At 41.3% G+C, this 60,948-nt stretch overlaps 7 protein-coding genes and 1 long non-coding RNA gene across 9 annotated transcripts; 5 read left to right on the forward strand and 3 right to left on the reverse strand.

The window, feature by feature from the left end:
- Positions 1–9,021: 9,021 nt before the first annotated feature.
- On the forward strand, positions 9,022–28,806 carry LOC121592111 (tetraspanin-9). Of its 2 annotated transcripts, XM_041913404.1 has the most exons (7): positions 9,022–9,114; positions 9,932–10,072; positions 24,272–24,471; positions 24,597–24,695; positions 26,097–26,225; positions 27,605–27,967; positions 28,065–28,806. In XM_041913404.1, exons 3-7 carry the CDS (start codon positions 24,406–24,408, stop codon positions 28,215–28,217), a joined length of 810 nt encoding a protein of 269 aa, XP_041769338.1. In that variant the 5' UTR covers positions 9,022–9,114; positions 9,932–10,072; positions 24,272–24,405; the 3' UTR covers positions 28,218–28,806. The 2 variants fall into 2 exon arrangements, with proteins under 2 accessions (XP_041769338.1, XP_041769339.1); XM_041913405.1 differs by lacking the exon at positions 9,932–10,072 and having other exon boundaries at positions 9,051–9,114.
- Positions 28,807–30,302: 1,496 nt separating this feature from the next.
- LOC121592109 (aminopeptidase N-like) lies at positions 30,303–33,488 on the forward strand. The gene is made up of 5 exons (XM_041913402.1): positions 30,303–30,851; positions 30,927–31,575; positions 31,639–31,877; positions 31,973–33,124; positions 33,213–33,488. Exons 1-5 carry the CDS (start codon positions 30,361–30,363, stop codon positions 33,427–33,429), a joined length of 2,748 nt encoding a protein of 915 aa, XP_041769336.1. The 5' UTR covers positions 30,303–30,360; the 3' UTR covers positions 33,430–33,488.
- Positions 33,489–39,125: 5,637 nt separating this feature from the next.
- LOC121592110 (serine protease snake-like) lies at positions 39,126–40,486 on the forward strand. Its single transcript, XM_041913403.1, has 4 exons — positions 39,126–39,279; positions 39,339–39,833; positions 39,909–40,089; positions 40,156–40,486. Exons 1-4 carry the CDS (start codon positions 39,163–39,165, stop codon positions 40,173–40,175), a joined length of 813 nt encoding a protein of 270 aa, XP_041769337.1. The 5' UTR covers positions 39,126–39,162; the 3' UTR covers positions 40,176–40,486.
- Positions 40,487–41,470: 984 nt separating this feature from the next.
- On the forward strand, positions 41,471–45,455 carry LOC121593272 (transmembrane protease serine 9-like). Its single transcript, XM_041915493.1, has 8 exons — positions 41,471–41,731; positions 41,801–42,005; positions 42,076–42,677; positions 42,754–43,156; positions 43,214–43,344; positions 43,910–44,025; positions 44,089–45,010; positions 45,079–45,455. Exons 1-8 carry the CDS (start codon positions 41,590–41,592, stop codon positions 45,390–45,392), a joined length of 2,835 nt encoding a protein of 944 aa, XP_041771427.1. The 5' UTR covers positions 41,471–41,589; the 3' UTR covers positions 45,393–45,455.
- A 124-nt stretch (positions 45,456–45,579) lies between these two features.
- On the reverse strand, positions 45,580–47,440 carry LOC121593273 (palmitoyltransferase ZDHHC16). The gene is made up of 6 exons (XM_041915494.1): positions 47,246–47,440; positions 46,991–47,138; positions 46,733–46,924; positions 46,542–46,659; positions 46,259–46,467; positions 45,580–46,177 (listed from the first exon to the last, which is right to left on the reverse strand). Exons 1-6 carry the CDS (start codon positions 47,290–47,292, stop codon positions 45,749–45,751), a joined length of 1,143 nt encoding a protein of 380 aa, XP_041771428.1. The 5' UTR covers positions 47,293–47,440; the 3' UTR covers positions 45,580–45,748.
- An 870-nt stretch (positions 47,441–48,310) lies between these two features.
- LOC121591799 (serine protease easter-like) lies at positions 48,311–50,423 on the reverse strand. Its single transcript, XM_041912773.1, has 4 exons — positions 50,016–50,423; positions 49,290–49,836; positions 48,947–49,146; positions 48,311–48,863 (listed from the first exon to the last, which is right to left on the reverse strand). The coding sequence occupies exons 1-4, from the start codon at positions 50,077–50,079 to the stop codon at positions 48,445–48,447; spliced, it is 1,230 nt and encodes a 409-aa protein (XP_041768707.1). The 5' UTR covers positions 50,080–50,423; the 3' UTR covers positions 48,311–48,444.
- Positions 50,424–50,814: 391 nt separating this feature from the next.
- Positions 50,815–51,811, forward strand: LOC121591800. The gene is made up of 2 exons (XR_006004564.1): positions 50,815–51,510; positions 51,585–51,811. It is a non-coding gene; the product is annotated as an uncharacterized LOC121591800 (long non-coding RNA).
- Positions 51,812–52,754: 943 nt separating this feature from the next.
- On the reverse strand, positions 52,755–59,226 carry LOC121591798 (lysine-specific demethylase lid). Its single transcript, XM_041912771.1, has 4 exons — positions 57,914–59,226; positions 55,853–57,661; positions 54,889–55,779; positions 52,755–54,799 (listed from the first exon to the last, which is right to left on the reverse strand). The coding sequence occupies exons 1-4, from the start codon at positions 58,412–58,414 to the stop codon at positions 53,354–53,356; spliced, it is 4,647 nt and encodes a 1,548-aa protein (XP_041768705.1). The 5' UTR covers positions 58,415–59,226; the 3' UTR covers positions 52,755–53,353.
- Positions 59,227–60,948: the final 1,722 nt, after the last annotated feature.

The raw sequence follows: 60,948 nt of genomic DNA on the forward strand, positions 1-60,948 counted from the left end.
TTGTCCACTTTGGAAGAAGCGAATCTTAAAGTTCAGCTACAAAAATCGAAATTTCTTTGTCAAAGTGTGGAATATCTCGGTTATATAATTACGTTGGATGGAATAAGACCTAACCAAGCTAAGATATTGACCATAAAAAACTGGCCAAAACCAACTAACACAAAGGAATTAAGAAGTTTTTTAGGCATGGTCGGCTACTATCGACGGTTTATCAAAGGGTATGCTGATCTAACTAAACCCTTGTCTAACCATTTACGAGGAAAAAATAATTCTGATTCTTCACCAATCGAACTTACATCAGAAGAGTTAAAATGTTTCGAAAGTATGAAACAGGTAATATCGGGAAACGATATTCTTACGTACCCAGACTTCGACAAACCCTTTCTGATAACAACTGATGCCTCTAACTACGCCATAGGCGCCGTGCTCAGTCAAGGTGAAGTGGGGAAGGATAAACCAATACATTTTGCCTCGCGAACGCTTAACAAAAGAGAAGAAAATTTTTCAGCGACTGAAAAAGAGATGTTAGCAATTTATTGGTCGCTGAAAGTTTTTCGAAACTACATCTACGGTCAAAAGTTTAAAATCATAACAGACCATCAGCCTCTAACATTTTCACTATCGTCAAAAAACGTCAATACCAAACTAAAGCGCTGGAAATCTTACTTAGAGGAACACGACTACGAAATGGTGTATACACCTGGTAAAAATAACGTGGTTGCCGACGCGCTCAGTCGCGTTCAGATATTTAGCCTAACGTCAACTCAGCATTCTGCTGAAGAAGACAGCTCAGACATGATTGAATGTACAGAAGCTCCTCTTAACGCTTTCAAGCTTCAAATAGTGTTAGAGAAGGATGCTAATGAGGATATTCTAGTTTCCTATCCTTTTCCCGGGTTCAAAAAAGTAATAATTAGAATGCACAATTTTACAGAACAGTCTCTTACGGATATTATTAAGAAATACTTCATTCCTAATAAATTAACCGGTTTGAATTGTTCAGAAGAAATCCTAGGAAAATTTCAAAATATCTTCAAAGAATATTCAAGCACAAGAATGTATAAGATACGTTTCACGCAAAATATTTTGAAGGATATTACGAACACAGAAGAACAAGAAAACATTATACAAGTTGAACACGAAAGGGCCCATCGAGGCATAGAGGAAAACAAACGTAAAATTTTGAGGAAATTTTATTTTCCCAAAATGACACAAAAAATTAGAAATTTCATTAAAGTTTGCGATGCGTGCAATACATGCAAATATGATAGGCGACCATTGAAAGTACAATTGCAGGAAACACCTATACCAAACCATCCTTTTGAGATTTTGCACTTGGACATATACCAGATAGACGGGGAAAGCTTTCTTTCAAGTGTTGATAAATTTTCGAAATTTGGAAGAATGATCCCCATTAAATCAAAACAAACGATTCATATTAGAAAAGCTTTCGAACAAACAATTACATCATATATAATTCCATCTATTGTAGTAACGGATAACGAGAAATCTTTTCTATCAGCAGAAATTCGAGGGATAATGCTAGACCTTAATATAACAGCTTACATCACACCAAGCAATAAATCTGAGGTTAATGGTCAAGTAGAACGCTTCCATTCTACGATTACCGAAATGTATCGCATACAAAAACGTCTGCAACCTAACTACTCAACTAAAAGGCGTATGGCGATAGTAGTAGGAAAATACAACGACACTATACATAGTGTAACTAAGAAAACTCCAAAAGAAATCCTTTTAGGTATTTCTCAAAATCCAGCATCCGTTGAAGAAATTGACGAAGTTAGAAATAGGATTTATGATGAGGTAATTGTACAATTGAAACAAGCTCAAAGCAAGCAACAAAAAACTCATAATAAACTAAGGCAAGTACCTCCGCAGTTAGAAGTAGGGCAAGAAATCTTTGTAAAAGATAAAGTCTTCAAGGGGAAAGAAAAGCCCATATTTAAGAGGAATTTCGTGCAAGATGACAAACGTGTCACTGTTCAAAATGAAAATAACTTTAAAATACACAAAACAAATGTCAAAAACTTAATCATCTCCAAATAACTATATACCGATTTTTTTTTGGCTCTAAAGTTGATTCAGGAGAATCAACACTAGAAGGATGGGGCAGTTACCACGTTGTAAATATCTTATTAGTATTTGTATAGGTTATTAGATATAGCGTTAAGTAGTATTGCGTTGATAGTGTTAGATCTAATTAGAAGTATGCGTGAAACACATATGTAATGGATATTTTTGGTAGAATAAACTCAGTCTGTAAGCAACCTCCGAAGAGAAGCGACTCGACTCGATAACTTCGATATTGGCAAATATGATTCGTTAGTTTTTCTAAGTCTGAAACGGCTTGAATCCATGACGGACATATTATTGATTACTTGATAACTCGATAGAATTATTTTCACAGGCAGGTTTTATTTGTTAGGGATGTAGATAAAAAAACACACATTCTAATTTAGGTGCATAATAATTTTTCTATATTTTGTGTTCTATTATATTATATTATATTATATTATATTATCGCACCTGAGTGCCCCGCTTCGTAATGCATCCTACACTTTTTTTTTCTTTGGCTCAACAACCGATGCCGGTCAAGGCCTGCCAACCCACTTGTGGGGTTGGCTTTCAGTGACTTATTGATTTCCCCCCATAGCAGGATAGTCAAGTCCTACGTATGGCAGCACGGTCTATTTGGGGCTTGAACCCATGACGGGCATGTTGTTAAGTCGTACGAGTTGACGACTGTACCATGAGACCTTAACTATAGCGCCTTTTTTATTACCAGTATTTAAGCGATGATATTTGATGTATATATTTTAGCAAATGTAAACAAAATCAAATGCTAATATTTTTGCATAAAAACAATAGCCCTGACACACAGCATTTCTACTCCAATTAATCACCACGCCTCGCCCGTGAATGATGTGCGCAAGCCTTTAATAAAGAAGAGTTTTTCCGCCAAATAAGAGTAAGAAGATATCAAGAAAAACGTAAAGTTCAAAATTTGTGATGAGTACACAAGTTGGAGGTGGAGTTGCAGTAAACAAACGATAAATACAGAACTATGCTTTTTAGCAATCACTTCCCGTTATCCTGGCAGGGTGAAATTTGTTCAATATATTGTAGCACCTTAAGGCAACTTATCTCCAAATTTGAGCAAAATCGATTGAATGTTTCATTTTTAATAAAATATTTACAACATTAAATCTTGATGAAACCGTGAAGAATAGGAAAACGGAAAGTAAATAAGAGGGGGAAGGGTAAAAGGAGCACAAGAAATCATATCCTGAAATATAAACTACATTTGTGCCAAATTTGGCTCAAACATGCCCATCATGGGTTCAAGTCTCCAATAGACCGTGGTTCAAGTCTCGATAGTCGCTGAAAGCCAAGATCACTTTACTAGAGGGTACAGCATGGCCTTGGCCGACAACGGCTGTTGTGCAACAGAAGAAGAAGAAGCTTTCTTTATACAATATGAAAATTTATGTAATGTAAGAATAATCTCATAAACTGAGTAAAAATAATAAGTTTAAAAAACACCTCAAAAAGACATTCGATTGAGTGCGGATTCTCAATGAAATGTGGACTACCGAGCGTGAACTCTACCTCATTCTTAACAAGTAAAGTACAAGAAGTCCTCGATATACGCGGTAACTCTCATACGCTGGTTTGGAAATACGCAGTTTTCTAAATTTGATAGTTTCCACAAAATAAATTGAACAAATTGTCTGATGCAAAATAATTTCCCTATTGTTCGAATTTTAAAATTCTAATTCTAAAAGGGCGCCACCTATGCGAAATTACACGAAAACCAATTGCGTGATTTGACCCTCGCGGAAATTCTAGATACGCGGTTTCTTCTAGGCCCGCATTAATTGAGTATCCTGGGGACACTGATCACACTTTTTATTTTAAAATTAAGAATTTGTCACCTCCATGGTTTGAGTTTGAGGAAGTAAACTATAATAATTTGGTTTTGGTGATGGCGTTTTTTGCTGGCTTTCCTCATACTTAAGTAATCGATCTTGCAGAGTTAAAACCGGGTCGTATTTATCTGAAGTGTTTTATGGTACGTCAGGAGTCCCTCAGGGTTGACGTTTGTAATGTCTTACCTCCTGATTGTTATCTTCTTTATGCGGATGATATCAAAATATTTTTTACCTGTGTCTTCTTCTTCTGATTGTTTGAGACTTCAGCATTACCTCAATGCTTTTGTTCATTGGTGTTCATCCAATTTAGTTCGCATGTGTCTTGAAAAGTGTTCTGTTATTTCTTTCTCTCACTCTCTTTCTCCTATTTTGTTTAACTATACTCTTTATAACTCGTCCCTCTCTCGTGTTATGACTATCTGTGACCTTGGTGTTATACTTGACAGTCGTCTTAACTTTAAACTGCTGCTTGATGAGGTTCTACTAAAAGCTAATCGAATCCTTGGGTTTATTTTACGTTTTACCTCTATCTTTAGAGATCAAAGCTGCCTAAGAAACCTTTACTGTGCTCTGGTTAGGTCTATTCTTGAATATGCTAGCATCATTGGGAATCCTCCCACTATCGATGGCTGTTTGAGAATAGAAAGCAATCAGCGCCTCTTTACCAGGATTGCCTGTCGTCGTTTGTTCGGTGCTGCCACACTAGCTCCCTATGAAACGCGATTGCAGATATTAGGTTTTCATTCTTTTAGCTTCCGCCGCCAATTGTTTCAAGCATGTTTTATTGGTGACTTTTTATTTTCTCATACTGATGCTCCCGATTTACTCTCGTCCACCATGCTGTATGTTCCCTCTTGTTCTCTTCGTCCACGTGATCTCTGCCGATTGAACACGTCGTACAGAAAAATAGTTTCGGAATATCTATTAGGAAATTATTCAAGTTCCCTACAATTTTGGTGGGCTAATTAATAAATAGGCCATTCAAGGATATTTTTTTTCCGCCAAGTCAAAATTCAATATTATGATCTTTGCAATCACATAGAGTCTGTTATCTATTACTGAATGAACAAATTGTAATGTGATGATCGTACAGCTGTACCTCGAGTACCGTCGCGGTAGGTCAGTGTTTCGCTGACATGTATCGATGTAGAATCATACTTTGTTCGAAGCGGACTTTTCAACACTTGATCGTCCAGGCGATCATAGAATCCTTTAGGAGGTTTCTCTTACTAGAAACGTTGGAGTTTAGAGGCCTTACCTTGGGTAGGGGGACATAACTAAACTCTTTAAATGAGAAGTCGATAGATGTAGGATGGGCATAGTCCTATCCTGACAGTCCGAACGAATCTGACTTGCCACGGTCGGAATTGGTTTTATTTATACTCAAATAAAGTTAAGGGTTTCGCACTTTTGGTTCTGGGTTTTATGTTGGAAAGGTATTGTTTTTACTCAGCTAGTTACGTTTGTCTTTTGTTGACAAGAACAATGGTTCTTGTCACAAAGTTCCTGTTTTGGGTTTAATGCATATACTGTTCCTGCTTTAGGTTACATACTGTTCCTGCTTTGGGTTACATACTGTTCCTGCTTATGTTGTGCGTTTCGGTTGTTTTTGATAAGTGTGTCACATCTGTTATTTGTTTGAATGGACGGCCTAAACTCTTCCGGGTATGTTGCTATGGTATGATCTGATTTACTGAATGTGTTATAATGAATATGTTACAATGGTGTGGTTTGGTTTTCCAAAGTGTGTTACAAAGTGTCTTTAGTTGATAGTGTGTATTATAATAAGTTGTGTATAGCAGATATGCTACAAAATGGCTGCTATTTTGATCGGTGTTTGGTTTCTTGCAATTTTCTATGCTTTCTCTAGTTGCTGTAATAGTTGTACCTTCTGAATACCCTTATTCATAGTATGTGATGAGATCTGTTCATCACCAATTAATAAAAAAATAAAAAATAAACCTTATACAAAACCTGTGTCCTTCTTTTCCACTTTGGTGTCTGGATTTTTAACCACCATGTTGGCACGATATCAACTACATGCGTTTTGAACGAGCAACGTATTATTTGTAAACATTAAGCTGTCATGACAGCTAGCAGAAATTCTTAAATAACCCAGCAGATGGCGCCACAAGCCATACAGAAAGAGACAACCCGATTAGTTTGTGCGACAGCTAGATTCCCAAAATTAGGGCCAAAGCTCAGAAACGGCCACTAAAGGGTCAAATAGGGTCAAGTTGCACAGCTGATCGGAAACAGGGCGCTATTGCTAACCGCAGTCAGATGCAATTTAGAACACGGAAAGGTGACACTAATTTTAAAACTTCTCACCGCGCGGCTACATGAGGTGAAATATAAAGCGAAATGAACTATTTGACAGGTGAAATATCTGACAGGTTCAGTTGGAGGGTTGGGGGAGACACAACTTCCGCTTTCGAAATTCTATTAAAAATAATATCTTCTTAAGCAGTATATTCCCTAATTGGAAGAAATTATGAACTGTTGACTCAAAATTGACGAAGTACTCAATATTGAAGTTATTTAATGGATTGAAATACGATTTTGTGAACGTTATTTGTTTACACTGCACATCAGCTGGTTACTGTGATGCTTTATCCGTCAGATATTTCGCCTGTCAAATAGTTCATTTCGCTGTATATTTCACCTCATGTGGCCTCGCGGTCAGCGAAATACTTAACGCGAACGACAGTTTGCAAAATCTATTTACCATTGCGACTGAAATAAACGGATTGCAACATGTGTAGCAACGCAGAACAAATCTGTTGTTTGCTTTTATCACCGTTTTTTCACCAGGTTTTAGCTATATGTTTACGACAACTTATTCATTTCATGAAACTGCCGAAAATATAAGCAATGTAAGTTTTGCAGTTCGATATCCATAGCAATCAAATTAGATTCACAAGGAACCACACGGTTGAAAATATGTTTTGTTTATGAGTTTCTTGTCTAAAATGTTCTGAAATGTGTCGTCATACTTTCAGCTTGGATGTTGAACTGGGGGTTGAAGGGTAACTGTACCAGTTTTCGGCACTCTAGTGCAGCAGTTTCACAAAACCTGCTCACACATAAACATTTTTTTATTATTTTTCATGAAAGTGATGTTATTCTGGTTTATAAACTATCATAGTATGTTACACTATTTTTAATTTGCCGGTTCAAAGCCCTTTTTCATAAATATTCGTGAAAATGCAAACATTGATTTTGCTCCTATTTTCGGCAGTTCCTATTTTCGGCAGGCTGTGTTCCTATTTTTGGCAGCGCGAATACGGGTCAGAAAATGTTTTTTATCAATGTAAATATGTGCAAAAAATGTTAAAAGCAATTTAACACTCTTACTTTCCTAAGATTGGTGTTAAAAAGCACTTTAATTATTAATTTTATGTTGCTTATTTTGGCCCGTTTTGACAGCCATTTTGATGCGACGTTTAAACAGAGCAGCCATAGAAGAAAATTGACAGTATTGATGGTTATAGCGTAGGGTGCGAACTGGCTTACAAATATTTATTTTTCTCTTAAGTTAGGGCATTGTTTGTCGTAAAATTGGTGATATTAGGTACAAGAAAGATCATATTATGTGTCGACATACGCATTGTAGTGTTCTGATCAATTTTAAAAGAAATATTCAGCCAAATCCAAGGTGCGTTATTGTTCCGAGTTTCGGCAGGAGCCCACAGCATTGAGCTGTCAAAAATGAACATTTACTGTGTACAGGCGGTCCCCGAGATACGCGGTTTTCCAAATTTGACGAAAATTTGTGATATTTTGGCTGGAAATCAGGAAATTTGACTTACGCTGAAATTCGAGATACGGGGTATTTTGCTGCCGTTTTCGGTCCTCATTAACCGTGTATCTCGGGGACCGCCTGTACCTATTTTCGGTAGCATTTAAAGTGAAAAATAACTTGTTTATCGTGATTTTAAAATTCAAAACAATTTAGAATAAATTAAATTAGCATAAAATCTTTCATATACACCACTTTTTCATTGTTTTACTGTTCTGATTCCCTTAATCACAAAACCTGCCGAACCATTGGCTGACAGCAAAGCTGCCGAAAAAAAGCACAATTTTATTTGATATTTTGAAAAATACGAAATGAAATGGTGTGAAACTTTGTATGTGAATAACAAATAAGTACACTTTCACTACAAAATTGTGGTTTGTGAAATTTTTTACAACATTTGTGCAGAATTTCACGTTTTTAGCTACTCTGCCGAAAATAGGTACACTGCCGAAAACTGTACAGTTACCCTACTGTATCACGAGACGGGCCAACCCACAAACCCATAGTTTGAGTTTATTAAAATATTATTTTATTGAAAATGTGAATGAAAAATAACGTTCGTCACTTTGCCTTATGTTTTTGATTTTAAATATTCATTTATTTTACATGATTTCGATTTTGAAATAAACATGATATTTTTTATATACACAACATACCAAAATATGGGTATTCCAGTTATACGAAAGAAAATGTAAGTTTGGTGATGAACACGACGGTTAATTTTTATTACTCGAATAAAGGTTTCCCTACGCCCATAGTGATTTCCTATTGCAACCGTTTTCATTTTGTTCCCTCGCGTTCCTGATTCGCGTGAGCGTTTGATGTGGCTTTAGCTTAAGAATTTATTGGTCGCATACACACTACGAATGAACTACAAATGAGAAGAAAACTAGAGAAAAATTTATGCAATTTATGTTCAGGTTCTCCGTTACCGCTTTTTCGAGGTATGGTAACAGATGAATTGGAGACGTGGAATAATGATATAAATTTAAAACAATGGATAAAATAAACCAGACTTCACGCATACAACTTTTGGAAAGATAAAAAATATGTTTGTATTCAGAAGTCCGTATGACGAAGGGCAAAAAAATCTTACGATAACTAATGCATTTATTTACAGAAAAGGAACATAAATTTTAAAACATTATTTGTCTATTTTCTATATTTCTTCCCACATACCTCTTCAACATCGATGCGTCTGTCTGTCAACGTCTTCAAAATGAACACGGAGAATGAACACTTCGATTCCAACAAGCTGAGCGTTACTGAGCGAAGCCGCAGCTGCGTCCATAATATTTTTGTCTACAACCAGCCCTTGACAAGCGCGGTCGCGAGTACGGCGTGTTCGTTGTATGCCTGGTAAGAGCCGTAACGGCTGTTCTGTTGTTTTTGTTGTTTACCGTGTCGCCCGAAACCTGTTTTTGTACGTTCGAAACGTGTGCTCGTGAAACGTGTTAAGAATTGATCGTTTCCTCTTGTGCCTATAACCACATGGTCCAAGCGAAATTGTGTCTGCGGAACCTTTGCAAACCGTACCGTTCAAAGTATTATCTCCCACAGATCAGGGTACCGAGGAGATGCGGTTAGGTTAGCTGGGTGGAAGTGACAAGTGACGGCAGTGAACGGAGAATGGATGCGTTCCCTCCAATTTGATTCGTACGATCACCCTAGAGATTTGGATGGAAGAATAAATGTTAATTCTGCGTGGTGCTAGTGACAGTGGTGTGCTCTAGTGCTACTAGTCAGTTGTTGTTACGAAATAGTCGTCATGCAATAGTTGTAGCGAGCATCCGAATCCAAGTATCCGAATGCATCATAACAAAATAAAAGTGTTAATGTATGCAATATATTATCGTGCTGCAGTCCAATTGTGGCAACTTGTTCAAAATAACAAAAGTAACTTTGTTTAGCTACCAGCCTAAAAGATGCATGCTTGCTTCATAGAGCATGTTGACCCTATGACCCCCTCTACCCACCCGTAGTAGTAGTGCTTTTGGTATAATAAAAAATCTACAATTTCAATGATAATCAAACCAAGTGTACGCATTTGCCCTGATGAAGCGAGTGGACTGAAGAAAGGTCAAATATGCTGGCATCAATATGTTCCCGTGATACAGATGTGCTTATGATGCGAGTGTGTCTTCTTTTTCATAACGTGTTTGTCGTTAAATTTCAGCTCACTAATCCAGAGCGATTAATTTCCGTGGAATGCAGAGAAAGTACGTTGCTTCAACCAGAGCCACAAGAACATTAGCTTCTACAGATAAGCTATTGTTCTTAGAGTGATACAAAAACTGTTACTGATTTTTGTGTTTAGGTATGTAAAAAAAGTTAACTTTAGTGTTGCAAAACAACTAAGCTATTTTTAATGTTGAACTTGAGAATGGGTTTTAAAATATTATGCCATGTTTGGAGGCAGAATGAATTTAAATATTGAAATACGTCTACGGCAACACATTGCGCCACTACTGATGACATCATTTGTGATGACCTTTTAGTCAAAAATTAATTCCAGCACCAAACTCCTCATGAGCCAAAAATATGAAAAAAAAAAAACGTTTGAGCTAATTCAAGTGACTTATATCTTTCTTTTACTGTTTCCCCTTTTTGGTGTAATATTACCTTTAAAGTTCCTCCTATGTCTAGTCGATCATTTGAACGTGTATTTCGCTGTACAGCTGAGTTACTACCAATTGTTCAAATAACTCCATCGTAAGGTCGTAAGAGATGTTTTAGAATTTCAAACATCTGATTGTTTTTTGCTCGCAACTCATCGATTTTCGACGAATTTCGGGTTTAAAAACGGTTTTACCAGATGAATCTGAGAGAGTATTTCACCAGTTTCTCTATTTGATGTTTTGTCTGCCAGCATAATAACAAATGCAATTATTGTTTTAAAAGCTTCCTTTTTGATGAAAGCCGATGTTTTGAACATGCTAAGGCCGGTATTGTTCACCTGCACCGTGATAAAGCCGACAAATTACTTAACTTAACTTAACAACAACTTAACAACATTCCCATATTAGGTTCAACTATCGTATGAACCAAGTACCGCATCATTTCTCAAAACCTACAAAAATACAGCTATACAGCTCAAAATATAAAACAGTAGTAGCTGTCTGGTATGGTAACGTCCAGTAATCTGGATTCTGTTCCCTTAAAGTAAAATGATACTCAAAAATATATCTTTTTAAAGGTTGGCAGACAGTGAAGGTCTACGGTTGGTTAAACGTAGTCCGTTGTCAGACCTGTTGTCTGTTCATTGTGTGATACACTTTAAGGTTTCGAAACAGGTCACCAATACCTTTTCGTGGAATGGAAGGTGTAGAGAGTGGATATTCTCATTAGGAACAGGTATTCTGTTTTTGGTCACTCTTTCGTACTTTTTATCTTACTTTTTTAGGAAAAGTTTTTGGAATGGATAAAGGTACTGATAACTTTATATGGAAGCTTCTACCACATTTATTACACATTTGTATATAAATAATTGTATTGTAAAAACTTAACCACACTTAAACCGGCCTCATTTAAACCATCTAGATCGGGAGAGGTGTACTTTTAATTGTGTAATAAACTTTCTTATCGAAAACTCTGAGCAATCTCGTTTCGATCGGGTGCATGCTGCGTTGCAAACTGTGCACAAAGGACACAACCGGTTGCATTAAATTGCAGGTGGTCTGAGCTAAATGTTTGCACGCATATTATGCAACCTACCGCCAGGGATACGATCGACCTGTTTTCGTTGTTTTGTAATATATTTCTGGAGCACGCTGCAACCATCTGGTGATGTATGCACTCAATACTGCAAGTTATGTATCAGTTGACTTGTTGAACTAACATAAAACAAAACTTTAACTCTAACATAGGCACGTTTAACCTTTTACGTACTCGACACGAATAGTTTTCCACAAACAAATAGATCCGGTTTAGTATATAATACGTGTCCTAAAAGTGTCTGTTGATGTGGTAAAGGGAAATATGACACGAAATTCCCCCCTTGGAGAAGACTTACAGCGAAATGACTATAATGTTTAACACTCGCTGTTTTGGCTTACATTAATGCACTAAAAGCAGAGTTAGAAGTCAATTATTAATAAAAAGCTAAATTTTTAATGAAAAAATAAGGTATTTGTTTAATAAATTTTATGGGATAAAATTATTAAAAAACAACTCAAAAATTCCTCGTTGAACTTCATCTTGGGCGGCTTGTTGTCTTAAAATAGACAATGTGGATGAATTTTTATATCCAATACAGTAACAATGTAATCGAAACGACAGAGATGAAGTACCTTTTAGCCCTTCGTTAACTACGGTAATTTTTTTTTTCTCTATGTTACGTTGATTTACTGCAGACTACTAGTCAGAATATTTATTTGCTCAATATTTTAGCCTCCGAGCAATTCGCTTGGTGCAACTTTTAAGTGATACTGTATTAAAACATTAGCATAGCAGTGACTAAAGCTACTAGTTCCGTACAGTGCAGTGATGTCATGTCGTACGGGTAACGAACCTATGCACCAGTATTAGCCAATTGTAGACAAACCAATCATAGTAGGTTCGGACGGCGCATTTTTGCGGTAGCCTTGTTGAGCATTGTTGTACATTACTGATTGCGACAGCACTAAATCGCATCGTGAAACATGTGCTTAAATGTCTTAAAAAAACTAGCACATAACTATAACTTTACGATTTTTAATAATTTTAATAATTCTGCCAACCACTGATTATTAGGTGCTAAAGGTTCATCGTAAAAACTTAGAGCACAAAACTTGCAATTATAGAGTTACATAACTTTCTTCAATATCATCATTCTATGTAGACCTCTCGCATGCTCTCATATAGAAAGTTACTGGAGTTTATTTACTCAAATGCATTGTATCTACCATACGTAAACAGAATGACACACAAACTAAGAAATGTACTCCCCTCTTGACGCTCATTAACGCCACGTGTTTTACCGGCCTGTTGACTAAACTAGGCTACCGTAGGCAAATATATCAGAAAATCGCTCTGTTACTAGTGATCATCTGCAAAGAAAATAAAACAAAGGACTATAAGATTATTTTTACAATATTTTTTGACAATATGCCAAAGAAATTTTTCTAATTAAATACGAACTAAGATAAATAATTGAAAGTACTTTAAACAATTAGCTAGATTAACTGAGTTAAGTGATCAAATAATTCATTAATTTACTGAAGTCTAAGATCACTGAATCGAACGATTTTTCTTTCTTCACCTCTCATGTGAAACAATGAATGATTTCCTCAATTTTCATTTCCAATTCTGAACGTGTTTCCTCTCCGTCAGTAAACCCATTCTTAAGTTTTTCGCTTGACCTCTCGCCGAAAACGTTTCCTGCACCAGTGGTTCCCGCTAGCTCTCAGACGATGGTGTTTATTTTTCCCTCTCCTAAAATGTGGCACCTTATTCGAGATTTCTGAAGCGGCAACTTGTATGTGACATGGGCGATTTCAAGCCGGCCTTTGGGTATGTAATGGTTCTCAGCAACGCCACCAAGGTAAAAAGCGACGCACACCATCACAACCACTCACAAAGAGGCAAAGAGGGACAAGAAAGAAAAAAAACTACACATTAAATGCAACCGACGGACCGGCCGCTTGCTTGTACCCCATGGAGCATAATTATGCTGACCGCATCGCAAGACGCCTGTAGAACGTGGAAGGAAATGACCACCGTTGCTTGACGACTTGAGGGCTCTCGGTGCTGCGCTTGTGAGTAAAAAGCAAAGGGGCCAAAATACGGTCGTTCGTATGCGTGCATGGTCGCGAGTGAAAGGAATGAAAGCTGTGCACCCCAAGAAGAGGAAAAAACAATACACACCATGTGTGGTGTTGTTTGTGTGAAGATTTTGATTTTTATTTTTCCTCAAAGACAATCAACCCTGCACACAAAGGGAACCCTAGCGCCAGCAGTGGTGACCCTCGATTTAGGTAATTCCCATCGCAAGTACGCACATACTAAGTACGCATCGAATCTCCCGCACCTGGGATTGCTCCTATTTTTATGCGAACAGGCCGTGTCATGGCGAGACTTGAACGATCATACAAAACACACACACACACATCGAGCAACATCGAGCTGCTCGGTAGCTACCCTTGCTCATTTTGGTTCCTTCGTTACATCCTTCGTTACAATCGATCTTATGCTGACAACAATAGCCGACGTCAACAAGGGGTTCTTCAAAAGACAACAGAGCGAATAGCTCAAGTTGGCTAGTGAATTTATAGCATTTTCTGCTCCGCTGAAAAGCATGATGATCACGATACGCTGGGCAGGAAGTGGACGAAGAACGTTGTCGAGATGTACGAATAATAAGACACTGGTACGAGAACTAGCTTAAAAGCCGAAGGCTTAGTACGAAAAGTCCGATCGCTGTTTATGATTGTGGAGAATTACACTGGTCACCAGACCCGCGACCCGGGAATCAGAGGACCACGCGAATCAGCTGCAAGCACTACAGTGAACGCATTTGCATAATGTGTGGAAAATGTAATATACGACGGATCATTACTAAATTGTGATTGCTGGTATAATGCTGCGCTGAGCAGTTTTTGCCGGTTTGATGGAAGTATGCTTCTATCTTGATGAGCTGTATAATTTTCTGAACATTTTATAACGCAGAACGATGGGACTACTGCACATGCATATTCATGATTTTCACTATGTTACTGGTCATTTCATTACCGAAGCGCTTTGTTTGATTTGTCAACGAAACAAAAACTAAAGAGGATTTTTAACTTGATATATTTTTTTTATTTTCTTTAACGCACTTGATTTGTTTTCTTAAGCAAATGCGCCAAGTTTGTATTAAACGATTAACAATACTGAAACAAACCATGATAATCAATCGCCTATACCTTTGCCATGATGTTTCTCTTCTACTTTACATCTGATTGTAACGAAATTTCCTACACAAAGATCTGCTTCGAGACGCGCGTACGTTTGTAACACGAGAATTAAAAATAGCACACCGTCGTCTTAGACCAACAACAACACCATAGGGAAATAGGGTTCCGAATGAAAATGGAAACCGTCGTACTCTCCTTTCGGTGATTTCTTCCTTTCAGCCAACGCCGTATCCGGTGGTAAACATAGTTGTGGTAAGCCTTAGCCTATGCTGTTGCGGTTAGTCCCAAAACGTGCCAAAGTTGAACGACCCAATCCCCTCGGCGTGTTTCAGGCACTGCAACAAGAGATTCAAATGCCCGAAATGCTTCCCCTTTCAGTGGCTAAAATCGTCTGCGACGACAAGGCTCTACCACTTTTTTTTGCTCAATTAAAGACAACTAAAAGATCAAATTCAGCCAATAAGTAATGCCGCAACTATACAAGGCCGTTAGATTAACGAAAATCGAACGACCCATATTTAACGCATAGCACATTTTCATCCGGCCGGCGGAAGTTTTACTTCCGGTGTTGTGCATCCTTTCCGCGATGGAAACTTCCTGCTATTTACCTTGCTAAGTAATCCATCAGCCGAATGAATGGAATACATGCCCATATCCTGCTTTTACGAAAGTTGTTATTTTTGATAGCAAACTATAATTAAATATTTCAATCAAATTATTGTTATCTGCAAATACCATTGGACCCGATTTTGTCCAAGGAGTTCTAAAATCCAAAAGCACATTTGAAGTAAATTTCGCTCCTGAAAATCTTAAGCATCGTATAAGAGAAACGCAAGCAATACCCTGCTACATTCAATTGTGATTAATATTTGGCTTATGAAAGAGTTGTTTTAATCAAACGCAGCAATGGCACCATGACATGGAATAACAATACTGATACAATATGTTGGGCATGATAACGGTTTCAGTTACCATATGTAAGTTATGATATTTTTTTTAATTCAGTAGAAACTGATAAAATTGGACGATTGATTAAAAAATTGTCAATTAAATTTATAGTATAACAATAGTGTTGGTAAGCTTTACCGTTTCTAGCGATCATCTGTGTGACAGCCTTTTCGGTCGTCCGTATGATCATTCAATGTCATCGTTCCAAAGTTACAGACCATCGTTACAAATGGTCATTTCTGAACGCATGACACAGATTTCCTGTCCCCGATCACCATTGGACAGATGACAGATCGTTGTCATCTGTACCGTCATCAAAGTTTGGGCTCGTTGGACGGGTCCCTAATCAATAGTGCTTTTCCTTTTTGATCTATCTTCCTTAGTAGGCGGTTTAAATTTTGCGGTCATCCGATGTCAATCAAGCGTTTCCTGTGATGGAAGTTCAGCCATGTGTACGTTTCAAAGCTTCAATGCTGTGCTTTAAACGCTCAGTTATGCAATCCAAACAACAATACGCACTGTTAATGGAATGCTGGGTCGATCAACAAACCAGTCCCCACTTTGCCAGTTTTGCCAAAACGGCGCCAAACTGTGATGATGTTACGCACAATAGTTTCACTTGTGCATTAGGTCGATTGTCTGTCGTTGCGAGCATTATTGCGTAACCTGTGTGCAGAAGCTCGCCAACCTTGACGCTCCAACAGCAGCAGCATTGAGATGTATATACTTGCGGAGATAGTGCGATAAGAATCACAAGGTATCATGTGCATGCATGCAGTTTGCGTGCACCGTGTGGGAATACTTTGGACAATCTGGATATGGAACCTAGTAGCACACCGTCAACACAAATGAAGGTTTCCACAGAATCATCAGCGAAGTCTCAAAACTGAGGACGAGTTTCAATATGCTTGTCCGGTTTTGTTGGTTTTCGCTCATGAACAACATCCCCACATCAATACTGGCGGCTAGAACTGGTCCTAAACACGTTTCATTGATGGTAGTAGAAGTGACATTTCAATCGACCTTGGAGACGGAGAGTTTATGTTTAGGCTTGGCTGGTACGGTACATTCCATTCTTCCACGCTTCCATAGCTGTCCAGTCCATAAATAAAGGTATAGTTGTTTTTGTGAAGTGATGTACTAATGGTCTCAATGTGAAAACCCCGTAATGTGTATTCGAATGTGTACTGATGCGAGCGAATGTAGTAAGGAGCGAAACATTTTTGTCTTTGCGGGGTCTTTTTAAACCTGTAGCCATTTACAACGCATATTTAAATAAAGACAACAAAAGCGTACCTTATTAGAAAGTACCTTCTTTCTTAACCCTAATCCATTGAATCTGAATCAAACAATTTGCGATGCTTTTATATTGTCAAAAGCAAAACAAACGATACAAAAGATTACAGATTGCATCAATAAAACGTGTATGCTTATTCAAAAAAGATAACGCGCATGCACACAGCAACTGCACAGGCTACGTTAGATGCATTGTGGATGCATTGTGCGACGTGTAGCGATCGCTTCAATCATTAGACTGCTACCATTCCATTTCGTCAACTTTCACCGATGTTGCTGGCCGTTATGGGTGTTTGCAGTTGCCAACGGGGTGTCCATCCGTTTGCAAAAGGGCATTTCTTATTAGGTCGTTTATCCATCGGGAATGAAAGTTTCGTTTATGTCGCCGTCTGTCTGGCCTTGATTGACGGTAGAGTTTCTTAAGTACGTTCCAAGTGTATCGTTGGTTGTAAACGTCCATTTGTGGCTTCATTTCCCTATCCTGACTTTTACCGCGATCTAAGCAAAAAAGAACGCATACAACATTTGCAAATCATACGCCAAATGTTGTAAATTTGTCACTAAAAATACAAAAGCATGTAGTGTAGTGTTTTGCCACTATTGTTTTGCACATTCATATGTTTTTTTACATATGTATGTACTTCAACACGGTATGATTCCGTAAGATTATTACTACACTAATGCTGAATTAACGAAAGACGATGAATGCTATTGGCAAATCCACGGTCTACGCTCACCGGCGATGCAATCGAGCTTTAGTTTTAGATACATTCCACCGTTCCGTTTGAAGTACGTTCCGTAGCAGGTTTAGTTCCCTTTCCATTCGGCCGCTCTCTGCCACCACTTTTGATTTTCTATCATCTAACACCTTTATGGTTGTGTCTGGAACTGCAAGTTCAACGCAAACGCGAAAGAGAAAGTAAACCCTGGAGAGTGTGCAGTGCACTTTCCTACCAGGCAACATTGAAGCTGATCCCAGGCCTGTCACACGAAACGTTTCCTGTTTTATCGCACTACTTACATCTAGGAAGACTGTGAAACTGGCTACTACCAAGAGACACATTGAATTGTGGTTTTGTTGCTGTCCCATTCATCAGTATCCATGGCGGAAAGATATGGAAGTGATTTATAAGTTTCGGAGGCGGAAGAATATGTTTTTGTGTTTGCATGCTTCACTGAACTTAAAAATACAGATTATTTAGCCTCGCAAGCTGGATTTTTCAACTGCGTAGATAAAACAATTTTCCGGTGTGTTAGTTTTTTTTACGTCGAGAAATATGAAAAGTATTAAGTGCTAATTAGCTTTTTAGTGTAGAGAAGTGGAATCATTCATATATTATAGATAATAGTTACTTTTATACACAGAATGTTTATTTGAGAACGCAAAATACAATGTCTCAAGCAATCTCTACATTCTAGAGTCTAGACCATCAGCAATGCTATTGTATAGCATAGCGCCGTTTTGCCGCGTCGGGCATACTCTCGGTTGGGCATACAGTTTCGTAACAAGCGAACCTTTGCACAACTTTTGACGGTCGGCCAATCGACAGGCAGACCTTTCACATAATATCGATGGGATAGTTTCAAGAACGTATGCAATAATGCATGCAGATTGGTTAATAGTTCCATTCTACTAGCAGACGTAGGTGTGCGTTGGATGTGCAATTAAGATGCTATTGTTTCTCTGCATGAAGTTTTCCCGCCTGCATCGCCATATACAAGTTGCTTCTTTTCAAGCGTTCCAGCGCTGTAGCAAGTGTGCAAAGTTCAGCAGCCCAGGGGCGCTCACAGTGACCTATCCTTCACGCATGAGAGAATGTTGCTCGTGTGTGTTTTTGTTGTTTTTTTTTTATACCGTGAACTGATCCATGATGTAGAAAGGGAAAACTTAACATGAAGAAAGATCTCCATCGACTACCTATCTACAATTTATCTAAGAACTCATTTCTGTTGTTAAGTTGATGCATATTTCATAAACATATTTTCGAGTGCTGCATAGATTGTGCTTTTATGAATATTTAAGATTTCTCTTAAAACAAACACCGAGAAACCATTCTACGAAACAGTTACGAGGTAATCGCTTCATATATTAGTAACTTTCAACACAAAACTATGGTGTAATTTTTCCGTGTAATGTTTACAACAGATTTATTGCACTCGTAAACAAAAGTGCCGCTAGCGCATATTAAAACTTCCGACCATGCCTTGATTGACTAAGACCAACCCTACGGTCAAAAGGTCGAACGTAAATAAAATGCTTTTATGTAAAGTTTGTCCACTTTCTTTTACTACGAACCGGCTTGAACAAAAAAATCCAACATAACGGGTGGCCAACGTACACTTTACGGGTGTAAGTAAAAGTAATCTCACAACCTGAATCGTACACTCATTATGTTTCAACAATAAAAGGAAGGGAAAATTATCTTCTTTTTTTGGCAAATTTTACCCCATCCTCTCTGCATCCAAGCGTACAGCAAAACAAAATGTCTTTGAGGTGGTGAAAATTTCGAGCGCAATTAGACAACGATTCAAAGTTCACGGCAGGCAAGGGGCTTTATGGAAGAAAGGACGGAAGTGGAGGATTGTTATTCCCACAAATTGTTAACCTCATCCGAGATCGATCATTTCATATCTGTTGATCAGAGAAATTCTGATCCATCAGTGATAAATGATTAAAGATAGCCGAAATGAATGAAAATTTTGACACAATTCTGAGACACTTTCGACATATCAATAAGTTCCAAAAAAGCTGTGTGAACATTTCATTTTGAAACTCCATAATACTATCAGATAAGTTGTACCAGTGATCTTCTAACGGTTTGAGTTATAACATTGGTTCAAGTTCATGTCTCACGGTTAGTCTCTATGGACAGAAACCAAGTACTATCAAACGTACCTGCCTCTGGTGCCAAAACAGCTTCGTTGACAATCCCTAACGGGTTCGTGATCACGCGTAACAGTTGGATTCAATCGTGGCACACCTTATGCGTTACACGGCGTGATCGTGCTCAGGGTTAGCACTGAATGATCGTGATCGAACAACACGGGATCGTTTTCACGGGAAGTTTATTTTTTTATTAGCTTCTACTGTTAGCTTCACTGTGTCATGTCCACTGTGCTGACTGACCGTATTACTCGCTGTCAAGTGGAGTGTAACGATAACAATTGCAACGTACCTGCCAACCCACCCACATTAATTGTGACGATTTTAAACGCCTATTCAGTAACCACTCCGTTCTGCTGGAATGCTTTTTTATCGAATTCTTTTTCCTTTCTTTTTTTGACTGGACAGACAGTTTTATGATGTGCCTTTTTTAACATACATCGTAGCTAACTTCGCAAATCTGTTGGTGTTTCTATGATGATTAACCGCTCTTAGGAAAGAATTTAACGTTTTGGAAATAATTTCAATTTACTCTCTATTTGATGGTAGTATACAGATCCACTTTACGCCAATTGTAAGGGATCAATATTTATGCTTATGCTTTATAAAGAGTCTCTATAACAATTCACACAATCAGCCAAGACAAAAGTTCTACTTCCTTAACAACTTTCTAAGAATAAACGAAGCATAGTTTAATCGAAGAAAATCACAGTTTCGCTTACTAACCATTCCAACGGGAACGCTCACCGAATGGTAATATCTGCCTATATCAGTTCCAGTGGATCGTTTACTATGGCTTCATGCATATTTATTACGGTTTGTCAATTAAATGTCTACCGACGTCCAGGAGCTCTTGGATTTTGATCAATGATACTTCATCGACGTCTGGCATGATTAAGCGTTTCATTTCTTTCCAATAGTTAGCCTATGTAGCACCCGCACCAGTTTGTCACAGCATAGGCTCATCACGGTAGCAGGGCCTTGATGTATTGTACACGTGGTTACAGCATTGTTCAACAGTCTGAGCGGCGCATTTGGGGCCAACTTTCTTCCATCCAGCTCCATACACCTTGCTTATATACGCCCAAGGAGACATCGCGGAAAGCTCTCACCTCTTTGATTTTTTTTTTGTTATTGTAGCATAGACTCATTCATTTTCCGTTTTCCAAGTTCCAACGCGTACGAAGGTATTGATTTAAACAATTAGCATACCACCACCTGTACGGGGGCTGCTTGCTTGTACTTCGCTGCTCACGACTTTCACATTTCACCCCAAAGGAGTAGTAGAAAAAAGATCACCAGCAGTTCACCAGCACCAAGCGAGTGTCCGAGCCAATGGAGAGATCCTGGAGCCAATTGTAGTACTGTGAAGATGGTTCCACATGCGCACCACTCGTACCGAAATCGCTCAAAGGTCTTAAATTACGGCTCACGTTACCATTGTCGGTGCCTTTTGTTATGTCCAGCGTACTTTCTAAACTGTGCGAGACGCCTCAAACGCCTATCACTTCCTCCGGGAAACTCGGCATGTGGGCTGTTGTAATGCAGTTTCCCACTTGTCGTTCGGATTTCTCGTTCGCATCCGATATCTAGTGTCCTATCACTCCCTAAGTGTGCTTATCAACGCTCCAAGAAATTGGCCCTCCAGGCAGCATCATTACATGCCACTAGCGAGTACAGCGATCGACACCGGCAACCGATGAAAAGCATCACTTGCTGGGTAATCAATCTTTTGAAAGATCAATTTTAGGTGATCAAGTATCGGAGTGTATCAAAGAAGAAAGCGCAGTGAAGGGATGCTACAATTGTACATCATTTGTGATTGCCGTCAATTGGCTATTGATGCTGCTGATGTTGTATTTAGTGTTAGTTTCCTTGACAGTTGCGTACAATACATTGTTTACAAACATGAAGACGGGTTAGTCCAATTTACTGCAAACTACTGACATATCCCTAAGCATTAACGTTTATTTGATCGGTACTGTCATGTAGGTCACTTCAGTAAACATGTTCTGCAATCGATGGCGCAGGAATGCAATCGGTATCATTTGATGTCTGATCCGAGGCGTAATAGTACATTACACCCTAGACACTGGCTAGTAATTATAGGAAACAACACGCAAATGCATTGCTGTCAGGAAGAGCTTCGGCAGGAAGAGCTTCGGCAGGAAGAGCTCATACCTTGCAAAGTAATAGTAGTAGGAGAGCTGTCGATTTCATTACTTCACCGTACGTACGAGGTGGTGATATGATCGCATGTACATTATCACTGCTGCATGATTTGCGGAAAGCGGTAGGGGAAGGAATTTAAACTATGTCACACCATGACCAATGTAGGCGCAAAACATTGAAAATGTGTTTTACTATGTTCGCGTACATATGCATGAAACTGTACTCTGAGTAAATATTTTATTGCGACCCAGAAAAGGATGCATTGCTCTTTGTCCTAGCATGTTAAACTGAACTTCTTTTTTTGCTTCAGTTTTACATGTGTACGTGCATGGGGTTGGATGAGAACGAACTTTTTATCCGCGCCAATTAGGTCATTGTCTGGAAAAGTGAAATTGAATTTATAATGCATGGTGTTGCGTTCACATTTTCGTTTTCAATGTTCACGATGCGCTCTACGTTGCAAACTACAATCAACGTATGCATCCATCGGCAGCAAAATGTATGATATTTTTAGTTAAAGCTAGCAAACTATATACGAACAAATCCTATATCACAAATGCAATAACCGATCCAACTGTTATGGAATAAAATTACGTCAAATATAGAAACTTAGACTATCTTCCAACAGCAACGATTTTTTCATCTACGCAGTATTATATCATTGCTTTAGCTATGGGGCAACTTTCTCCGATTTGTGTGCATAGGAGGCCGTTCACATTAAAGTTGAGCCATGGAATTGACATTGGGGCACATGGATCGCTCCCGTCATGGTACGTGGTTAATCAGTCGATGATCGATCGGCCCACGGAACCTCTTTGCATCCGTTCAAACCGGCATATCCCCGGAAGCAGATAAACTAGAGTGTCGGAAGTGGCTATGCATGAAACTATGCAGCTAATAAGAAAATTACGCCACGAACAAATCAAAACGATCAAAAATTGTCACACGCCATCTGCTGAGTACAGTTTTCGTTCTCTAAAATTTTTATTACATCTTTTATTCAAAATGTGTACATTCAACTTGCATTATTTCCTGCTTTGGTGTGATTCATGCTTTCGTTGTTAATTTCAACTTAAACAGAAGTTGCTATATTCCATTCAGGTTAAGAACAAAAACTTCTCCAGCTGCGCACAGGCAGTGTTTGCGCAAAGGGAATGGATCCGTTAGCATGGCCGTTGAAAGATGATAATGGATTAAGCAATGCCACTTTTTCACTTAAATCGACCAAACACTTCGTGAAGTATCGTGCAGCGTGTTGCGTGCATGCAGTGTACGATCCAGTATGGTAAGCTGATCCAAGATCCGTCCAAGCTAAACTCACCAGAATGGCTGGAAATGACTTTACCAGTGAGGTGTAAAGGCGTATTATAGGGAGTATGGGGAAGGGAAAGCGAAAGGTACAAGCTTCTCCTATAACAAATGTAACGAATCGATTTGTCTAACGCATGTCTACACATTAACTTTCTCTGTATTTTGTTCAGCAAAAAAGCAAAAATAAAAGAAACATTGCGGAAGGGCCAATTGAATCTGAGCTCGAGATTGAATCACGTAAAAATAAAAAAATGTTTGTATATAAAATATATCCGTTTGTATTCTATGTTCATGTAATACAGTAGATTTCATATGGTTTCACTATATAAATCAATATAACAGCTTACGCAGTTAAAATCGACCAGCTCTAATAGCAATTCTGTGACTAACAAAACCCATTAAGGTGGAAGTTACTGTTTTTAATCTCTTCATCATATGCGTGAACAGTTGAATCACACGTTGCTGCTAGCTTTGACTTGTCATATCAGCTCTTTCGCTTGATTTGATTAAATTCAAGGAGACAAGCAGAGATAGTCTAAATTTTGGAGATTCTTCTGGTGCCTTTGTCCAAGGCTCGAGTCCAAGACGGACTCGAAACAAAATAAGCATGCTCAAAATAAGGCAATCATTTAACATTTATCCAGCACCAATTAAGGCACATACTTGAAACAATGTTGAATGATCATATAAAGACTGATGTGATGCGTATGAAGTTTGTAGTCAAGGAAAGAGGTAAATCCAAGTCAAGATGTTATCTGTGAATGGAACAACAATTGAATCCAGTGCCTTAGTTAACCTGTGACCTCTTTAATTTAGACCATGCAAACACGATAACGGTTATCGTTATTCCGACCACGAAGCGATTTTGACATGATGAAAAGTGTTCACGATGTCATTTTCCAAAAGTTGTTAATCAATCTTAAAGGATTCAATATTATTTATTACAATAATAGTTAGCAACGTTTCCGCGTTCAACGACTTCTTGCACATTGAGAGATCCTAATCGATATACCACTTTTTATCTTCATTTCAGGTCATCTGCTGGTGTCGAGACATTAACCCCGCCAATTTACTACATCCGCAGAGTGTGACTGTGTGCAGTATTGCAAACTCACCGTGATCTTTGGCCGGCAATCATCAACATTCCGTTAACAGATCTCTTTCAACATGGGGTGCGACTGTGAATCATGCATAGCAAAAACGCTACTATCCGTATTCAATTTTCTATTCTTTGTAAGTACATGTAGCGCGATCGTTTAAATATGCACTGGAAACGACCACTAGGAACGATGAACGCATCATTTCGAGCTGATAAAGCTTACCAATATACTAATGATTTTTATCGAACGATATTTTAGGTCCTAGGAACGATTGTGCTCGGTGTGGGCGTATGGCTAGCCACAGATAAAACATCGTTTATAGCGTTACTGAAAATGGTCGAAAACGATCAGCTCGAGGTAAGTAAATCGTAGCACCTTTCACTACTCGCACTGCCAATTGCAATGCCTGAACGGAATACAAAATTTGTCAGACACGACACGCCTGGCGTTCTATGGCGCTGCGTCATCGGTCACACACAGTTGTATTAATTCGTTAATTTAAATTCAGCGTTTGCTCGATGCACGCACCGTTTCGAAACATTACTGGTGTATCTTTACTTTTTTTTCATTCTATGCATGCCCTTGCGGACACTATATAAGACTTCAAAGAAGACTATATTTTTTCGCTCAGTGATTAATTGCCCTTCGATGCTAAAACGCATTGCATCGCCGAGTGTAGCTGAGAGGTGCAATATAACTTCTAACGTTTGTCGAATCGAATTTGCATCCGGTGTGCGTTGGCGTTTTGAGCTAAAGTCATAGAAACGTAGGCAAAACTAAGTAGGAATGGGCTGATAGTGGGAGCGGTAGTGACACTAAATTACAATCATAAATTATTCTTGTTTATTAGTCGGTTCTAACAGCATCGACTGCATTAAATTTTAAAAGTGAAATACTAAAGTAATTTAAAGTAAATAAGCTTACAATCGTAATTTTTACATTTTAACTATATGCAAAGTTACTTACTATAGTTGTTACTACGGCATAACAGTAGTTAATACGAAGCAAGCGAGGTCATTGACATCGCCACATGCCACATTCGAATAGTAGGTGGACTTGCACTATTTGCCGTCAAGACATTCGGACACATAATTGCATGGTGAATTATAAATTCATTCGTAGCAATCGCATGCAGAAACTTTATGATGGCCAGGGTTTCTTTACGTCTAGACATGGCAACTTATCATCAATTTTAAATCATACGTTGACGGCGCCTATCGCCTGATTGAGAGACGAAGAATTCATTACAGCACCTCAATGCAACAAAGTAAAAAAGGGAGTTTCTATAAGCAAGATAAATCTTTTCTTTTGTAATGAGAATTTCATTTTAGTTTGGATGATGAAATTTACTAAAATACATTAAATATATCACAGTACAAAGTTTATTATATTCCGTCGACAATCGTTGATCATAATACTGTCACATCATCTATACTCTGCTCATAGAAGAAAAAATTGATGCCCGTTAACATTCACGCATGCAAACGCATCTACCCATCATCTACAGAGGGGTCTAATTTGTACAAACATCAGTCACACTCGGAGCTGTTGCAACACGGCTTACATGTGTACGATTAAGTGACACATTGTTTGTTAATTAAATAAACGAGACATGCGTCTTGCATATGCCCACACCGTTGCCTCGGGATCACATTGAAGATCGTACGTGGGATGAGAAATCTGTGACTAACGTGCTACAGAGGTGTTTATGGTTAGTAATACAAGTTATCTTATCACTTTCTTCCTTTTCGTTAACAGCATTTTACGCAACCGGCAGTTATAGAGCAGCTAGCTTATCTGCTGATTGTAATCGGATCGGTAATGTTCTTCCTCAGCTTCCTCGGATATTGTGGAGCGATACGCGAAAGCCAGTGCCTTCTAACAACGGTATGTAAACAGAAGAATGCGGATTGTAGATAAGGAGATTTTAAACGACTACCAAAATGGTCACCCCGTCCAATAGGTTCATCCCTTTAAACGGTTTATGGTCCATCCTATAAGGCCATTCTTCTCCTGTAATATAGTGTGTACTTATCGTGTTCGAAAAGACACATATCGTGTTTTTACAACCAGCTATTTCATCCACTGTTCTGCATTTAACCTTTGGGCGGGACACGTTATTAGTTTGGTAAATGTTCCGTTTATGTCGCGTTTTGTTACTCTGAGTACACTATTTTACATTTCAAGTATCACTTTTGTCATGCTCAAGCAAAAATAAATCAGCTTTTAATGATAATTTTCCGGTAAGAAACAATTTTAAAAACTCATCAGATCTTATGCGAAATAGGACCATTAAACAGTTTTTCTTCTAGTTAAACGTTAACGTTTTTAATGCTATTAATACCTAGCAAGTGATTCCTCGTAACCGTATTAATGAGTAAGGTTAATGAAAGGTTCAGTTTAATATACTTCAAGCATGGCCCATCATTTTTAGCATCATGCTCGACAATTGGGCATTGAATAGTTAGTTGATCTGATCGTTATGTGTTTTGGGCTCTACGACCCACTTATGTTAGGTAATAGACGCTCTCGTGCAATGAGTGTCTATTGGCATTCGTTTCATAGTCCGGTAGCGTCCAATGTGTTACGGTTTTGTAATGTTGAAAACGAAAGTAGTGGATGGCAGTAGTTAAAGTTTCTTTGCCGACGATTCTCTTTTTTTGTATTTGTTGTATATGCATCGTTGCGCACACATGGCTTTACGTCATGTGCAAATGATGGCCTCATAGATAGAAGATACGGCTGGTATAGCAGCATCCACTAACGATGATGAGTCAATTTTACATTTATTAAGCCTTTCTTAAGGAGTGAGTGAAGTATAACATGTGTGTATGTGTGGCCTTTCTTAAGGAGTGAGTGAAGTATATAATGTGTGTATGTGTGTGTGTGTTTTTTTAATCTATACGTTTCACCAGTTTTGTTTTCACTCGCACACCACACACACATAATTTAATTTGAATGTTATAATATACTCAATAATTTAAACGTAATCAGTTATGCAAAGGGTAAAACGTTCATTACATAATTTAATATACTTTCCCCTAATAGTAACAGGAGCAGAGTAATAATAATAGTTTGCTTCCTTTCCGTGCTTTTTATGACTGATTGGTCTACCCCATAGCTGAAGAGCACATGAGATTTGATCCCATGACGGGCATGTTGTTAAATCACACACTTTACGGCTGTGCCACGGAATCAACATGTGCAGATAAATAATAGTCATAGTGTTTTCTAAACAAATTGTTTTTCTACTATCCATCCCACAGTACGGCCTATTTTTGCTGGTAATTCTAGTAGCAGAGGTGACGGCCTTTGGACTAGCAGCAGCGTACAAGGATCGTGCGCGAACAGAAACCAAAAACTACCTCCAGACCACGATCTCAAATTACTACACCAGCAACGATCGTAACCAAACCGATGCAGTGACGTTAATGTGGAACTATATGATGTCGGAACTGCATTGCTGCGGCGTTGACGATTACCGAGACTTTGCACGGTCTGAGAAGTGGAACGAAAGCAAACGGGATAAGATTATACCGACGGCTTGCTGTGTACAAACGTCCCTATTCCAGCCGCAAGACAAAAACTGTCCCTTCTCGCCAACCGATTCGAATAGCTACTTTAAAAAGGTGTGTGTGTGTGTTTATGTGTGTGTGTGCGTGTGTGTGTGTGTGTTTTTACCGTTTTACAACAATGGCTAATGTATTGTTTCTTCACCTCTTTCAGGGATGCTATAATGCGCTAATAGACTGGATCATGTACAACCGCAACCTGGTCATCATTGTTGCCATAGGAGTTGGATTAACGCAGCTGTTGGCGATTTTCCTGTCCTTCTGTTTGTGTAAATCGATTGAAAAGTATCGAGGAATGCGATTGTAGGTTTGCATCGTGAAGCGAAGCACGATGCTGAAGTACAACATCATCATCATCACCATCACCATCATCGTCACATTCTTGCATCACGGACCAGGCAGTGCCTCACTGAATTATTTTCATAAACAACGGAAAAGTGCACTTTTGACGACAAAGAAAGTTAACAAGAAGAACGATTTTTTTTGCGATTACTCCTTTGTTTACATACAGAAGGAATCTAGAAGGAATCTCTTGGAAACCTTTAACATTAAGGCGAGTCTCCGAACAGCATAGTTTCATTGAACGTGTTTGTTCATGTTCAAGGTGGGTTGTCAATTAATTTGCAACCATTACAGTAATTACAGCCCGTGTGGATCGGTACGAACAGAAAATTAATAAACGATTTATCGATTTGTTTCGCCCAAGCCATTATTAGATGCAGATGCACATCTTTACGGCGAATTTCGACTAGAGCTATAATTTAATTCATATTTACTTTTTCTCTATTTCCATTCTTCCTCGTATCTAATGCAATAATTTGTTTCTCAAATTCCTTCCTTTGTTAAGTTACGTGTTTTTAAGAAATGAAAAGTAAAATATAACGATTTATCATAAGAAAAACATAGTAGTTTTGAGTATTTATTTATTTTAGTATTTTGGGTTTTTTTATAATGCGATGCAGAAAAACGTGATCATTGTAATTGAAAGTTTTATTTTCATTGTCAGAATATGAAAATGTCAACTATTCCATATATTATTTATTTTCGTTGTGAGAATATGAAAATGTCAACAACTAACCAAAACTATTTTCATATTCCATTTTTGTTTCTATTATTATAAAAACCCGTCTGTTATATCAGAAACCGCATCTCCAGATATTCATAAATGCTTTAATTCTTCCGACAAATCTTTGAACGAACTGTCACAACTAGGCTGATATTATCATCAATAACTAATAATTCAAATGTGTTGTTCTCTTTTACTCTTTTACTAATCTTTTCTCTATTAAATCTTTGGAAATTAAAGATATCATACAATGATTACTAAACTAATGCTTGAGCAAGTTATATTAAACAAGTAATATTATTGACAGTAATAGACTAATATTTGTTCAAGTCTGGACCCCTAAACCCCTTCTTCCAAACGATGGTTTTGTACTGCTTATGTTAACTCATAGCAGGACAGGCAGCATTTCATGAGCCGGTACGCCTTTCTATTATTTGGCTCTGTGCGTTCTACGGTTACCATAAACTATTTGTAAATAGTTGAAAATAAGTTAATAACCGCAATGAGGGTGACCTGGTGGTCTATTCGATGGGCGTGACAGATGTAACAAGGCCAGAAGATATCGATTTCGATCCGAATTGTCCCGTCATGACAAGAACTGATCTTCCGGCTTCATAGTACTTACGGAAATTTGTATAATAAAACGTTCTTTTTCGTCCGCCCTAAACAAATTATTCAGTCTGTAAAGAGCTGACTATCCATGATTTATGACTTAGCCGATAACAATACTGTGTTTGAACGGTCATATATTTTTAGCTATGAATTGTACAGGTATACCTTGAAACCAGTTAAAAGCTACACTACATACAAATTAGAAGATTAGTTACAAATTTAGTTAGGAACCTTGTATCTTTTTGAATTTGCATTCTACAGTTTTATAATCGAAACCTTCACAATTAAAGGAAAGAAACTTATCGGCAGACAATTCATGATCACAAACAACAAATAACCATTAATCCGATGAGCCATATTTGCACAATCAAAATATTGATTACCAAACAATATAATTTATTGCTCGATATCATGTACTATCAGGATCATCTAACGACAACTGTTCAAGTGTGTCAGATAATAGACCAGCCTTTACCAATATTTTGTCAAATATTGAGCGGCTCACTCTTCTTAATCTAATCTTATTTATCACCACACTCTATCTGAAATAATGCAAACAAAACTACATGATACAGCATTCTATTCTCCAATGAATGAACATGTAACGAATTGGCTCCATAATGAGCTTTTAACTCTAAGCCTTTGCCTGCTGACCAAGATAAGATACTGCAAAAACCCTTTCGTCATTAAGGCATCCAACATTTCATATAAATAGCTGATACCGTTGACAAACCTCGAACCGATCGGTCGATTGTATACTGGGTTCTTAGTGATGAAGAAATTTCGTGCATTCACCTGTAGTGCACTACTGTTATCGGCCCTTCTGGCCGTAACACCAAGTGTTGTTCAAGCACGTGGCATAGTGTCCGGACGAGCGTTTGACTCCTACCGACTGCCGAATACCACGGTCCCAACGCACTACACTCTCCGCCTAGATACTGATATACACCGGGAAATCTTCGACTACACTGGAAATGTTCAAATTCGAATAAACGTACTGGAAGCGACCGACCAAATCGTGCTACATAGTTCGCGTAGTGAAATTACGCATGTCCAGCTCAGGAATGGCGTAGGATTAAACGTTACCGTGAAAAATTTTGAGTTGGACGACGACAAAGAGTTTCTTGTGGTTAATGTTGGAACGACGTTGCAGCCTAATACTGGCACCTACACACTTGAGATAGATTTCACCAACAGTATCGCTCGAAACGATCAGGCTGGTTTCTACCGATCGTCTTACGATGACGAAAACGGTGTTAGACGGTAAGATTGTGGAATGCCAATGAAAAACAATATAAATATAAGATTAATGTATTCCCATTGCACTTCCCCCTGTAGTTATCTGGGACTTACGCAGTTCGAATCGGTCGATGCAAGAACATCTTTTCCGTGCTACGATGAGCCCGGAATAAAGACAACTTATGATATTCTTATCGTTTGTGGCATCGACTATCACGCCCGCTCAAACGCACCACTGCGCGGGATCCAATTGCTAGAGGGCGGCAAAAAGCTTTCCACATTTGCCACGACACCTCGTATGCAAACGTATCTTGTTGCCTGGTTGGTGTCCGATTTTAAATACGAGCGCGAGGTGCTAACTGACCCACAACTGGCCATCGCTTCATGGTCTAAGCCCAGTTCGGTACATCTGCTATCCTATTCCGTCGATGCTTCGAAGCGGTTTATGCGTGCCATGGAAGAGTACTTCGATCAGCTTTACAGCATGTCCAAGATTGATAATGTGGCCATCAAAGATGAGGACTACGCTGCCGGAGCAATGGAAAATTGGGGTCTCGTGACCTACAAAGAGTCTGCTATCTCGTACGGTCCAGAAGATGGTGAGCAACGACAGGTTGGCGTCGTAACGATCGTTGGCCATGAGTTCACACATCAGTTCTTCGGCAACCTGCTGGCACCGAAATGGTGGAGCTACCTGTGGCTAAACGAAGGCTTTGCCAGGCTCTATCAGTACTACCTTGGAGCGATCGTACGTACTATCTACCGACTGCGCTCAATTTTCGTTAACACTGCTTTCTATTTTCTTATCCAGAGTCACCCAGAACTGCAACTTCGAGAGCGCTTCGTAACCGGACCATTCCAGACCGCACTGAGGGCGGATAATTCCCTTACTGTTCGCCCCATGACGTATTACACGGAAACGCGCCCCAGTATCAGCCGTCTGTTTGATAGCATTGCATACGACAAGTCTGCGTGTGTGCTCCGTATGATGAACTACGCACTGGGTGAGCGCACTTTCCAAAAGGGGCTACGGTACTACCTTCAACAAAAGTAGGTTATAACGATTTTTCTGGAAAAAACCACGCGATAACAGTTGCATGCATTTCAGACACTTATTCCGCGATATTACCCATTTGTAATTGCAGCAAAGAGCGTGGTGTTGTCGAGGAATCCAACCTATTCGACAGTCTCGAACAGGCTGCGAAAGAAGACGCTGTCCTACCTATTTCTCTTTCCATACACGAAATTTTTGGCTCCTGGTCACACCAGCCAGGCGTTCCACTGGTAAAAGTTCGCCGTGATGGCAACGAATATTTATTTACACAGGAACGTTACATCGCGAACAATCCTCCGGAGGAACCATTCGAAAACTCGTGGTGGATACCCATTTCCTTCTCCACTCCGTCCAACAATGCCTATGAAAAATTACCTGCATTCTGGATGCCTCCGAATGTCTCTGAGGTAGCGTACACAATCGAAACTGTCCAGGATGAGGTGGTGTCGTTCAACCCTCACTCCACCGGTTACTATCGAGTAGAGTACGAAGAAAATATGCTCCGAGAGTTGATCGAGCGAATTAACAAAGATCATACTGGCTTCGAGCCTGCGACACGTGCTCGCCTCATCGATGATACTCTGAACATTGCACAATCGCGTGGTGGCAATTATGATGTGGTACTTCAACTGCTGAACTATCTGCAACGCGAAACTGACTACGTGCCCTGGGCTGTGGCGTACGAAAATTTGCGCCACATGCAGGGTATGTTGCGAAAGAACGAAGCCGTGTCTCAGTTACTTGAAAGATTTATAGAAAAGATAGCCTCTCCGCTGCTGGAAAGGTACGGTGTAGACCACCGTACAGGGGAGTCTGCAGCAGTCGAGGAACTACGAACCATCGCCATCGATCTGGCCTGTAGTGGTAGTCAATCGTGCAAAGATGACGCACAAAGTGCAGTTCGTTCTCTGGCAAGCAAGAAGCACTACACGATGGAGGATAATGCATTGTTGTGCCATGGACTGCAGCATTCAAACGCCGAACAACGCAAAGCATTACAAGCACAGTTTTCCCAAGCGCTGAACGATAAAAATCTTGATAATCCTTCAGCTAAACAATTGCTGCTTCAATCACTTAGCTGCTTGGGTGAGGATATGACAAAGGTGCAATCGTTTGCCAAATATTTACTCGCTCTTAGCGAATCTGATCGTACCAAAGCACTTCATCGCTTACTTGTAGAGTTGAACGTGCCGCTTGCAGAAATTGTACAATCGCTACAGTCGGAACTATCGCAACGTCGCAGGTATGTATCACATCACGAGTGATTAAAAAGAGATCAAGAATAATTAAAAATAATACCGAATATTTTTTCTTTTCATTCTTACGCGCAGCAATTCTGTTTACTACAAACACGGACCCAAATTGATCTTTGAGATAGCTCGTTACGTCACAGACCCTTCGGATGTACAGCTACTGAGCTCTGTCGCTTCTTCTTTTGACTCTTGGCTAGCTTCCGGAATCAAACAGCAAGTGAACGATAATCTTAATTGGGTAGAACAGAACGTCGAACCATTGATAAACGCCCTCAAACGATATTTCGATGCCTAATATGTGGATTAATATATATTAAGGTTTGAAAAATGAATAAAACGACAGTTTGATAATTAGTCACGTATGTGTTCCAAGACCATTATCAGTAAATTTATCTTTCAAGTACTATGTACACATCTCGACCGAGTGATCTATTGCAGTGGTCTCCAACATGTGTGGTCCGTGGAGTGAACCGATATACTCCGCGATAGATTTGATTTTTTTTTAAAGAAAAACTTAACAACACATATTGTTTCAGTTTTTTCCCACAAACAAGATCAGATTTTCAACAGGCATTTCTAGAATAATATTCAAAATACTTTTGGACGTGGCCAATGTATTTTCTAACACAAGTGGTCCGTGGTCATGCTAACATGGTTGGAGAGCACTGATCTATTGGATGGAAGCACATAGCGTTGTAGAAACTGACTGTCCAGTTGCATGGTACTGATAAGTTTCGGAAGCCTATATTGCGTAGCCATGATTGCGTTGGTCGTTACGCCAAGTAGAAGAAATGTGTATCTCATGGTATCAGACAAACAATCCCTAGGACGCATTACTATCTCACTTTAGACAATCATCTTATCCTGCATAATTGCCAGCTACTCAATTGACGTAAAGTATTTCACGTATCAGTTAACGATAATACCTCGCCTTGTCATGTTTCTGAAAGCAGAAGATCTGCAATAAAAATGCTCCGCACAATTTGAGCATTAATTGCAATCTCAATGGCATGTCACGTACATATCTCATTCTTCGTCGTGTACAGTAAGTATTCGCTAACTTGATGCCTTTTAACTGTATGCTCGCTAACTGAGATGGATCCCAGTCAAAGTGCCAACATAGGCTACAGGTGGGTTCTTAGCTCTGATTTTGGTAGCCATGATGGATCTTCAATGGAGTCTTCAGTATCAGTCTTCTATGGAGATTGGCAGATCGGGAGTTAGGGTTGTTAAGGACTAAAATATGGACGTTGGTCGTAGGCAAACAGGCAGGCAGCAAACGAATCCGGCCCTCGTGCAGCGTTTGGTGCAACACCACAAACAGCTAAGCCGACATAAGTTTCTGTGCCGCCAGGAACTGCTCAGTGAGCCAGCGACGCAGATCACTGTGTTGTCCAGTCCACTCGTACCGGTAAAAAGGGACGATCCTCTCGATCTTCCAGAGCTGATACTCCACAAACGGTGCCGGCCGAAGGACAATTTAAAGGCAGATGAAGGTTTCGACACACCCCAGCAAGCGGAAGATGGCCCCGATGAACGGTGTAAAGAAGCCGCTCGATCCCTCGACGGTCAAGAAGGGCAGACATCTTCTGCGCAGAGGAAGAAAATATCGGACACGCTCATATCGCCCGTCAATATCGCTACCTCCAGCGGGAACGCGGCGGGATTTCTAGAAGCGGAAGCGGAACGGGAGCGTACGAGACGGAAGATGGTGCTGGATTATTTTAAGCTGCACGATTTAAACGACATCTTTTACGATTGCGCCAATGAGGCGGACACGCCCGTTTCTGCCGTGGAGAAGGACCAGGCGGTTGCCACCAGGAACGTCAATCAATAGGATGCTGTTTGGGGAGCTTGCAGCCTACTCGCCTGTGACGAATGTTGTGCCCAAGCCAATCCAGACGAGAGAAGATTATTTAATTTTGAAAACATTAAGAAGTTTTTTTTCTACTTTTCTACTTCTTAGGTCGCGATTTATCTTCTGTCAAATACAAATACACATTTTTGTCTTTTGAAAAGGAACGTCTCTTTGAGGCGAAAGGGTCTTTTTAAGCTGGCTGAGATTAGGTAAGTTTTCTTTTTCAATGGCAGTTCACAAAAATATAGATCAATTGATGCCGGATTATTCTCGTGGTTCCTCAGGATTCTCCAAAGTAGTGATATGCTCTAATCCTACCCCGGCTATTGTTAGTCCGATTAAGACTCAGGCAAAATTCGAATCACTAGTTCCGCTCGGAGTCGAAGTCGTATGAAGTCGCCCAGAGTTGTTCGGAGTCATTCGGAAACGTCCGGAGTCGTCCGGAGTCATTTGAAGTCGTCCGGAGTCGTCCGTAATCAACCGGCGTCGGAATCGTCCGGAGTCCGCCGAAGTCATCCAGAGTCGAACGGAGACAACAAAAGCAGTCCGGTGCAATGTGCTTGTGATCAAGCATTTCATTTCGTTGTGTTTTTTTGTCTTTTAGTTTGCTTGTACACTTCGTATATAGGCTTTTGTTTCGAAGCCAACTCCGACCGACTCCGGAGGACTTCGTCTCCAACTGATTCCGGATGACTCCGACCTCAATAGCTACGGCCGACTTCGGACGATTTTTGCCAACTTTACCCATCACTAGTTCAGACTACCTTTTCCAACCTTACTTACTTACTTATCCGGCGCTACAACCGCTTTGCGGTCTTGGCTTGCCTCAGGAGTGTCCGAAACCGCGCACGGTCTCGCGCCTTCGTCTGCCAGTCCGTTATCCCAGCCTTAATGGCGGACGCCTCCACGTCATCTTGCCACCTGAGTTTGGGCTACCACGCCTCCTCTGTCCTTGTGGACGGCCTAAATGAACTTTACAGGCTGGGTCGTCCGTTTCCATGCGTATAACATGGCCAGCCCACCGGAGCCTGGCGAGCTTTATTCGCTGTACGACAGTGAGGTCACCGTACATCTCGTATAGCTCGTCATTATAGCGGCTCCTCCATTGTCCCTCCACACATACGGGGCCAAGTATCCTTCTGAGCATCTTCCTCTCGAACGCGGCTAAGAGGGTTTCGTCAGATTTGGACAGTGTCCATGTCTCAGAGGTGTATGTGAGTACTGGTACTATATAGGTACTATATAGTCCCAGCTTCGTCCGTCGCGACAGGTTCTTGGAGGTGAACTGCTTTTTCAGGCTGTAGAATGACCGGTTGGCAGTCAGCATCCTTGCGCGCAACTCAGCTTCCATGCTGTTGTCGTTGCTGACCTTTGACCCAAGAAAGGTGAATTGTGGGACGACTTCAAAAGTGCGTTCACCTATCTGTACATCACGCCTACGTAGATTCTGATATTTTATTGGTAGGCCCGCTGATGTTGCCACCATCAGTTTGGTCTTTGCCTCGTTTATCTGCAATCTGAGGCTCTCTGCTGCCTGCTCGGTCCCTTGGTAGGCTTCTGCTACATAGGAGAGCCGCAGACCAATGATGTCTATATCATCAACGTATGCCAGGATCTGGGTTGACTTATAGAAGATGGTTCCCGTAGTCTCCACCCTCGAGTCACGGATGGCCCTCTCTAGCGCCAGGTTGAATAAGAGACAAGCAAGCCCGTTCCCTGGCGCAGACCTTTGGTGGTAGCAAAAGGTCCTGAGAGTTTTCCATCCACCCTCACCTGGCATGTGACGTTAGTCATAGTCATTGCTCTGCAATGGGATGGGATCCGAAGCCCCTCGAGGGATAACACAGGCTTTCCCATCCAACTCCTATTCCGACACGTCCTCGTCGTGCAGAGTGGTAACGTGTACCACCACATATCCAAGCTTGGGTACAAGGGGCTTGATCCTTGGGCGGATTGTGGCATATGGCAAACCAGGAGGGGGGTGGGTATCCCGGGTAACTGGGTGCCTGAACGTCGGGGGGGCAACCCGACGCTAAACAAAACGGTCACGTGGGCGCGGGGCCAGTCACCCAGTCCCATGAAGCAACCGACTACAGAAAGCCAAAGAAATTTTCGAAACGGATTCAACGATACCGACCCTACACCTTTTCCAACCACACAGTGAAAAAGTTGTTGTCTGGAAAAAATAAACTTAAAAAATAAACGGCTACATAGGAGAGCCGCAGACCAATGATGTATATATCATCAACGTATGCCAGGATCTGGGTTGACTTATAGAAGATGGTTCCCGTAGTCTCCACCCTCGAGTCACGGATGGCCCTCTCTAGCGCCAGGTTGAATAAGAGACAAGCAAGCCCGTTCCCTGGCGCAGACCTTTGGTGGTAGCAAAAGGTCCTGAGAGTTTTCCATCCACCCTCACCTGGCATGTGACGTTAGTCATAGTCATTGCTCTGCAATGGGATGGGATCCGAAGCCCCTCGAGGGATAACACAGGCTTTCCCATCCAACTCCTATTCCGACACGTCCTCGTCGTGCAGAGTGGTAACGTGTACCACCACATATCCAAGCTTGGGTACAAGGGGCTTGATCCTTGGGCGGATTGTGGCATATGGCAAACCAGGAGGGGGGTGGGTATCCCGGGTAACTGGGTGCCTGAACGTCGGGGGGGCAACCCGACGCTAAACAAAACGGTCACGTGGGCGCGGGGCCAGTCACCCAGTCCCATGAAGCAACCGACTACAGAAAGCCAAAGAAATTTTCGAAACGGATTCAACGATACCGACCCTACACCTTTTCCAACCACACAGTGAAAAAGTTGTTGTCTGGAAAAAATAAACTTAAAAAATAAACGGCTACATAGGAGAGCCGCAGACCAATGATGTCTATATCATCAACGTATGCCAGGATCTGGGTTGACTTATAGAAGATGGTTCCCGTAGTCTCCACCCTCGAGTCACGGATGGCCCTCTCTAGCGCCAGGTTGAATAAGAGACAAGCAAGCCCGTTCCCTGGCGCAGACCTTTGGTGGTAGCAAAAGGTCCTGAGAGTTTTCCATCCACCCTCACCTGGCATGTGACGTTAGTCATAGTCATTGCTCTGCAATGGGATGGGATCCGAAGCCCCTCGAGGGATAACACAGGCTTTCCCATCCAACTCCTATTCCGACACGTCCTCATCGTGCAGAGTGGTAACGTGTACCACCACATATCCAAGCTTGGGTACACGGGCTTGATCCTTGGGCGGATTGTGGCATATGGCAAACCAGGAGGGGGGTGGGTATCCCGGGTAACTGGGTGCCTAAACGTCGGGGGGGCAACCCGACGCTAAACAAAACGGTCACGTGGGCGCGGGGCCAGTCACCCAGTCCCATGAAGCAACCGACTACAGAAAGCCAAAGAAATTTTCGAAACGGATTCAACGATACCGACCCTACACCTTTTCCAACCACACAGTGAAAAAGTTGTTGTGTGGAAAAAATAAACTTTTCGACTGTTGTTTCAAGTTACATGCATTCTTATTCTACATGCTCATGAAAACAAGAATCGCGATATCAAGAATTGATCAATGGATTACTGTTGCCACTTGAAGGTGTTCCGTATGGTTGTGATGCATATAATCCTTATATAACTGCACTTTTGTTGACCTTAAACCAATTATTTCACTTTTCATACAAATTGCATGAAAAAGAGCCTCCCGCATAATGAGTTTCAGGAGGCTCTTTTTCATTGGAACGGATGAAACTCGTTATGAGGGGTTTCACAGTATTAACTATACTATTTCGTTTAAACAAACAAACAAAAGTATCAATCTGATCATTTTGCACATGGTTAAAATTAAAATCTGAAACCTACTTCATATCCTATTTGGATTAAAATACCCAAAACTATAAAATAACAGTAACTCATTTTTAAAGAAGTAAACTGTGGTGTAACTTTCATTACATATGTTCATTTCAATTACTACATATTTAATAAATAACAGAACTAAAACTTATAAATCAGCGATGAATTTGTAAAGAAAATGTAAAATCCCCATACCAAGATCAAACGATCACACTGATAGAAACGGCACACAACCCCAACACCAACACTATTGCGCACGAACGCAACAGGTTCTGCGTTCCATGTTGTCCAGCTCACTGCACATTAACAAGTGGATTGCGCTCCAGAGATGAAGTCGTTTGCGAAGATGCTGTTCCTATCGTCAGTGTTGTGTGTTGCTTTGCATGTACAGGGAATCTTCAGCCAAGATAGAACATCCTCGCACAATCCACAAACATCACACATTGTGAGTGAACTTTGAGACGCGTTAAAACGAGTATTTTATCGGTCTTTTCCTTATTACAGGTTCTGCTCGGATCGACTAGACCGGATGGGACACGTGAATTTCGCTGTGGAGGATCGTATATTGGCCAAAACATTGTGCTCGCCGGGGCACATTGTGTTACGGGGAAAAATCAACCGACCCTGGACACCGTGCAGTTTGGCAGTGGCACGGATAACGTTATGCACTTTCGCATCGTTAATCACACGCTGCACTATCGCTACAAACCACAGTTCGAATATCACAATATGGCTGTCTACTATCTGGATGCGAGACCCGATCTCATCAGCGCAGGACGCTTCAAACCGGCTTGTATTCTGAAACCCCACATGAAGCAGGGCATTGTACAGATGGTTGGAGATAGCTCCAATGGTCGCGGATTAGCACTTCAGTCCACTTCGTTGGACGTTGTAGCCTCCGAGAAGTGTCACGAATACTATAATCCCATACCGAAGCTTCGCTTTGGTGTGTTGCTCTGCTGTTTCTGTGCAATGAACTCGGACACAACCGAATGCTCGGTGAGTGGTGCCAAAACTGTAACGCCCTAGCACATTGACCATTGATCTTTAATCGTCTATTGCATATTGTTTCAGAATATGCACAGTTCTCCTCTACAGCTGGTGATCAACCGAAATGGGAAAAGTGTTCCCTTCCTTATCGGCCACAAATCGATCGGTAAAGCTTGCGGTGTCAAAAGTCCCGCCGTGTTCACGCGCTACGGCTCCTACTACGAGTGGTTGGAAACGATCACCGATCTACCGCTCGAGGCTACGGGTAATTAGTAGAAGAATCTCTTGTTATTTTTTGTGATTAACAAAACGTGTTCTCGGTTACTTTCAGCTTGCTTTAGCCGTTACTGACAAAGAAGGATGAGTTTTAACAAACGCACCGTCTTACCTTGTCTTGCGTGGTACACAATTTAGCTTTTAGACAAAAGTAGGGCCAGCCACGAAAACCTGTTCACAATTCGGGGTTTCTTTGACGGTGAACGGGATTCCCCCAACTTATTACTTCGGGTTTAGTTGTCAACCATTATGCTCTGTTTTTTCAGTGGTTTTCAAACACTTCATAAGCTTTTTTCACAAAAAATTTTTTTAGACTTACATGGAATTTGCTACTACTAAACATGTATATTTATTCCAATAAAACAACTTTTAAATGAACACTTCAACTTAACTTGTAATTGTTCAATTATTATTTATTTATTGCGAGTAATTTTCACATTATGAAATACAACTCACACAAAAAAAATATTCTACCAAAATTTATCAGGTTTTGATGATATTAGAATATGTTTTATAACTATACAATGAAAATAAAATAAATTAAAAAAGAATAAAAAAGACCAATTTATTTAGAAAGACGACTTAGTTGTTCTGCTTACTACAAAATCATTCCATACACATGTGAAACAACAATCAGCATTTTAACGAGGAGATTTAACGAACCCGCAGAACTTTTTGACCATCACCTCAGCGAGACAACATTTAAGTACAAATGAAGACATTAGTATTTAAATGATCTCTCGTTAAGTCTTCGTGGTGGAAGAGCAATATATTTTCATCAACAAGTTCACAAAAATTCTTCTACCTTTTTTGTGATCATCTTTTTCATTTTAATACCATGACTAAATTGACCGCTATTTTGCGCAGTAATTATATTGAAACTACGCACTTCTCTAATATGAGTTAGCATGCTGTTCTTCGATGGACGCGAGGATTAATAATCATAAATTGATGAAACAATCAGTTCATTGTAAGGTACGATGATGCATGTATGTCATACTTTGAACAAAAATGAATAAAAATCGAAGTATATCCCCGTGACTTTATCTAGTAATTATAGCTCATTATAAAACATTTAAAACAATCGCTTGATCGTACGGGTGTGAATTTTTATATTTACATCTCTGCTCGTCGTAGTGTTTGTTACTTCTCGGGCTGCATCTAACACAAGACACAACTTTACATTATCTCAATTAAATCACGCACACGCTAACGGATACCCGTCCACAACAAAAGTCCCCCAAATGCATTGCCTTTTCATTATACGTCTTAAAGGTGCTGTTGATCCCCAACGATCTATCAACAGAGCGCGCCTTTAGTGTGCGTATTGAGGCCATGTAAAACTTGCTCTCTACCATCCCAGGCGACTTTGATAGATCCAGTACCGCGTGAACTGCGAGATCGAGCAGGTGCTCCCGGCATAGGGCAGAAACCGGCTTCTTCTAAGCGAACCGGCGAGGAGAGCACTCTGGATAGGGAGAACAAAAAAATGGCAAGAATAAAAGGATTCCCTTTTGTTTTATTTCTGAGCTGCTTTTGCACCGTTCACAACCGGATTCAACCCGCGGAACAAATCTTTCCAACCGACATTAACAAAGCGTTCATGCCAACTGTTCGTCAAACTCTCAACGGTGAGTAACATGATTTGCATGACGATTAAACGGGGTATAATGCGGTGCTGCTTCTCCTGCGTGTCCTAGATTGTCATCTGCGTTATCACAAGTATGGGGATTACTATCTTATCTATCCGATCTATGGTGTGCCCGCTCGGCAAGGAGAATTCGCTCATATGGCTGCAATCGGCTGGAGACAGATCAACGGATCGATCAGTTTCGACTGCGGCGGATCTCTCATAACGCCTCGCCACGTTCTAACTGCAGCGCATTGCGCACTGAATGATGATGGGTGAGTAGCAGAACATCATTGTGCTCTCGGCTGCACGGCTAAGTAATACTTATGTTTCCTGCGGCAACAGTGTGGCCCCGCAAGTGGTACGCCTAGGGGTAATTGACATCACGGCCGGCTTGTACGATCCACAAAACCAGTTCGCCCAGGAGTACGGTATTGCGAGCTTCAGGCGCCATCCAGAACATGAGTTTCGTGCGGAATATCACGACATCGGTCTCGTCACACTGGATCGCCCGGTAACATTGACGGATGCAGTAGTACCGGCATGCCTCTGGACGGGGGCGCAGGTTCCATTGCGCCGCTTAGAAGCGGTGGGATTCGGTCAAACTAGTTTCGGCGGGGAGCGAACTCCAATTCTGCTGAAGGTGCAACTTTCCCCGGTCGATAACTCAGCCTGTGGCCGGTTTTATCCACCCAGTCGCCGACGGCGCCAAGGGTTAATCGATCAGCAAATGTGCGCATCAGACGAAAGGATGGACACTTGTCATGGCGATTCGGGCGGCCCGTTACAGCTGAAACTGATGGCAAACAATCGCCTCATACCGTTCGTGGTGGGAATCACCTCATTTGGAAGATTTTGCGGAACAGCTACGCCCGCAGTTTATACAAGAGTTTCCTCATACGTGGATTGGTTACAGACGGAAACAGGAGTATCGTTCGATGCTAAAGGTAAGGATACCACTTCGATGCTAGCGGTAGGATACTAGCAAGCTCGTAATGGACTACATACGCTGCCTCCTTATAGCCTGTGCTGGAAGACACTTGAACATCCGCGAAATCGAGGAAGCCATGGTAGCTAATCGTATAGGTGGAAAGGTATTTGTTGAGCCAGAAAAAAGCTACATGGACCTGGAAACGGTAGCAAAGCATCGCGTTTACCTTGGATACAGTACTCCTAGTGGACGGATACAATGGAACTGTGGTGGTGTGCTTATCAATGAAAACTTCGTCCTAACGGTGGCTCACTGTGATCGATTCATTCTGAACAAAACGCCCGATTTCGTGAAGGTAGGCGATTTGGACATTTTCAACGATCATCCACATTCCCAAGTCATCGAAATCGAACGATTTATTAAACATCCTGACTACCGAGGCGGCAGTACAATCGATAACGATATCGCCCTCGTTAAGCTACAGCGTAACGTTAGGTAAGTGTCGGAAAAAATACATTTTAGCATACATCTATTGATTTCATTTCTATAAAGGTTGGAGCCAAATGTGGTGCCAGCATGTATTCTGAACTCCGAAACGGTTACTCTTCCATTCTACGAAATGGCTGGATTGGGTCCTTACAACATGAACAACTTCGTCATGGAGAACGAAGCGTTATCCAACAGTAAAGTATTCCATGCCCTTCTTATTTCTTATATGCACAACATTTCTTTTTTGAATCGCCACTTAAGAGTAAAACTGGTACATCGATTAAAAGGAAGCTTCTTGCCAACTCTAACCCCCATAACATGCATTTCAATAACATCAATGGTAATGTAACTTCGTCCTCATTGAACGTACAACTGGCAGAATATACCTATTTTACGGATTGGTTATAAGCTGGTTTGTGAGGTTGAGGCTAGAGTAACTCTTTAAATATTACTATTATAAGCTTTTTAAGAATATGGGGCGGTCCCGTGGTACAGTCGTCAACTCGAACGACTCGAATAACATGCCCGTCATGGTTTCAAGCCTAGAATGAACCGTCTCCCTGTAGCGAGGATTGACTATCGGGCTGCGTGGTTATGAATTAAGTCTCGATAGGTTGTATAGGCCGGCATGTCCGCGTAGGACGTTACGCCAAATAGAAGAAGAAGAAGAAGGATATGTCACCACAAGATCAACTCGATAATTGATCGAATTGAATAAACATGATTCAATAATTCGATTAACTAATTTTTACATCACAGATAATTCGCTAGTATTAACGAGAATGAGAGCTGACAGCAACTCTTGCAGCTGGCAGAATAGCAACAAGATCATGTGCACTAAAAACAACCAATCTTTAGTTCCTGGAACATGTCGTGTAAGTAGAAATTAAGTTACAAATTAAATTTATAAAAAAAAAAATTATTTTTATTTTACTCAGATTGAGCATGGAGGATCATTGGAAAGGGAGATCTGGCATCATGATAGGTACTACTCCTACGTGTTCGGTTTGACCGTTGCCGGTGACGACTGCGGCTTTGGTTCGGAGGCGAGTTACGTTAAAATTGCTTCCCATATCAAATGGATAGAGAAAACAGTGCTGGGTAATAGTGTAAAAAGACGGCAAGTGCGATCGGTCAGACCCAAACGGCAAATTGTCTTCCCGGACTTGGGAGAATCGTTCTACTCCTATACAGTAAGTCAATCTTGTCAGCTGCAAGACGGGCGAACAGGTTCCTGCACACCGTACCGATCTTGTCCGAAAGAATCGGTGGGCACAACCATTGCTATTTGTCAACATGGGCTAGAACCGATTATTTGTTGCCCTACCACACCCACTAACACATTATTCCGACCAACACGGCTATCTGCCACCGGATCGCGACCAACGAATCCGTCTTCCTCGTCCGGCTACAAGCTGAACAACTGTGTTTCCTACTGGAAACAGTATAAACGTACTCCGACGGAAGAGTTCGAGCACATTCCTTCTGAAGGAAGACCAGTTGGACGGGAAGAGTATCCCCATGTTGCCGCCATCGGCAATGCGCAACAGAATGTATGGCCTTGCACAGGAGTTTTAGTAAGTGATCAATACGTGCTCACCGCTGCGAGTTGCATTGCATCCGCACGTGGTTTGAAATCAATAGAACTGGGATTTGGAATACCAAGCTCCAACGTACAAGAAATAGATGAGGTCATCATTCATCCATCATACGGGAAAGGATTAAAAGACGCCAATAATGTGGCTTTGGTGCGGATGATGAATCGTGTGCAATTTTCCTCTAACATCTTGCCCGCTTGCCTATGGCCCAAGAGTGATAAGATTCCATTAAAACTATATGCTATTGGCAGTGGCACTGGAGGTAAGTGGGACAAAATGTTCTTTGAAACAGAATATAATGCAATTGTTAATATTATCTTTCATTCGTAGGTCTGAGATATGTCTATCCCAGAAGTGCCATGTACAATTCCGACTGCCGTTCCCTTCCCGGGGGCGACAATTCCATTACAGACGATGAAAATGTGTGCATAGAAAACTACTATGCCACCGACACGGTGTGTGCGGATTTTCCTGGCAATCCCGTCGAGGGAATTGTCGATCAGAGCGGTATCCGTATACCGTTGGTCGTAGGTACAACGTCCCGTACTATTGGATGTTTAACTTCTTCCAAAGCACAGACGGTATCAGTCTTATCGCGAATCGCAAATCACATGAACTGGATAAAAGGTGTCGTTGAGCGTTAGTTTAAATTCTTGTCATAAATTAATGGAAATGGAAATAAAAACATTAACGACTATTAAATAATATATTTCAAGCATGCTGTAACAATGTTATCGAATGATTTTGTATACATGCCTTGCCTCTTTTCATAATGAAGTGAAAAAAAAAAACAAACATATAAATGGCTGCACCAAAGCATAGAGAGGACAATGTTGTTACGTTCACAAGATGAATGTTTCATTAAACTTTTATTTTCGTTGAATAGTTGGTAACTTAGTGCTAGAACTGAGAATGTCTGTCGAAGGATTATTCATGACTAGTTTGCTACATAGCAGTTTGAAAATGTCGCTTTTCCTTAACGTTCGCGTTTGTCTTAACTCTAAGGCCATTCGTCAGCATTATCAGACGCGATTTCGTACGTTAACCATGTCAGTCCGTTGCCTTCTGGCTTATGAGAGGACGGTAGAAGTACGTGCCGCCACCAAGTACGTTTGCGAGTAATTCCAAGAAATATTATCCAATTCTGTCTCGAACCGAAATCGTACGGATTTCGATACACTTTGTTCATTGCTGCTAGCCGCTTGGTTTCGGATTTGTTTATGTGCGCTTCGATGCTGGTTTCACCTCGCGTAATTAGCGTACTGTGCCAGGCCGTGAGCGAACCAAGAGCGAACAAAGTGGCCACATTGATAAGAGCCATAAACAGTATTGCACCGTGAATAGTTTCTGTTCGATCGTTTGGATGTGGTATGGGCAGATCGTGCTCAGCAGGAGCCATCCCGTCATGTTCGTAGTCATTCATTTCCGTCTAAAATGGCGAAAAGTAAACAGGGAAACCGGAGTTTAGTCGTTTGATTGCATTTGAACTGCTTCCTGCTTTTGCATTTACCACGGGTATAATATGACCGGAAAGGTTGAATCGCACAGGATGTCCTTGCAGCGGTTCCATCTCTTTCCAGCCCGCCTCATCGAGGAACAATACACCATAGCCCAACTCAAACCCAAAAGATATTATAAACAGTGTACCAATTGTCGTGTACAACATGTACAGGAAGAAATATCTATGATTGTGGTAACCAACACAATTATTGAGCCAGGCTAAAATATATATATATATGCAGGTTAAGCAACATTAGTAAACGTATCAAAACGACCCACACCTTAAAACTTACGACAATGGTGGTCCATTTTTAGCACGCACCGGTTACACACGGAACAGTGATGTGTTCGAGGAGGTTTTGGGGCAATACACTTTTTGCATATGCTCACTGCTTCCGCTATCAGTTCTTTCTGTAAGATTTTAACAAAAACATGCATTCAGTATATATACAACTGGTTATGGGGGTCTTTGGATCTTATCTACCTCCGGTGGATAGCCTGGCGATACAGATGCAGCTTTATAGAAGTTGTACACCACGTTTAATAACAACCAATGTCCTACTATCATTAAGAACACAGTCATATACCGATTTCTGTTCCACCAGTAGGGCAATCCGATCCAGTAGCATATCGTAACTACCGCAGTTGTTAAACATATTACAGCAAATACAAAAAACTAGAGGAAAAAGCGGAAAAGTTTAGCACAACTCATACTATATGCAATGCCAAACGAGCATATTACCGGCCCTAGAAGATGGGTAAAATTGTCAACGAACCAAAATATTGGTTCCATGCAAACATCCGAAGCGTACGATTGGTTCATGTGATGATTGTAGGTTAGTGAGCGAATGCATTGTTTGCCGTACTGCCACCGAAATCGAATTGTTTGGCTAAAAGCAAAAAAATACAATTAATCTCAGCACATTCTCTGCTACAGCTTCCGAAAGCAAATCGGTACACGAATGATCAATGAAATGTATGCTTTCGTTCTATTTACCTGATGGTCTTTGGAAGCTCTCGAACACGCCATTGGATACGACTCATTATGCACAATCAAAGTACGTACGGTATCATCACAATTTACTTTTCTTATTACTTTATGAATCCCATGAGCTGCAGAGAACACGGGCGGTGAAAAGATTGGGGTGAATTTGTTGATGTTTTGGAACCGCGCACGGAAGGGAGGCTGTCACTTTCCACAATTGACGCGTGCGCTAAACCAAGGTGTATATAGTTCTTACAACAGCCGAATGTGCATACATTCTGCACATCGGATACGGGGGATTCGACAGCCTTACTAAAGGATTGTTTGCTACGAACATAGTTCCGCGAACACAACAGAAAAACAGTTGGTAAACAAACAATTGAAAACGGTTTCTTTATGCCCTTGTCGATTCATCAGAAAAATAGAAATCGAGAAAGTTTTGCCGGTTCAAACAAGTGAGTCCACCATAAATCGCTCGTCAATAGCCAACGGATTATTTGCATATCGAAGGATGTATCATAATTGGTACTAACTAACGGACAACTGCAAGCATGAATTGTTGCCGCCCATATCAAAGCAAAATAATTACTGTAAGTTCGCACATTCATATTTGTGTAGTATCTTTTTTACCGTAATTTACACTATATAAGTTAGTATTGTGCGTTACAACAACGCAACGTTATTGATAGCATTGTGCCAGGAAGTAGGAGATGCTAAGAAACAAGAAGTGTTACACACTCTCGCAACTACCACATCAAAGGACAAAACTTGGTCGAAATTGGCCCATCTGGGTCAGTGAAGTTTTACGTAGCATTTGTATAATTAGCTATTCACACAAACTGCACTTACATTTACTAATCGTCCGCATTCGCTGTTCCATAGTTTAGCATAGCATTATTCGAATACTATGCAGTCGAGAGCGACAGAGAGGATATTCCAATTAGCATTAACGTGCAATTTTACCTCACGCTTTCACTGTAGTTGCGATTTCACACCTCACTGTAATTCACAATTTTCTCAGCTTCATTACCTTCCCTATGCTCCAGCCAACAATACAGGCATTATCCGCGACGGGTATTTTAAAACATAAATTTCATATCTTTATTGCTATTTTACATTCATTGACAGTTGCCTATCGTTATCGTATTTAGTTACTATCGACACAGATAAACCCAAAAAAGTAGTGCTTGACGCAACAAAACGACCCAATTTTATGGCTTCATATTAGCCACTATCCAGTTCATGTAGCTCGTCACACGGGTGTAAATGCCGGGCACGCTTTCCTTTCCGCAGGACCGCACTCCTGCCGATACGATCCCGAACTGCACAAACTTTGCCCCTGCCACATCCACGCTAAACCCTAGCGGGCCACCCGAATCACCCTGGCAGGAATCGACCAGCCCTTCGCCTGCCGCACACATCTGCCACTCGTCCGCCAGCGTAACGTAGAGGAAATTTTCGTTCATCTTTTGCTGACACTCCGGTACTGGCACATGGTTAACGATGGCTTGCAGCAGCAGGTCTGACAACGATTGCTGTTCCGTCGTACCCCAGCCGGTGATGATGTACTTTGGCAATACCTTTCGCCTTACGTCTTCATTAACCGGCAAGCAAATTGGTTTAACAGAATCTGCCGGTCGAGTGGGATGCGGGAAAAAATAGTTGGACGTTATTTGACTGTCGATCGACAAGGGCATCACTACACGTTCTTACCCGAGAACTCAATTTCCTGTGCCATCCTTAGCAGAGCAATGTCGTGCCGGAACTTGATCGGGCGATTGTAGTCTTTGTGCACGATCATGGACTCGATGTCGACATCGACTGCCGGATCTGCACAATCCTTTTCACCATCACTGTACACGTGACAGTCAATCTGTTGGCGTTTGTCATGCTCACCTAGTCGCACTTTCACTCTGCAATGAAACAATTCAAACGTTATATGTGCATGTTACGACGATTAATGCAATGCTTTTGTACTAGCTGTATGTTGTAACCATTTTAGAAGCGGTGGTAACGTAATTCGAAGGTAGAATTAAAATATGACATTAATACTCACAATCGGATGCTGCTGGATGTCCGGACACAATGTGCCGCAGTCAGTACATAACGATTATTTATCAGCGATCCACCACATCGGTCCGACAGCACACCGTTCGATTCGTACCGCAGCAACACCATCCACGGATACTCAAACACGCGCGTCGTATTACCGTGCGCTATCCGGTTGACCGTGATGGTGCCGCAGTTTCTCGTTGGCAGCAGATTCCAGTTGAGCGTGGCGCCAGCGTCCGGCTCGACGCCAGTCACCATCACTGGCCCGGCGTTGGTTTTGACCGGTGCGACAACGGTACTCGGAGCAACGGTAGTAGTGGTGGTCGTTGTTGTCGTCGTAGTTGTTGTGGGAGCGGGTACGACCTCTAACGGTTGGCAACAGACGCTGCGAGGCACATCGGGCAGACTGCAGGCCGCTCGGTTGATGTAATTCTGAATCCCTCGCGAAGGTGGCGTCGGCGAGATAATGATGGAGTAAATATTCCGGCACCGTTCAATGGACACGCAGAATCCGTCTGACATGGTCGGTGTTTTGCATTCGGGATCTTCCTCTGTAAGCGTGAGCACGAATCCCCGGAGAGACAAGGTCAAGGAACAAATTAAACAAACACGTATACATCGATGGCTTAGCTTATTAACCCATTTTTAGTGATGGGGCTTCGAAGGAGAGCGGAATATCAGGAGAAAACAGCTTACAGTTTGCAGCACAGTTATTACAAATCAAACTCACGTGATAACACTCCGCTAGAGGATGTAATCAGCAGTAATGCTGCCAAAATCCTTCGAACGCCCATTATTGCACTGCTATATGGATGTGGGAAGATATCGTCCTTTTGCCAGTGTTGCAGTAGTTAATATTTATAAATCGAACCTTGCAGCCAGATCGATTTATGGACGACTCTCCAACGCGCGCAGAGGTCTAAAAATGACTGATCAATTCGTAGATGCTCCAATCGGCAAGATCCCAGCACAAGATCATCATCTTTCGTAAAGCAGGCGAGAAGCTAAGATGTTGTTGATCACACTCACACTACCACTCCCGTATTACGGTGAGAGAAGGAATAGGTGGAAACAACACTCGGAGGAGCATTGTTTAATTCAGCTTTTTTGTTTTTTTTTTTATTATTATGCTATGTTAATGAATTCATCACGATTCTATGAAAATCAGAACAGTGGTAGAATGTTGAACAGGTTACAAATTTCACACTTGAAAGATAGTTTTTTTTTTTTAATTTTCTTGCAACCAAACTAATTGCTTACTAAACGATTGATTTTTATCTGCTGATGATGCAAGCATGTTTTGAGTGTATGAATATTTAACATTTCCTATGCTATCTTTAGTATCGAATCACGGGTAAACTAATCGCAACACCGCCCATAGTGCGGTACGTTTCTGCGAAGACAAATACACACACACACACACACACACACACACACACACACACACACACACACACACACACACACACACACACACACACACATATATGCATAAACGGCACCCTCTCTCTATCAGTTATCAAGGAACTTGAAGAGATGAGATGACCCCTATAAACTTGATCCGGTCAGGCCGTTTTGACTTATAAACCCAATGGCTACGGTTCGTCCCTGGTGTATGTCAATGCCGTCAATACACTCACTGGAGGGATAGTTATTGGTGCTCCACGGAGTCGTACGGCGGTTTGATTCACGAAGCCGCTGTGCCAAAGTGTATGTATTCGATCCGTTACCGATCCGAAAAAAACCGTGCTATACTGTAGTCAGCAGGAATTTCTCGCTTTACGGGGATTCCCGTTTGGGACCTTCCGTAAGCGTAAGCTTTGGGCTTTGCACAGGACCGGTTCTGTGCATGGTAGTTTAACCGTAGTCGCATCCCATTTGCGGATAAATCCTTTTGGTGATTTAATTAATCCATTTTATTAAAAAAAAAAATCGAGATAGCCGGAAACTGAAATGTTTGAGAAAACGTGTTCGTTTACCGCGTACGTAAATTGCGTAACGTTACTATCCCAAGGCATGTTGCACGTTTGATAGAAATCTACGTTTCTGATCTTGTGTCATCATAAGGAGGAAAATCCAAACAATGAATGAAACAAACAAACAAACGAACAAACTCCCGCACGATGCACTCGTTCAATTTATGGAATTGATACACCAAAATAGCTTAATTACGCACAATGGTGTATGGAAGCATTGGGATATTCTTTAATGAAGAAGGAAGACATGTAATAGTTTCTCAGAAGAATACCAACTTCAAATTTAAGAAGAAGAATATTTAAAACCGGTTTTGTATTTACAGCTACCAAACTGTACAACTAAGATCAATGTTTGGAGGCTCGTCCAGTACCAGACATGCACATATGCTGCACACCCCAGACTGTGCATAGAAGTCTTTCCTTTCCTTGCACTATTGCAAGCAACATCTGAAGGCTCTATCTTTTATTACTGTCAACTGTGTGTCCACACAATAAAATGAAATGTAGTTAGTAATAAAATGAAAATGTAGAAATAAAATGGAGAATGTAGTTAGTATTTAATATTCTTTACTTGATGCATGACTAAAGAGATACAAATAAAGGCAAACTGAAAATATACCTGTGTTCATATACATATGGCTTTTGTGATACATTCGGAAAGAAAAATAACACAATATTCTATAGCTAGCCTTGATTGTTTATTACTAGAACGAAACAGGGCTATATAATTAATTTTTATTTGATGATTTCAAATAGCTGCAAGCTTTTCACAGAGCAGCCACTCACAAATAATTCTAACCCTGCGGTCTGGTCCAAAAGTGCTTAAAGGTGCGTGAGTGTGGTTTGGTGGATGCGCAGAATTATCTACGTAAGATTAGTTTCTTTTCATGCTTGCTAATTATTCCTGCATGACCTTAATTAAGCCTTATTAAGCCTTATTATAGAGATCTACACCACCCCATTTCCCCATGAAGCTGGATTGAAACGCAGTACCGTAGCATAGCAAACGAAACTTGAAAAAGAAATACTTATTAAATCTATCCATGTGTTGTCTACTTCGATCGCAAATTGCACAAACGTGACATATGCTGATGGTTTGAACCGTTTGTGTATGTTACAATTAAAAATAAGCATATGGAGAGCATGCTGTTGACAACACCCCTAACAAGAGAGGAATCTTGCAAGCCATAAACACGTCAATGTAATGCAGAACGTTCAACTAACGCATTGCATTTAGGAGCTTAAAAAGGATACTACATAATGCGTACGCGCATTGCATCTTTCTTCCGAATGCAGCGGGCAAGACCTGGTTCCATTTTTGCAACAATGGCAACGGCAACCGGCCATATCATCCGCAGCAGTAGCAGTAGTAGTAGTAGTAGTAGTATTAGTAGTGGTAGTGCTAATCGTCATAGTTGCCAGTTCAACATGCGCACCCTTGTTTTAAATACATTGCCAGCGCAATTTCAATCACTGGCATTTGTCCTTCTATTCCCCAAACACTATAGGCATGCTTTTGCTTCAATGTAAGAACAAAAACGTGTATCAAAATATCGTAAGGATGCGATGATGGTCTACGATTCCTAACGTTAATTACCTTTGTCCTACTGCTACTTTCTCATTTCTAACACTTCTACTACAAACATCTTCTGCGAAAAGGCTATACAAGCAGAAGTAAAATACACTTATTTCAAGCATTCGTCCACTGATTCAGCTTTTTTCTCAAAGGAATTCTTTTTTGTGTGTTATGAACTCTAGTCCAGTTGAGAAAATCTGTTTCCAAAACTTACTAACTAACAAAAAAAGCTAGTGTCTAATAATTTAACCGAAACAATTCATTTTCAGACATTACTACCTCTTCCTTAATTTGTTCATTCTCTTCGACCTCATCAAAACGGAGGATAAGAATCATCAGGTGGGCCGTTTTATACCTTTTTACACCTTTTTGTTTAGGTTTTTTTTGTCACTTCAACACACAAATATGCGCTGAAGTAAATATACTCAAATTCACTTATTTCAGTCACTCGTTAACTCTCATAATTCCACCTCATTTGTTTCCGTATCCCTCGACGATGGATCGCTGTCTGTGTCATCATAAGCTTGTTAGATTGCTTTGTGGGTTGTGTTCTTGTCGCTGCCGGTCGTTCGGTGGATAAGAAGCGTTCGTAGAGGTACTAACGCCGTTGGCACCGTTGGCATGACTTTTGCCATTTGCAGCCACTGCCAACGGTTGACTAGTGCTCTCAGGACAGATGGTTTTAGTTGCACCGGTCACGGCCCCTTCTCCACCAGGGACTTTAGAGCTGTGTCGCATCTCCCTTTCCTCTTCATCGAGGTGCTCCACATCGTCTAGCGGTTCCTCTTTTATTCTAGCGCTTGTGCATGACGGCAACAACGCACTTGGTTTCCGTTCCTTTTCGTCCGGCGGTTTGCAACCATGGCACCCATTCCGTCCCGGTGGTCCAATACAGACAGCTTCTTCCTCATCCTCGTCCTCATCTTCTGCTTTAACCTCATCTGCCGCCTCTTCGTCATCTAGCTCGTCTTCCGCTTCGTCGTGTTCGCCAAATTTAAAGGAAAAATCGTCAAAACTGCTTCCTCCATCAGCTGTTGTCCTTTCACTTGCACCTCCCTTCTCGGGAAGAAAATCATCCTCGCTTAAGGTTTTCATTTGCAACAATTGTTCCATAGATGACAAACTACTACTATTACTGTGCTGCTGATGATTCTGCTCCTGTTTTACCTTGCTGTGCCTTTCATGATGCCGGCAATGATGATGATGCTGCTTATGTCGATACTTCCGTAACACGTTCGCTTTGGCCACCATCTCGTAGCACTTGGCGCAATGATAAACCACATCGCAACCACTACTACAATTCAAACGATTTTCCTGCTGCTGCTTCATATTGTCGTAGCGTCCGAGCATGTTTTTATCGCTGCTGGTTCCCATGCCACCATCCGACTCGTTCCAGTCCAATAGCAGCTTAGCTCGCAGCAATCTCTTATCCTGTTCGGCGATGCTACTGTCCTCCTTTATTTTTTTCATGATTGTTTCCATTCCACTACCAGGTATTACCGGATCGTCCAGGTTGGAGATTGAACCATTTCTTTTTCGCTTCTGCGACGATGCAGGCAAAGACGATTTATTGCGCCACTCGTCACCACTAGCCCCGATAAAACCCATTGAGTTGAACAGCAGCATCTGACCACCATTTCGATTGTAGCAGCCACCGCCCGCAGTTGTTGTACCGAAAATTGTTTCACACAGCAGCTTGCTTTCCACCTCTACTGGCAGCAGCTTGGCGCGGTTGGCCAGATTTTGGAGTGTGTGAAAAAAGTTATAATTTTTGCTACTTTCTAGCGTTTCGATCGCATGTAACCATTCCTTCGATTTATGCAACGCGTCTTTCAGCTGACCAGCCAATGGCAAGAACTCCTCGATATTTTGCGCACGCTCTAGAAGACTATCAATTTCGCTGATCTTATGCTGCGTTTCCGTTTTGAAGCATTGGTTAGCAGATTGCTCCCAATCCACAATCTAACAAGAAATTCAGTAACGAGAAGTAATAGTCATTGGTTAACTGCACAGTTTAAAACGTGCAAAAATATTTAATTTCATAAACTTACCTGCAACATAATACCGTGCAACTGTGACAGTTCCTTCTCTAATACTGTGTGCGGTAGTATTCGCATTCCTTCACTGATGAGCTTTTTGATTTCCTCCAGCGACAAGCGATCGACCGTATTCTCACGTAAGGTTCGCACCTCTCGATACCATTTGTACTGTGTCAGTCGATCCCGCAACTCCGCAATTTGCGGCAACTCAATGCATAGCGCATTTCCTTCTTCGATCAGCTGATTCAGCTGCTGCACATTCGTATCCTTAAAGCGCAATTTCAATGCCTTATCTGCCTGGCGCAGCCATTCTTGTCCGATGCGCTGCAGCTCTCGTACACTGTCACCCTCTCGAATTACACATCGGAGATTGTTGATTTCGTTGATGAACAACTCCAGCTCATCCATCGACAGCTTGTATTTGGCACACTCTAAAGAATTTCGCGTGCGCGTTCGTATTTTATTAATATCAAGCTGCTGAATGACCGTAATGCACTTCTGGGCCTCCAATATAGACAAATTTAAACGCTCCAGAATAACGCTGTTGGGGAACTTTTGGCTTTCGGCTTCATGCGCTATGCTTTGCAGTTCCTCGAGTGTAATGCTACTCGCAACCGATGGATCAAGAACGTCGCGCACACGGAACAACCATTTCTCAAACGATTCTGCCTTTACCTTCAACTTTTGCACCATCAATGGCAACTCGTCCAGTGTGTACCGATACTTGAGGGTGTGGTTTTCCGGGGGGCATTCGCACAGCTCAGCAAAATGGCGCAGACAAGCCAGGTTCTTGGTGCATTTACAATTCACCGCCGAAAGGAAGCAGGTAGTTTTGCAAATCTCGCATTGTCTAGCGTCGTCCGTCAGCAGCTCAAATGCCTCCCGTTCAGCATTCGATACACCCTATCGAAATACACAAATGGTGAAAAAAGGAATTAAATCTCAGAAACCACTACAAAACCTTCCAGTAACTTACCCATTCTAGAAGATTTTTTCGTAGTTTCTTCTCGGTGTCCACCATCTCTGCCATATCGATATAGCATGCTGTTGCAATACCCAAATTCAGCCTGTCTGGTTCCAGTGCCATCTTGCAAACGAGCTCATCATGAGAAAATACGCAGTACCGCCGCAGCTTTGAATAGTGGTTGACGCACTCTCTGCCCATCTTCATCCAATCAGCCGGCGCAAAATTGACTGCCTCGGCGAAGTTGTATCCTTGGTTAAAGCCGGCGTGATACGCACGCGGGAATGTTACGACAAATTCGCCCGCGTGCTGATCCGTCCGGTACACGGGGACGCTGGCGTTCATCAGAATGTTGGGATTCATAATTGTAACCAGCTGGTGCAGCAAATCCGGCTGCGAATGGAACAACTCAGGAGCAGCCGATTTCATCGCTAGCTCAAAATCTTCCGCTCGGCTGCCCGGCACACCGTACCATGTTTTCGGTTCTCCCCAGTGCAAATAGTTAATGGAGTAGCTCCAGTGGTCCTCATTATGCCAACAGAACGTGGCAAAGCACATTCCAACATACATCCATGGTACCTTCATGCCGCTGATATCGGCATTAATGTGTCCAAGGATTGATTCGTCAAGCACGGGCAAATTATTGAGGTTCCAGCTCGACTCTGCATACTCCTGATCAGTGGACGAAAGAGACGACGACTTGGTAGGAAAGCCACTGCCATGGTCCATCGTGTGCAAGTCGGCCCCATACTCTACCGTCACGTCTTCGTCAATAGATGATACGATGCGCCAAAATTCCCTCTCCACCAGCTCGGTCGGTACGAGATGAACCGGCATGTTAAAGTAGTTCGATTTGAATTGATCGGCCATCTCGCCGAACTGCTGCAATGTGTACTCACGTTGTGCCTGCTCAAACCCAAACGCTTCCACCGGTTTTGAGTGTTCCTCCACGATGCACTTGGGACAGCGCCAGTCTCCCTTCGGAATGTCTTGTAGCGGCGGCATTAGACAGAACGTGTGATACGAAGCATCGCATCCGTCGCACAGTAGCATCGATTCTTCGACATCCCCACGATTGCACATATGACAAATGTACTTTGCCATCGGATCGTAGCCGTGCGTTCCACCGACACCAACTTTTTCCTCCTTCGACGCACCGCCGTTGGTTGCTGCTTGGTCTCGGGCGACGGCCGCTAATTTACTCGCAAACTCAAGCATGCTTCTGTGTCGCAACTCCTTCTTGCTCGGAGACATCTCGTCGGATGAACCACGCACACTTCCACCGGCACTGCTTCCGGTGGTCGATGAGGGTTTGCTGTTGTTCTGTTGCTGGGCAAACCGCTGGGAGCGACGAGCTGCCGTCATCGGAGGTTGAACCTGTTGGCGTGACTCAATACAGTGCGGCTCGTACTCGCAGTCTTCGGATGGCTCTGGATCAATGTTTGCCAAATCCACCACCTTGCCCGAGCGATACACATCAAACGGATACAGCAATCGGTCGTAGTGAGTTCGCAGATTTGATCCAACGCTCTTGCCTTGCTGGTAGCCCATACGACATGCTACTTTGGACCATTTGCGCTCCTTTGTAACCACTTCCAGACCTCCTTCTTGATTAACGATCTTATGTAGGGTGTACAGATCTAGCGGCTTTCTTTCCACCATCGGTATCTTGAGAGTTGTCCCTTGCAACTCGCAAAACTTGGCAATCTGATCGAGAAAGTTAAGTTTAATGCGTGTTTCCGCTTCCAGTTCGTTCAACCGCTGAATGCGTGGCGTAAAGGTCAGCTTTTCTACATCCACAGTGAAGGGAGGCTGCCAGGACTGCAAGGTGCACCATCGACCGAAGGATAAAAACAGTAAAATCGATACAAAAAGAAGAAACATTATTTTTTATCGCATTCTTACACGGTTATCAGTTTCTAAGCAACCAAATAGCCACCCATCAAGAAGGTACGTAAACATGCATTTTATTTTACTTTTCAAAAACAACGTGGCGAACTTTTTTATAGATTTAATAATGGTTGAACAATAAGGAAGAAAAAAAAAACAAGCTCCATTATTGAATATACTCACGCTCGGTGGACGAATTTTGCAAATTCCGAACTTTTCTGCGGTCGGACGAATTTTGTTGATGTACACCAGGGGATTTTTAAAATCTTCCTCCGACGGCTCGAAAACAGGAGCTTCCGGCGGAACATTGAATTGAAAATCATCGCACTTATCCAGCGATATATGTGGTCGGTGCGGATTATTGTGATGGTTCATCGGTTGCTGAGGCTGTTGCTGGTCTAGACAATCCGCATCCACACTCGCCACTCTGATATCGGTAGCGGAAATAGTTCGACATAGAATATTCTCAGCACTCAGGGTGGAAGAGGGTTGCGGGTGTCTGCTGCTGCCTCCATTCATGGTCCCAGCGGAGGCACCACTGTTCCCCGCTGTGCCTGTCATCGATGCCCCGGCGGGCCCAGAGTTGCTGCTACCATTGGCGTAATTATCACTGCCACTGCCACTACTGCTACTACCGCTACTGCCGCTCCCGTTCGTCAAAGAGTTTTTGGACTTACTTTTCATCGTTCTTGGTTACTACCATAGCTTTCAGTGCCAACAAAACAATCGAACTCAAAGATGGTGTAATGCAATTGATTTGCTTTACCACTCAACTTGGATTATGCGAAGCAAGGTAGACTTTTTTTCAACCAAGGACACCATACGTACACATTTTTGGGTTTTCTCTCGCGTTTTTCCCCCTACCGTTTCACTTATCGTCCTCCCTAGCGGCCCAAGCAATTACTTCACGGGCGAACATTACACATCGGTAACATATTTGATTGCAATTGCTGAGGCGGAAGTGAATGATGAAAAAGGGCCTGCTGGATAATTCACTTTTGTTTGCACTTGGCGTGAATGGCTAGCTCACATCAGTAGCCGATTGGGCTCAGCACCAACGGAGAACCAATTGGCGATTGCCGATAATGTCTGGCCTACAGTTTTTCACTGCGAACGAGGAAAAATGAGTCGCACGCGAGCAATTTACCAGATTTTACTCTAATCTTTTACAACCAATCACGAAAACTTCACCGACTTTAATAACACACTACACATGCGAATTTTCACACGAATAACTGTCTGGGGTGGCAACATGAACGTATTTCGGTGCCTTTGCCTTCTTCGACAGCAGAGTGGCGTACGTGCAATTTGTTCGACGGTTCACCGTTCGGAGATTGGCTTTTTTGCTGCAATCACTGGCCAGAAGATTCGTCAGGAAGAACGCACTGCTAGTTCGATGAAAGAAAATCGAGGTCATTTTCGACGAAAATCCGTTCGTCGACAACGATACGGAATTGTAACATCGATTTGTATGAACACAAGGTTGCCTCACCCAAAACAAAATGACAATTAACGTCTAACGCCATTTCATGTTATTGACGTCTGAGAAACTTCCTGAAGCGATGACCGCGCGGCTACATGAGGTGAAATTTACAGCGAAATGAACTATTTGACAGATGAAATATCTGACAGCTTCAGCTAAAGGGCTGAGGGAGACACAACATTCGCTTTCGAAATCCTATGAAATAATAAACTCCAATGTAAACCACCAGCATTGAAGCAAGTGAGATTCGAGTAATGGTCGTTGGTGTCGATACCCACGTATCTGACCATATGATCATTCATATAGATTTTTGCTCAGAAAGTTAGAAGGCTATATAGGTCATGATTAGATGAATCTTGTCGAAACACATTGCAAGAAAAGGACAGCAATATAATGATGTTGTAATACGCCATCTATTGCGCAAACTAATGAAGTTATGGAGCTTTTGTTTTTTGTATGGATATTCGATTTTCCAATCGTTTAAGCTTAATCTGTGGCGCTTGGGTTGCTTCAGTGTTGGTGGTTTCCAATCGTTTAAGCTTACCCAAGCGCCACAGATTAAGCTTAAACGACTGGAAAATTGAATATCCATAGAAAAAAATGAAAGCTCCACAGCTTCATTGGTTTGATCAATAGATGGCGTATTACCACCGACAAACCGACGTGACACTTCGAACAAAATGAGCTTCAAAAGTTGTCTCCTTATTTCAAATGAAAATACGTTAAACACTAGCGCCATCTCTATAATGATTCGCTTACTACACTGACATAGATAACCCAAGCGCCACAGATTAAGCTTAAACGACTGGAAAATTGAATATCCATAGGAAAAAAATGAAAGCTTCACAGCTTCATTGGTTTGATCAATAGATGGCGTATTACAACTCATCATTATATTGCTATCCTTTTCTTGCAATGTGTTTCGACAAGTTTCATCTTATAATGACCTATATAGCCTTCTAACTTTCTGAGCAAAAATCTATATGAATGGTCGTGTGGTCAGATACGTGGGTATCAACACCAACGACCATTACTCAAATCTCACTTGCTTCAGTACTGGTGGTTTTCGTTGGAGTTTAGTATTTAAACAATCGTATCGCCGTTCTAGTTCTAGCGATGCATAACTTCAATGCGAAACCATACAATAGTACAGAGGAAATGAGAAAGCTCTCCTCCAAGCGAGGAAGCTCCACAGGTTGGGTATCCCACAAACAGATGGCGCCACCAGCTTTTTTGCTATTTTTAGAATGCATGAGTCGTTTGCCGTCTGCTAAACGAAGTCTTTCTATATTCCGTTTAGGTAGAGAATTTGAGGCGTTTAGAAGCCGTTTAGTGGTCGTTTAGTGGATTTGTGGCACTTGGGAAGAAACTGCTAAACCCCCTTTTTGTTTTTCTTCGCAAATTCCAATGCGTATTGTTTTATGTACTTCTCACATCTTTTGCATTGATTTGAAAACTTATAAATGATTTTCCTGGGTGTTTTGTCCAATAATTCTCACAAAATCTTGCCTCACACTTCCTTCGCCATTTGTATTTAGAAAAGTTGTTTACATCGAAGCAGCAGTGAACAGAGCTTACTTTGACAGAAGTGTTCGCCTCACTGGTAAATGACAGTACTTTCGTGTGGGACACTTTTGTAACGCCAGTGTCATGTCGGTTTGTTGGTGGTATTACAACTCATCATTATATTGCTATCCTTTTCTTGCAATGTGTTTCGACAAGTTGCATTTTATTA

The sequence above is a fragment of the Anopheles merus genome, chromosome 2L, assembly GCF_017562075.2.
Source record: "Anopheles merus strain MAF chromosome 2L, AmerM5.1, whole genome shotgun sequence".
Lineage (NCBI taxonomy): Eukaryota > Metazoa > Arthropoda > Insecta > Diptera > Culicidae > Anopheles > Anopheles merus.

What these genes read in the sequence shown, in the direction of transcription:
- LOC121592111 (XM_041913404.1), top strand. Translation starts at nt 24,406, where the DNA reads ATGGGGTGCGACTGTGAATCATGCATAGCAAAAACGCTACTATCCGTA. An exon ending in TATTCAATTTTCTATTCTTT is followed by an intron (nt 24,472 to 24,596) that starts GTAAGTACATGT and finishes ACGATATTTTAG; the next exon opens with GTCCTAGGAACGATTGTGCT. An exon ending in TCGAAAACGATCAGCTCGAG is followed by an intron (nt 24,696 to 26,096) that starts GTAAGTAAATCG and finishes TTTCGTTAACAG; the next exon opens with CATTTTACGCAACCGGCAGT.
- LOC121592109 (XM_041913402.1), top strand. Translation starts at nt 30,361, where the DNA reads ATGAAGAAATTTCGTGCATTCACCTGTAGTGCACTACTGTTATCGGCC. An exon ending in CGGTACTACCTTCAACAAAA is followed by an intron (nt 31,878 to 31,972) that starts GTAGGTTATAAC and finishes TTGTAATTGCAG; the next exon opens with CAAAGAGCGTGGTGTTGTCG. An exon ending in GAACTATCGCAACGTCGCAG is followed by an intron (nt 33,125 to 33,212) that starts GTATGTATCACA and finishes TCTTACGCGCAG; the next exon opens with CAATTCTGTTTACTACAAAC.
- LOC121592110 (XM_041913403.1), top strand. Translation starts at nt 39,163, where the DNA reads ATGAAGTCGTTTGCGAAGATGCTGTTCCTATCGTCAGTGTTGTGTGTT. An exon ending in ATCCACAAACATCACACATT is followed by an intron (nt 39,280 to 39,338) that starts GTGAGTGAACTT and finishes TCCTTATTACAG; the next exon opens with GTTCTGCTCGGATCGACTAG. An exon ending in TCTACCGCTCGAGGCTACGG is followed by an intron (nt 40,090 to 40,155) that starts GTAATTAGTAGA and finishes GGTTACTTTCAG; the next exon opens with CTTGCTTTAGCCGTTACTGA.
- LOC121593272 (XM_041915493.1), top strand. Translation starts at nt 41,590, where the DNA reads ATGGCAAGAATAAAAGGATTCCCTTTTGTTTTATTTCTGAGCTGCTTT. An exon ending in TGTTCGTCAAACTCTCAACG is followed by an intron (nt 41,732 to 41,800) that starts GTGAGTAACATG and finishes TGCGTGTCCTAG; the next exon opens with ATTGTCATCTGCGTTATCAC. An exon ending in AAGCTACAGCGTAACGTTAG is followed by an intron (nt 43,157 to 43,213) that starts GTAAGTGTCGGA and finishes ATTTCTATAAAG; the next exon opens with GTTGGAGCCAAATGTGGTGC.
- LOC121593273 (XM_041915494.1), bottom strand. Translation starts at nt 47,292, where the DNA reads ATGAGTCGTATCCAATGGCGTGTTCGAGAGCTTCCAAAGACCATCAG. An exon ending in GAGCTTCCAAAGACCATCAG is followed by an intron (nt 47,139 to 47,245) that starts GTAAATAGAACG and finishes TTTTGCTTTTAG; the next exon opens with CCAAACAATTCGATTTCGGT. An exon ending in TTACCCATCTTCTAGGGCCG is followed by an intron (nt 46,925 to 46,990) that starts GTAATATGCTCG and finishes TTTTTCCTCTAG; the next exon opens with TTTTTTGTATTTGCTGTAAT.
- LOC121591799 (XM_041912773.1), bottom strand. Translation starts at nt 50,079, where the DNA reads ATGGGCGTTCGAAGGATTTTGGCAGCATTACTGCTGATTACATCCTCT. An exon ending in CTCTAGCGGAGTGTTATCAC is followed by an intron (nt 49,837 to 50,015) that starts GTGAGTTTGATT and finishes TCACGCTTACAG; the next exon opens with AGGAAGATCCCGAATGCAAA. An exon ending in ACATCCAGCAGCATCCGATT is followed by an intron (nt 49,147 to 49,289) that starts GTGAGTATTAAT and finishes GTTTCATTGCAG; the next exon opens with AGTGAAAGTGCGACTAGGTG.
- LOC121591798 (XM_041912771.1), bottom strand. Translation starts at nt 58,414, where the DNA reads ATGAAAAGTAAGTCCAAAAACTCTTTGACGAACGGGAGCGGCAGTAGC. An exon ending in GAAAAAATCTTCTAGAATGG is followed by an intron (nt 55,780 to 55,852) that starts GTAAGTTACTGG and finishes GTATTTCGATAG; the next exon opens with GGTGTATCGAATGCTGAACG. An exon ending in TGCACGGTATTATGTTGCAG is followed by an intron (nt 54,800 to 54,888) that starts GTAAGTTTATGA and finishes ATTTCTTGTTAG; the next exon opens with ATTGTGGATTGGGAGCAATC.